Genomic DNA, 72,089 nt, shown 5'->3' with positions numbered 1-72,089 from the left:
GGTGACCAAGAGACATATCCTGGGGGAGTCCTTCACGGTTGGACATGTGTCCTTGATGCTAATAAGTTTAACTCATAAGGGGGCAGTCCCTGCCTTCCCATCCTGAGATGGCAGTCTGATTTAAAGATCTCACCTATCTTTTGGTGGCATAACATAAGCATCCTAGCAAAGACTGCTACCAATAGAGCATCTCTTTTGCGCCCCCAGCAGATAAGCAGCCTTTACTCAATTTGAACGGACATTGAGGGGAAAAGCTGATAAACTCTCCCCAAGGAAAATTAGAGCAGAACATGTTCTTGCCAGTTTCTCAACATTCTCAATGTTCTTGGAATTTCTCAATTTATGTTAACCCTCAGCAACTCATACACGAAACACAGTAGTTTGTCCCATTAAAACAGATTGAAAAATTACGACCCTGATAAGGAAAACAGCAACAATAACAACAACGACAAGAGGAAGGAAACACATATGGAGGACATGAAATCAAAGTTTGGCAAGGCACACTTTCTGTTTTTAAGACATACATCTGATAGGGTGAGCAGGCTTGTCGACAAAAAATCACAAGGATGTGATTAATGAACCCTATTGTCACCATCATGTTTTATATATATAATATAAATATTAGAAGTTATCACTGTTGTTGAATATTTTTATAGTCAGCTCTAACAAAAAAGAGCCAGAAAAGAGCTAATGAGGCATTGCTTGACCAAAGACTTGAAGGAGAAGAAATAATATTCTAGAAGTGGACCATATGGAAAATGGAGGAACGGTGTTCCTGCAAAGGGAATAGCTTATGCAAAGGCATGGAAGCATTGAATAGTTTTCATCATAGAACTGTCATAGAACTTTATGGTGGGAGTTTTATTTTTTCCAGAGTCACACAACTCTTTTAATGAGCTCACTTAGGTCAAGTTTACTACTCTTTGCATAGCATCTTTATCCTACTTTCTAAGTATCTGGGCTTTGTCCAACATATTGAGCTTCCTGAATGGAATGCTACCATACCACTATGTTCACAAGAAAATAATCTTTGATATTCTTGATTTTAAGCCACGTTTTCTTGAGTGACCCTTTCTAGTAGTAAAGTGAAAAAAAAATTTGATCATAGTAATAACATTGTAAGAATAATCAAATGCAATTGGCATTTGAAATAAAAATACATCCTTCTAGCCTCGATTTCTGTTATTGTACATTTAGGTTTAAGGCATTTTTTGGTTACCTAGAATCTGTGGAGCATTGCCGCTGAATATGGTTTAGTTTAGCAATTACTATGACCCCCACCCCCAAATTCAAAAGGAAGGACAATCAGCCCTCTTTTTGAAATCAGATCATATGCAAATAGTGCTGGGGCTAAAGTAATGAAGGCAGTTGCAATATATAAATAACTACATTGAAAATAGTGTCACTCTTGGGCCAAAATTGGACTATTGTAAAACAGTGCATAAATAACCTTCATTTAATGAGGATTTCAACAACTTAGTCCTTTTGTCAATTTCCTGAAGCAAGGAAAATGGAATACTCCCTTACTTGTTCATGGTTCAGTTTCAGCCCCTTTGGTAATTCGTATGATTTTATCCAGACAGCAATCTTCTAGACTTGACAGTGAGGCTACAGCAATTATTTTAAAAGTGTATTTGAATATCTGATAATGTTTTATTTTTATTTTTAAAGATGGTGTGTTTACTAGAAATGGTTTGTGAGGTAGCTAAGGGAGTTTGGAGCAGTAGAACTTGAAATCTCCCATGTCACATATAGTGACAACATGGTTAGAGGCCAGTTTCCTTCTAACCACAGTAAATACAGCAAGCCTTCCCAGTGGTTTATTGCTCAGTGTAATTGAGCAGCTATGTGCACACCATGCACAGAACCAAATTAGAGGCAGCACTCAGGCTTTGTGACCTTTTGCAAACTGGGATACAGTATCTCCCTCCTGGCTTCACATTCATGTATCTGAAAAGCAAACATGAGTTTGTTCCTCAAAATGGAAGCCTGATGTCTAATGAATTATTTTCCAAAATGAAGGAACTTGAAACTACTATATTGACAAGGCTGAAAACTTGTTTATTGAATGTATGGGTCTACATGAGTACATGTATTGAGATGGCCTTAGCTGCAGTGATTTAAGACTCATAAGCTTCTTGGCCAATGACGTGTTCTGTGATGTAACCCAACAGTCTCTGAGGGAAGGAAGAATAGCCACTCCCCAAAATACTACTATGTGGGTTTTTTACAACCACATCTGCAGCATGTGGACGTTCCTGGGCTAGGGGGTCAAACTGCAGCTGCAGCCACAGCCACAGCAACACCAGATCCTAGCCAAATCTGTGGCCTGTGCCACATCTGTGGCAACACCAAATCCTAAACTACCCAGGGAGGCCAAGGATCAAACCCACATCCTCACAGACACTGTTGGGTTCTTAACCCACTCAGCCACACTGGGGACTCTGCTATGTGGATTCTTGATGTAAATGCACACAAGTTCAAGACAGGTCTATATAGTCTAATTATAATGAACTTCAGACAAAATGACTGTTTATGGAAATGCAGTAGCATTAGGGATTAAATGTTAAGAATTTGATCTCTTTTAACCCATTGAGATAGATTAAAATCATATTTAAGAGAGAGAGGACAAGATAGTGGAGGAGTAGGGGGACATGCTCGCCCTCTCCCACAAACACAACAAAAAAAAGCACATCTACAGAATAAATGACTCGCACAGAACAGCAACCAATCGCTGGCAGAAGAACCTAAACTCCAATAACGGCAAGAAGTTCGTGACATTACGGGGCAGAACAGGAGAAAAGAGGAGAGTGAGAGAAGGTGAATCTAAGCGGGACGGGTGCTCCCGAAAGGGAACTGCGGAGGAGAAAGGGATCCCGCATGCTGGAAAGTCACCTACACGGGGGAAAGATCAAACGAACCGGAGGAATCTCCAGATGCAGAGAAGAGTGTAGTAGTAAGTTGGAGTACGGAAAAGCCGATCAAGAAAGAACCGAACGGACCATCTGAACTACGGGCACAGTCACCAAAAATTGAGATGCCTGGGTGGGGGCTGGGCACCGAGTCCTCTGCTCCAGAGGTTAGTCCCTGGGAAAGGGCCTGGGGGACACCTGGGTGGGGGCTGGGCACCAAGACCTCGGCTCCAGAGGTTAGTCCCCGAGAAAGGGCCGGGGGACGCCTGGGTGGGGGCTGGGCACCAAGACCTAGGCTCCAGAGGTTAGTCCCCGGGCTGGGGGGCGGGGCGGAGCGGAAACTGCTTGGGAGGTCTAGAAACCATTTGACGGGGCAGAGACTGCCTGGGAGACTAGAAAACAAAGCTGTCACAGAGGAAGGGAGCAAGACTCTAGGGGCAGGGAAGTGGAAAGCCGCATCAGAGGGAACCTGGGAAAAGAGCCTGGTCTGCGCCCGTGCTGGGGAGGGGAGAGAAGAAGGGGTGGGTCCCCATAGAATAACCCCCACTCCACAGCAAGCTCACAGGCCCTCTAGCTAGCTGAAAGCTGTGCTTCCCAGTGCATCCCCTCCCCCCACCCCCGCCACCCCCTACGCTCTTGCAGAACCTGGGGCTACCTGCCATACAGGAGGGCTGGCCTCAACAATTGCCTGAAGCCTACCACCGCAGGGGCTGTCCCTGCACAGGCCTGCTTGCCCTTTGGAGGGGCTACACTTCCGCAGAGTAGCACCAAACACCACCAGCCCCCGAGAAAAGGCCTGCAGCCCAGAAAAGCTAGAACAAGCCTAGCCAGGCAGTGAATAGATCTGCCTAATTCCCAGATGGTTTTTCTGAGTCGGGCAGCCTCAGGGAGGAGCCTCTTCGGTTTCCAACGGCCCTGCTACCCGCCAAGCCCCCAGAGGGTGCCCTAGTGGATCAGCTGTATAGAACTGCCAGCTCCAGGCAGGACCCCCTGTAGCCCAGAAAAGCTGCAACAAGCCTGGCCAAGCCTGGAAAAGATCTCAGATGGATTTTCTGAGTCAGGCTGCCCTGAGGAGGAGCCTCTTGGGTTTCCAGCGGCCCTGCTACCCTCCCAAGCCCCTAGGGGGTGCCCCACTCCCGCGGAATAGCTGCTCAGCACCACCAGCCCCCTGGAAGAGCCCCTGCAGCCCAAAAAAGCTGCAACAAACTTGGCCAGACTGTGAAAAGATTTGCCTACATTCTCAGGCCATCCTTCTGAGTTGGGCTGCCCTAGGGAAGAGCCTCTTAGGTTCTCAGTGACCCAGATAGCTGCTCCAGCCCCCAGGGAGTGCTGCACTCCTGAGGAACAGCTGCCCAACACTGCCAACCCCCTGCAAGAACCCCACAGCCTAAAAACACCAGAGCAAGTTCTGCATGACCAAGTGAAATCTGCTACCATTGTGGTGTGGACCTCCCAGTCCTGTCTGCCCTCAGGATGTCCTCCTTTGCTTCAAAGAAACACTGTTAGCCCCATCAACACTCCAGAAAAGCCACACTGCCTCAAAAAAGATTGACCAACAACGCCAGCCCTCAGGAAATATTCCACAGCAGTGACAAGGCAAACACTGCCCAATAACAGAGAGTACAACTCCCTCAGGAGAAAGAAAACAACAAGCAAGATGAAGAAGCTGAGAAACCACCCCCAGTCAAACCAACAGGAGAACTCACCTAAAACAGTCAACAATGAAACAGATCTCTGCAGTCTGACAGACCTGGAGTTCAAAAGAGAAATAGTGAAAATACTGAAGGAATTAAGAGAAGATATGAACAGTAATGCAGATACCCTCAGAAAGGAACTAGAACATATAAGGAGGAGCCAAGAAAAACTAGAACATTCATTTGCAGAGATGCAAACTGAACTAAGGGCAGTAAAAACCAGAATGAATAATGCAGAAGAACGAATCAGTGATATGGAAGATAGAATAATGGAACTCACCCAATCTGGTCAGCAGACTGAAAACCGAATCAAAAAACTGGAAAGCAATATAAGAGACCTATGGGATAATATAAAGTGGGCCAATCTATGCATAATAGGAATTCCAGAAGGAGTAGAAAAAGATAAGGGGATGGAAAATATATTTGAAGAAATTATCACTGGAAACTTCCCAAATCTAAAGGATGCTGGGTTCAAGATAGAAGAAGCACAGAGGGCCCCAAACAAACTGAACCCAAACAGACCCACATCATAATAAAAATGGCAAAAGTTAGTGATAAAGAGAGGATCCTAAAGGCAGCAAGAGAAAAACAGAATGTTACCTACAAGGGAACCCCCATAAAATTATCAGCTGACTTCTCTACAGAAACACTACAGGCCAGGAGGGAATGGCAAGAGATATTTAAAGTGCTAAAAGGAAAAAATATGCAACCTAGAATACTCTATCCAGCAAGAATATCATTTAAAATAGAAGGGGAAATAAAAATTTTTTCCAACAAACCAAAACTTAAAGAATACAGCAACACAAAGCCCAGCTTAAAGGAAATATTGAAAGGGTTTCTCTAAACCAAAAAGAAAGGAAGGAAAGGGAAGAAAAACGAAAAGTAAAAAAAAAAAAGAAGAAGAGGAAGAACTAGGACTGAGGAAACCGCAATCAGAGAGCAGTCACTCAAATAAGCCAGCATAACGATTTAATCATGAACATGCTTCAAACAAAATAAAATTGAAAAGAAAAAAATAAAAAAGAGTCATCAAAACCATAAAATGTGGGCAAGGGATGTTAGGAAGTAAATAACCCTTTTTGTTTGTTTGTATGTTTCTCTTCTTAATTTTAATATAGTAATGAAGTGTTTGAACTTACAGGACCATCAGGCTAAAACACACAATTATGGGAAGGGGTTAGCATACTTAAAAAACAGGGCAACCACAAGCCAAAACCAAATATTGCATTTGCAAAAAAATGAAAAAAAAATACACTCAAGCAGATAATAACAGGAGACAATCCAACCAAAAAAAAAAAAATAAAGAAAGGAAGAATGGAGAACCATAGAATCAACTGGAGCACGAGGTTCAAATGGCAATAAATAATCATCTATCAATTATCACCTTAAATGTCAATGGACTGAACACCCCAATCAAAAGACACAGAGTGGCTGAGTGGATAAAAAGGCAAAAACCTTCAATATGCTGCCTACAAGAAACTCACCTCAGGACAAAAGATACATATAGATTGAAAGTGAAAGGGTGGGGAAAAATATTTCACGCCAATAGACATGACAGAAAAGCAGGAGTCGCAACGCTCATATCAGACAAAATAGACTTTAAAACAAAAGACATAAAGAAAGACAAAGAAGGACAATATTTAATGATTAAGGGATCCATCCAAGGAGAGGATGTTACTATCATCAACATATATGCCCCAAATATAGGAGCACCCAGATACATACAACAAATATTAACAGACATAAAGGGAGATATTGATGAGAATACAATCATAGTAGGAGACCTTAATACCCCCCTCACATCAATGGATAGATCCTCTAGACAGAAAACCAATAAAGCAACAGAGATCCTAAAGGAAACAATAGAAAAGTTAGACTTCATTGATATCTTCAGGACCCTACATCCAAAAAAAGCAGAATACACATTCTTCTCAAATGCTCATGGAACATTCTCAAGAATCGACCACATATTGGGACACAAAGCTAAGCTCAATAAATTTAGGAGCATAGAAATTATCTCAAGTATCTTCTCTGACCACAATGCCATGAAATTAGAAATCAACCATGGGAAAAGGAAAGAGAAAAAACCTACTGCATGGAGACTAAACAACATGCTACTAAAAAACCAATGGGTCAATGAGGAAATCAAGAAGGAAATTAAAAACTACCTTGAAACAAATGATAATGAAGACACAACCGCTGAAAATCTATGGGATGCTGCGAAAGCAGTGCTCAGAGGGAAATTTATAGCAATACAGGTCTTTCTCAAAAAAGAAGAAAGATCCCAAATTGACAACTTAACCCTCCACCTAAATGAATTAGAAAAAGAGGAACAAAAAAGTCCTAAAGTCAGCAGAAGGAAGGAAATTATAAAGATCAAAGAAGAAATCCATAAAATAGAGACTCAAAAAACAATAGAGAAAATGAATAAAACCAAGAGCTGGTTCTTTGAAAAGGTTAACAAAATTGACAAACCCCTGGCCAGACTCACTCAAAAGAGGAGAGAAAGAACCCAAATAACCAAAATTATAAATGAAAAAGGAGAAATCACAACAGATACAGCAGAAATACAAAAAACCATAAGAGAATACTATGAACAACTATATGGCAACAAGTTTGACAATCTGGAAGACAATTTTCTAGAATCTTACAGCCTGCCAAAACTGAATCAAGAAGAGACAGACCAACTGAACAGACCGATCACTAGAAATGAAATTGAAGAGGTCATAAAATCACTCCCTACATATAAAAGTCCAGGACCAGATGGCTTCACAGGTGAATTTGTTCAAACATATAAAGAGGAATTGGTGCCCATCCTCCTTCAACTCTTTCAAAAGGTTGAAGAAGAAGGAATACTCCCAAAGACATTCTATGATGCCACCATCACCCTCATTCCAAAACCAGACAGAGATACCACCAAAAAAGAAAACTATCGCCCAATATCATTGATGAATATAGATGCAAAAATTCTCAACAAAATCTTAGCCAACTGAATCCAACAACATATCAAAAAAATTACACACCATGACCAGGTTGGGTTCATCCCAGGTTCACAAGAATGGTTCAATATACGTAAATCAATCGGCATCATACACCACATTAACAAAAAAAAAGTCAAAAATCATATGATCATCTCAATAGATGCAGAAAAAGCATTTGACAAAGCCCAACATCCATTCATGATCAAGACCCTCGCCAAAGTGGGTATAGAGGGAACATTCCTGAATATAATCAAAGCCATTTATGAGAAACCCACAGCAAATATAAGACTCCATGGGGAAAAACTGAAAGCCTTCTCCCTCAAATCTGGAACAAGACAGGGATGCCCACTCTCACCACTGCTCTGCAACATAGTTTTGGAAGTCCTAGCCACAGCAATTAGACAAACAAAAGAAATCAAAGGCATCCATATAGGAAGAGAAGAGATCAAACTGTCACTGTATGCATATGACATGATACTATACATAGAAAACCCTAAGGACTCAACCCCAAAACTACTTGAACTGATTCATAAATTCAGCAAAGTAGCAGGCTATAAGATTAACATTCAGAAGTCAGTTGCATTTCTGTATACCAGCAATGAAATATTAGAAAAGGAATACAAAAATATAATACCTTTTAAAATTGCACCTCACAAAATCAAATACCTCGGAATACACCTGACCAAGGAGGTAAAGGACCTATATGCCGAGAACTATAAAACTTTCATCAAAGAAATCAAAGAAGATGTAAAGAAATGGAAAGATATTCCATGGTCCTGGATTGGGAAAATCAATATTGTAAAAATGGCCATACTACCCAAAGCAATCTACAGATTCAATGCAATCCCCATCAAATTACCCATCACATTTTTCACAGAACTAGAACAAACAATCCAAACATTTCTATGGAACCACAAAAGACCCAGAATCGCCAAAGCAATCCTGAGAAACAAAAACCAAGCAGGAGGCATAACTCTCCCAGACTTCAAGAAATACTACAAAGCCACAGTCATCAAAACAGTGTGGGACTGGTCTCAAAACAGACAGACAGACCAATGGAACAGAATAGAGAACCCGGAAATAAACCCTGACACCTATGGTCAATTCATCTTTGACAAGGGAGGCAAGAACATCAAATGGGAAAAAGAAAGTCTATTCAGCAAGCATTGCTGGGAAACTTGGACAGCTGCATGCAAAGCAATGAAACTAGAACACACCCTCACACCATGCACAAACATAAACTCCAAATGGCTGAAAGACTTAAATATACGACAGGACACCATCAAACTCCTAGAAGAAAACATAGGCAAAACACTCTCTGACATCAACAGCATGAATATTTTCTCAGGTCAGTCTCCCAAAGCAATAGAAATCAGAGCAAAAATAAACCCATGGGACCTCATCAAACTGAAAAGCTTTTGCACAGCAAAGGAAACCCAAAAGAAAACAAAAAGACAACTTACAGAATGGGAGAAAACAGTTTCAAATGATGCAGCTGACAAGGGCTTAATCTCTAGAATATATAAACAATTTATACAACCCAACAGCAAAAAAGCCAATCAATCCATGGAAAAATGGGCAAAAGACCTGAATAGACATTTCTCCAAAGAAGATATACAGATGGCCAGCAAACACATGAAAAAATGCTCAACATCGCTGGTTATAAGAGAAATGCAAATCAAAACTACCATGAGATATCACCTCACACCAGTCAGAATGGCCATCATTAAGAAATCCACAAATAACAAGTGCTGGAGGGGCTGTGGAGAAAAGGGAACCCTCCTGCACTGTTGGTGGGAATGTAAGGTGGTACAGCCACTATGGAGAACAGTATGGAGGTAGCTTAGAAATCTATACATAGAACTTCCATATGACCCCGCAATCCCACTCTTGGGCATCTATCCGGACAAAACTCTACTTTAAAGAGACACATGCACCCGCATGTTCATTGCAGCACTATTCACAATAGCCAGGACATGGAAACAACCCAAATGTCCATTGACAGAGGATTGGATTTGGAAGAAGTGGTATATATACACAATGGAATACTACTCAGCCATAAAAAAGAATGACATAATGCCATTTGCAGCAACATGGATGGAACTAGAGAATCTCATACTGAGTGAAATGAGCCAGAAAGACAAAGACAAATACCATATGATATCACTTATAACTGGAATCTAACATCCAGCACAAATGAACATCTCCTCAGAAAAGAAAATCATGGACTTGGAGAAGAGACTTGTGGCTGCCTGATGGGAGGGGGAGGGAGTGGGGGGGATCGGGAGCTTGGGCTTATGGGACACAACTTAGAATAGATGTACAAGGAGATCCTGCTGAATAGCATTGAGAACTTTGTCTAGATACTCATGTTGCAACAGAAGAAAGGCTGGGGGGAAAATGTAATTGTAATGTATACATGTAAGGATAACCTGACCCCCTTGCTGTACAGTGGGAAAATAAAAAATAAAAAAAATTTTTAATATCATATTTAAAAAGATATGGAAGGATTTCCCATTGTTGCTCAGTGGTAACAAGCCTGACTAGTAGCCATGAGGATGCTGGGTTTGATCCCTGGCCCTACTCAGAGGGTTAAGGATCTGGCATTGCCATGAGTTGCGGTGTAGATGGCAGATGTGGGTTGGACCCCATGTTACTGTGACTGTGGCTGTTGTATAGAGCAGTGACTACAGCTCTGTTTCAACCCCTAGCCTGAGAACTTCCATATGCCTTGGTGTGGCCCTAAAAAGATAAAAATTTAAAAAAAAAAGATATGGAAGACAATAGTAATGCTTGTATTAACATAGTTACACTAAGCCCACAATTATACAAAGCCCTTGCAGATATCGTTTTATGTAATTCTCATGACAATAGACTTTACTCTTCAGAGTGGTTTTGGGTTTATAGAAAAATAGGAAAGTGCAGACATTCCCCATGTATCTTCTTCCCTTCTTGACAGTATCTTTTGCAAAGCAGAAAAGTTAACTTTATTGAAGGCCAGCTTATCTATTCTTTCTTTTATGCATTATGTCTTTGATGTTATATTTCAAAAGTCATCACCAAACCCCAATAGTTTTTGCTATCAATAATTTATAGATGAGAAAACTTATAAACTTATATCAGTAGCAACCTGCCAAAGAATATGCTTGCCCAAGGAGGTGATACAGTCAGAACTTGAACTCAGATCTATCTGACCACAAAGCCCCTACAGTTCTTTTTTTTTTTTCCTTTTAACACCACACCTAGAGCATAAGGAAGTTCCCAGGCTAGGGTGGAAATGGAGCTGCAGCTGCCAGCCACAGCCACAGCAAGGCTAGATCCTAGCCACATCTGAGACCTACTCCACAGCTGGTCGTAATGCCAGATCTTTAACCTACTGAGTGAGGCGAGGGATCAAACCTGCATTCTCAAGGACACTAAGTCAGGTTCTTAATGCAGAGAGCCGCAAGAACTCCCTCAAAGCCCCTACTCTTAATCACAAGGCTACCCTATCTCCACAGACAACAGGTTCTAGTTGATTTGTCTATAATTTTAATATATTTTGAGTCAAACAAATCCACCTTTTTTAAATAATTTCTCATTGCATTCAAGACATCCTGCTAAGCATTGAAAACATACAAACATGAGTAAGAGACAGCTTTGTCCCAAAAGAGCTTTGTTTTAGGTTAAAGAGTTCTCTATTGAAAAAATATACACTTAGATAAGTACAAAATCTATCAACTATTCATGTTTTCAGATAACACAATTTAATCAGATTAAGTTATTCTCACTCAGCAGTTCCACTTTATAGTGCATTTGAATCATCCGGAAGGCTGGTTAAACACAAATTGCAAGGATTTCCTCCCTCCCTCAGCTCTGTAAGTCTGGGGTGTTGCCTGACCATTTGTGTCTCTCAGAATGCCCTTTGAGAACTTCTGACCTGTTAGCTGATTAAACTGATTTCCCTGGGCTGTTGAATGACTGGCAGCTTTTGCCCTTCCTGAAGGAAGGAAGTGAATAGAAATGTCACTGTTCTGAATGAGGAGAGGAGGAGTCATGGATTAACAAGCAGCACAAGTTTGGGTAGGAACTAATGAGGCTGGGAGCTTGGAGTGATGGAAAATGAGGTGAGACTGCTGGGAGGCTGTGTGAAGACACAGCAAAAGTATAATAGAATTTAGAAATGTGCATGGGTGGCTTTCAAAGTCAAGCTCACCCACAGGGCGATTTAACCTAGAGCCCCGTCTATAGTGATGTGGGTTAAGGAGGACCATAGAAATCAATGTCCGTCATTTCTCTACTGTATTTTTCATTTTTCTTTGGTGAGTCCCATTGATTAGAGAGCTGCATAAGGTCCTGAATCTCTGAAGTCCCCATTCGATGGAGCTCAGGCTCCTGAAATGACAAGCTATCACAATGCCACTTCCAGAGTCACCTTCGTTAGGTTGGCTGAAGGAGGATCACAGGAGGCCAAATTGGTATAGCAAGAAATTTACTGAGGCATCTGAGAGAGATGGATTGAACTCAAGATAGCATCAGCCCCGATTGTGAGGAGAATTGAGTCTTATAAAGGGTCCCTGGTGGGAATCTGAGGCAAGGGTCTATGATGAGAACTTGTGGCAAGGACAATGAAAGGAAGGTTACACAATTCAGGAAAGGGGCGGAGGGGGTGTCAAATCCCATGACTGAGTGATGGTGGCAGGGATAATTATAGGGGAAGGGAAAAATTACACAATGTGAGGAGATGGTTGGGGTCGGAGTCTTATGATCAGGTAAATGCAACAACAGGAACAGACATACAGGGGGCAGTTCATCTGTACAGGTGGTTAATCTTTGCAGGCTGTTGTTTCCCATAGGCCATTGTTTCTTGCTGTCCAACTCCAGTGGCCACATTCCAGGGGAGGGGGCTTCTTCCATTCTACTGGGAACCTATCAGTCCTCAGAGGCACAGGTTCAGGTGGTCACCTGGCTGGGGGAGTCATTGTACTCCGTTACATAGATGGGAGGATTTTTCCTCACCTTCCAGCTGTTTTCTGGAATCCTGTGATGTAGTTCCTAGGCCTCTGCCCTCCTGTCTCAGCAACAGTGAGGTCATCTCTGGACTTGGAAGAATGCTGAGCTTTCTAATTAGAGGATTTCAAGGCAGTCAGGAAGGAAAGGACCTCCATCTCCCTCTGATGTGGTCAAACTTTATTTGTATTGATGGTTCGGACTCCAGTTATCTTGGATCTCATCAGAAGCTCAAGTCTAAAAGTTAGGACTCTGAAGCCGCCAGGATGATTTTAAATTCAAATAAGCTTCTTAGACAAAAATTGGACATGTTGGTATAGGCATCAGGATAAATGAAGACTGACAGTTTAATTTCTCTAAATACTGTAAGCAAAATGATGTCAGCTCCATTGACTGGTAGTGTTGCCTGGGTTGAGTGTAATGGACTATGTTGGGAAAATATAATATTAAAACATATCTTAATAAGATTTATAGAGAGAAACTTGGAGAGACACTTCTGGCTAGGTATTCAGGGTTTCTTGTTCTTTTTGTCCTGGTCCTTGTCTTTAGAATAAGCTGAAATGGTCTGAGTTATCTACCACTGCCTGACCCCCTAAAATGACCCTTTCTGTTTATCATAGTGGCCCTTGTGCCTTCTGTACATCACCACTAATATAGTCTTCAAAAAGTGACAGGTACATATAAAGAATGATTGCCTCAAAAGTGGCAGGTCCATATGAAGGGCTCATGCCTTCTCCATTTAGAAGCATCTCAATTTACAGTCTATCAAACACTTGGGTGAAAGAGATCTGACAATCTTGAAATAGGCAAAAGATACATGCCATGTCTAAGTTTTATCTTCAAGACAAAGATTGCAAGCTTAGAATTAGTGTGTGTGTGTGTGGGGGGGGGGGGTTGTCCTTTCTAGGGCCACACTCCCGGCATGTGGAGGTTCCCAGGCTAGAGGTCTAATTGGAGCTGTAGCCGCTGGCCTATGCCAGAGCCATAGCAACGCAGGATCCAAGCCGTGTCTGCAACCTACACCACAGCTCATGGCAACGCCGGATCCTTAACCCACTGAGCTAGGCCAAGGATCAAACCTGCAACCTTGTGGTTCCTAGTTGGATTCGTTAACCACTGCTCCACGATGGGAACTCCTGGAATTAGTTTTATAGGCCAAATTTTCCCAAAGCAGAGAGCAACACCAACTCTGCAAACAGAACATTGGAATCTATGTGGAGAGGGGAGATGACAGAGTTAGAAAAGGCAGTCATTTTAAGTTTGTATTCAAGTAAGTTTGAGGATAATTAGAAGAATTCCCTGTTGTGAATGAAGTCATCTGGGGGGTGGGAGGCAAAGTCATCTATAAAATAATAAAAAATTATTTTTTGTTTACTTTTAGCACATATACCTTAAATACATATACAACTGCCGTTCAACCCGGGTAGGTGTACTGCACACTGTAGTGCAAATAATAATAGGGATTCAGCTAAAGGCTTTCCTTATGTTAGCACTAATATTTGCATGGCAGGTAATCTATCATAATGAATAAGTAATATTGGTTAGGAGAAATGAAATGATTTCTCAGGAAAGGGGAAACACATGTTAATAACATTAACTAGGTCATCAGTGTTGTTGACTACCTGGTCCCAGAATGGAGCTGCTTGTGCCCAAGGTGTCATGTCAGCAAAGTGAAACGTAGATAACTCTCATGTCCCCGCAAATACCCCACACTGAGCCTCCTACATATAAGGTAACTGTTCAGTGATGCAGTAGGCCCCTTCTTTCAGTGTCTCTCTCTCTCCTGCCTACCCCTTCCCTCCCTCCCTCTCTACCTCTTATTTTCTTCCTTACTGTCTATCAGTCTCTAGGTTTGGACCCTTAGTCTCTTCACAGAACAAAACATTGTCCCTAATCTCTTCAAATGAAGAAGTTAAAAGAGTTAGAAGACATAAACTTCCAAAGGAATGAATTGTGTTGCAGGTTATACAAGTTAAATTGGATATTAACCCTTCTCATATAAGGAAAATACTTGCAGTTTTGCCATCTAGAATGGTAGAGGTGTGAAACAATGAAAATAGACTGTATGCATAGATATTGGGATAACGGTGGTGTTTGGAGGGGCTGTTTTCTGCCTGAGCTAGAGTGAGAGAAATTGTAGAGAGTTGATTCAACCTTTTATTCTGTAGCTGTATGCCATTTATAATTCACTGTCTCTTCCAAGCATGTTGTGACTGAAACTCCACATATGATTTCTCTAGCCACAAATCTGAACTTGAGGCTGGTTGAGTCAGGGACTTTGGGGAAGAGAAGGGATACCTTTCCAAGGCTGACATCTCAGAAAATTTGAAGTCTCTACAGATATCATGTGTGTGTGTGTGTGTGTGTGTGTGTGTGTGTGTGTGTGTGTGTGTGTGTGTGTGTGTGTCTTTTTAGGGCTGCACCCATGGCATATGGAGGTTCCCAGGCTAGTGGTCTAATCTGAGCTGAAGCCACTGGCCACAGACACAGCCACTCAGGATCTGAGCATCATCTGCAACATGCACCACAGCTCACAGCAAAGCTGGATCCTTAACCCACTGAGCAAAGCCAGGGATTGAACCTGCGTCCTCATGGGTACTAGTCAGATTCGTTTCCACTGAGCCACAATGGGAACTCCCAGATATCTTTTTTAAAGATGGCATTTTGCTTTTGTTTCTGGCTTGGACAGAAAAGGAAAGAATAATAGAAAGGAAGAAAAGGAGTTGCAAAATGCAGGAAACATTTTTGATCCTGTGATAGCCTGGCTGTCTTTGAAGTCTGAGTATGGATTCTAGTTATCCCCTTTGTCATCTGAATCCACATATTTATCCCCAACAAACAGATGACACTAATCTGAGAAGTTCAGGGGGTTCATTCTTTTTGAACAGGTGAACTAGTTCCTAATGAAAACCTTTTCTCATTGGCATTGGGGTTATGGTAGCCATGTTTGACTCTGACTCCGCATTACCTGTTATGCTATTTAATGTGTAGTAGTTTCCCAGGAAATGTTTACTGAGTTAGTAAACGAAGGTACTGACTACTTACTTAATGGTTTGTTAGTATCCTATTGCTGGTAACAAATTATGTAAACTTGGTGATTTAGACAACATCCATTTATTATCTTACAGCTTCTTTGGATTAGAAGTCCAGGTACATGTCAACTGGGTACTCTGCTCAGGGAATCATCAGGCTGAAGGCAAGATGTTGGCCAGGGTATCAGTTCTCATCTGAAGCTCAGGATCCTTTTCCAAGCTCACAGATGGTTTGCAAAGTGCAGTGCCTTGCAGCTCTATTACTAAGATCCCATTTTCTTGCTAGCTGTCATTCAGAGGTAGCTCTCAGCTCCTGGAAATTGACCTCAATTTCTTACCTCATGGCTCCATAGGTAACCCACAATGAGGCCATTTGCTTTCTTCCAGTCAGCAGGATTGCATCCCTCTGACTTCTTAATTCCTCTCTAGTCTCTGCTAGGAGGAGATAATAAAATATAATATGACAAATATAACTTATACAGTATAATATAATAAACATAATAAGGGTGTGACTATCCTATCTCCCTTTGCTATATATAACATAATGGAATCAAGGGAGTAACTATCCATCACATTTATAGTTTCTGCCTCAGAAGGGTTGGGAAACTTTGGGTAATCTGAGAATTCTGCCAGCCATAGGTGGGAGATAACCATCTTCTTTCATGATGAGGAATATGTATTTGATTTATGTATGAATTTCATGTGATTTGTTTAAGACATGGCCAGGCTTGAGTCAGCCATCATGGCTAATCTATTTCTTATGTTTTCCAAAGGCTCTTTTTGTCATTAGCATGTCAATAGTTAGTAAAAATACTGGCTAGTGATTTTACTAATTTAATAAAAATGATCATCTCACCCTATGGTATGTAAGATGCAGGCCAAATTTACCCAAATTTGCACAGGTGGTTTGGTTTCTCAGTTCTATTCTCTGTCAGAGAGAACATACCTTCAGGCTGTCTCTTTTAAATTATTATTGTTATTACTACTTACTGAATTTTGGTAATCCCATGATAGAGAAAGAAACTGTTTACATCATTTACACAAAGACAAACACAGAGCTTTGCCATCCATGGTCTTCCTGTGCAGCCCCCAAACTTTATCACTACTTACTGGACATTAACTGGTCACTGGAACCAAGAAATGACAACAAGGTCAATTTGGAAATAGAACATAATAAACACATTTTAGGGAAAGGTCCCTGTGTGGTCAGGCATGCCCGAGCCACCATGAGAAACACACATGGAGAGACTTTTCTGTAGAGACAAGTGTAAAATACCTCATTTTCTGGGGAGAGCAATGCAAGCCTTTATTAGTAGTAAGATGTAATTTGCCATTCTCAGACCTTTTTTCAGCATAGAGTTTTATTAAAACTAGGTCATTATTGCTCTATTACTGAAAGTAAGAGCTGCTGGAAAAGTAGAAAGTATTCTGGAAAGAGAGTCTATATCACCTCATAACACTTGGCCCAGGGATTATGTGACTTTCTATAGGTGCTGAGGCCAGGTCATGTTCTTCCCCCAGTCTGTTCACCCTGATGTGGGAATCATGTGGACACCTTTAAGACCATCCCTTCATGTCTGTCCAGAGAAGCAATATAGTCCAACATTCCCAAGGTAGGCACAATGAGGATAATCAAAACCTTCTGAGAGATGACAGCACGTAAAATAAAACGTACCTCTCTCTTCTTGAATAGAAGCTACAGAGGGACAAATGCAATGCGAGAGATATTATTGTTTGTTGACTAAAATAATTCAAAGTCATAGGTAGACAACAGTGGAGGTAAACTCAGGAGTGTCAAAATTCTGGAAGTCTAAATGTATGGATTTCCAAATTGAGGTATGTCCTTTATAAAAGCATCCAGAGTGATATAAAATATAAATGCATTAGTTAAGCTATTATAGATACTCTGAACTTATAAGTCGTCAATTTTCAAAAGGAACTCATACCTGGAAAAAAATGGAAGTTTACTACCAAAATCTAATATTTAAAATTATATATTTTGTACATGCAACATCATTTATTATCTGTTTATACTATGGATATTTAGTAATTATATTTTGTCATTTGAAGACATTTGCCTGAATTATTTGGGTGAATTTGAACAGATAGTCCAATAATAGGTGTTACCTAAAAACAAAAATTAAGAGCCCTTTGACATAAACTTATAACTTGGTTAATGTAGAGATTTTTCACCATAGTAATGTTTGTAAACTGTACTGATATAAAAAACACTGTTGTTTGCTTTTTGAACTCCTCTTATTTAAAATGAATAGATTTTCAAGAATCTCCATTTGGTATCTCTTTTTTTTATTTTTGTGAATATCTGTGCCTGTGATATTTAGGAAAAGAAAATAATAGCATCCAGTTAAGGATGAGAATAGGGTGAGAAGGAGGAAACAGATATGCTTGGTAAACTTTAGAGCACTTAAGACTTCAAAGATATTCAAATATTAATATTTTTTGAGTCCACAGCACAATGTAGGAATGTAAGGAAGTCATTTAAACTATAAGACAATGAGCTTTAGAGAAAGTAACAACTTGCTAAAGGTTATATTACATATTACAAGTAAATGGACAGAAACAGGAATTCATATTTTATTCAGACATTACTGCCCTTAGATAAATCTATGGAACTGCATCCCATCGATATTAAAAATCACCCAGACCAGACATTCATCATTCAGTTCTATGGAATATGTAATACGTTCCTTATAACACAACTAATGTGTGGCAGGCTTAGGATTTCAAAAAAGGACTTAAGACTGAAAGGCAGAAAATCTTCATTCATTACACTGAATTGCCATTGCAAAATTACTACATATCATTACAAAAGATTTTAAAAATTAAACTCACAGCTGGTTTCGCCTTGAAAATCTGGCATTCGTCCATGCCTTGACTTGCTATTAGCTCAGCTTTGGCTCATTAAACATCCTGAATTTGAAGCAAATTGCTTAAGATGCAACATGTGTGAAACCAGTATATTGATTAAGCATGACTCATGACATAAAACACAGCTTTTTCTCTCATTGTTCCTTTAAAATGTTTACAAGCTGATCTTTCTCTGGCCCTGAGTAAAAATTCCCCAGGTCCCGGACTTTTATGTTCGTATTTTGCTAAGAGGAAATCCTACTTTAAGTCACAAATCAATCTCACTTCAGAAATTAGAATGTCCAAACCAAGTTTAGGCAGAAGTTTGAACTTAATTTAGCATTGAAATCCCTCCCTTCCCCCATTCGTAGACTTTGAGTCAAAACCCACAGTGAGAAAGGGACTTCTCTGCTATTCTGTCACTGCAATGGCCACTCTTCCACTTAAGCAGATATACTCTGTTGGAATAGAATGGCCTCAAATCTATGGCAACTGCCTTCAATTAATCCCATTCATCTTTGGATAAGCATTTTGAATTTAGATGGAAAGAACCGATGCCTTCTTTGCTGACATGACCTGTCAGTATTCCTTAGAGAGACATTTGGAAAGATGCTCATTTATCTTGCTGCTCTTATGCAAGCTGATGATCCCAAAGAAATTATAGCGAACAATTTGGGCTTTCCAATTAATTTTATCCATTTATCCCTTTTAGATATGTTTTGTGAATTCGGTACATCTTTTGTTTGTTTGTTTTTTAGCCATGTCCACAGGTAGCATGTGGGAGCTCCCAGGCCAGGACTCAAATGTGCACAGCAGCAATTGGAACTGCAAAGGTGACAACACCATATCCTTAACCTGCTGAGCCACCAGGGAGCTCCTGTTGATACCAGAAGGATGTTACCGGAATCCAGATTTTTCTTCACACAGCTGAAGAATGAACTCTGCGAACGCACAGCAGCAAGCAAGCAAAGTCCTTATTACAGGAAGGCAAATAGCTCCCAGGGCTGCTGGGAGGGGGAAAAAAGAGTCCCAGCTCTCTATTGTCCTATAGGGGTTTTTAATCCCTTAAAGGTAGGGGGTACCAACGTGGGGTCCAGAAAGATGTAATACGTTCCATATAACACAACTAACACAACTTAACTACTTTTAAGTCTGTTAAATCTAACATTTGATTGTTCTCACAGGCAGTTTCCATAATCTGTTCTTCCATTGGCCTTGCCCAGTTACTTCTATCAGTCCTTGTCCAACAGGGGTTTTAGGGGTGGAAATGCCCCTTAAGTTTTATGATTTCTTTGTCTTTCTCTCCCCTTAGACTGAGTCACCCTTCCTCTCATTCCATTTCTATCAGTTGAGGAGCAGATTAGAGATTAAGGTCCATGTGGGGGAAGGCACATTTCCTATAGTAAACAAGGCCCATGGGGAAGGTACACTTCCTATAATAAAACAAAGCCTGTGGGGAATTACTCCCTGGAGCCCTTAAACCACAACTGCTAATCAATAGCCATATCAAAGAATACATGGAAGCCCATGCTCCTACACTGACTACCTTAGTTGGTATTCTGCCTCACTGTCATGTTCTTTTTAACCTGGACTGGTATGAGAGAGAACTGAAGGGGTTGGTTGAGCATGATCCACTTCAAGACTAATGTATGAAATGACAAGACTGCAATAAAAATATATTGAGGGATTTCAAGACTATTTTGATCTAGCAATTTTAAGACTTTGCAAGAAAAAGAATATTTTGGAAAATCTAATAAGGTTGAGTTTTCCAGATCTGTAAAGTTTTTCAATAAATTTAGAAAGTTTTCTGCCATAATTTCTTTGAATATTTCATCTGCTCCTTTCTCTGATTCCTTCTCTTTCTTTTACATATATGTCCAGAGTTAAATAGTGTCCCGCATTTTTCTGAGGCTCTGTTTATTTTTCTTCATTCTTTTTCTCTCTGTTCTTTGCATTGCATAATCTCCATAGATCTATATAAAGTTCTTCAGTGCTTTCTTTTGTCAGTTCAAATTTACCATTGTGCCCTCTAGTGAATTATTATTTTAATTCTATAGTTTTAAACTCTGGAATTTTTAATACAGTTTTCTTTAATTCTTTGAGCATATTTATAATAACTACTTTTAAATCTGTTAAATATGACATTTGATTGTTCTCATAGGCAGTTTCCATAATCTGTTTTTTTTAAGTCATGTATGACTCACACCTTTCTGTTTCTTTGCTTATCTCTTTTTCTCTTTCTTCTTTTCTTTTTTTTTGAACTGGGCATTTCAGATAACATATTGCAGCAGTTGTTAACTAAAGTTTAGCACTTGCAATCAGCCTCTATCTACTGCAGAGCTGCAGAGGCCAACCTACATCACCCCTTGAGCAAAGCTCAGGGTGGAGACCAGGAGTGAGGTGCTCTGTGCTCTGGGAAAACTGGAAGAACAGGTCTTCAGATAGATATTTTTAGGAGAAAATTTTATGAGCCCAATTCTTGCATCTCCTCATATCTAGAAAAACACTAAAATCCATTAATGATGGCTGATGTCTGGGACTAGTAGCGACCTTCATAAGACCAGCAACAAACTTCTGTAAAATGTGTGCATGGCTGCATACACCTCACCCTTCACCTTAAGGACATATCCTGATATTTCCTCTTTCCTCTCCTCTTTGGGACGGTATTTCAGATAGCTGAATATCCAGATAACTGGGCTGCAGTTAGTGCACCAAAAAAAGGTGTCATCTGTGAGAACAGCCACTCCCAAGGGTGAGGCAATGAGCCCTGAAGGAACTCAGGAAAGACTGGCCCATAGCTGAGGTGCATATCAAAGGACTGATTACAGTAAGCCCAAAACTTTGTCTTTCCATAGAACTTGGTTTTCTGTAAATCTTCTGTAGTTCTGGTTATCTGCAAATTTTTTGTTCCTATTACCTGTTGCAAAAACTCATATAACCTAGATCCCCTCCTCACTTCCTTGGAGAGGTTTCTCAGGGCTACCTGAGATGCTATCTCTCAGGCTTAAATCCTAATTTCACCCCAAGTAGAATTTAACTCTCAACAAATCAGGTTGTATTTTTTTTCAGTTGACACAATTGTATACATTCCCCATCTCCTTCCAGGGCTCATTTCCTTGCTTGTTTATTTGCTTAGTGATGAATTATTACTAAGTTGTTAATGATTATTAATTATTTTAGAATTATTTTAGAGATGTCTATCAACCCACCCCAACCCCATAAAAACACACACTGACATGAACACATCCAGTTTGAAGCCTCTGATTTTGTTCCTGAGGGGATACAGACTTGGATATGTCCACTGTCAACCTAGGATGACACTGATTCTGTATGGTAGAGCTCTTTCCTGATCACACACAGCTGTTAGTTCCCTTAATTCTGGCCAATTGCTCCATTGTTTTCAACAATGCCTTGGGTCATAAATTCCTTTACAGATTAATCCAATCGATTTAGGGATTTAGGATTTCTTTGACAGGATCACTCCAGAGGTCACGTTTGGTATTTGTGTGACCCAAGATAGCTCTTCCCCGTTGGCACTGTCCTTATTTATCTCTACTGAAATAAGAACTACTACAAACTTCCTTGCAGCCTTTATCACCAATAAATCTTGTGGTCTTTTCCCAATAGCCTTTCATCATAATTTGTACTGCTTTTCAGAATACCATTGAACTTCTCCAAACTTCATTGCAATTAAAATTAGTTCCTTGGAGCTTGGAGATAGGATTGGAGCTCACTGTTCTATGGCTTGCCTTACCCTGTGAGCAAAATATCTGAACCACTTGTCTAGTTCTAGGGAAGAAGTATAATGGTTGGCTTTTTTTATAAGTGAAACTCCACTAGATTTGTTGGATGCTCAGTTGATTATGGGGAATAGCCCCAGATCCCTTCAGATTGAAACCAAAACATCTCTGATTTGAGCCCAGTCTAAACCCAGATTGGGACTTGAACCCATGTTTTTTAAATTACAGTTTGTGTTTGGACTTACTGAAGCTCAGGTTCTTTTGTCTCGCCACAGAAGGAATTCATTGAGATACAGTGATAGGCAAAAAATAGATTTATTAAGATAGGATGCTTGTGAGAGATGTAAGCAGGCAGGCAAAGAGGCTCTGCTCTGAGCATTACATGGGCTATATTTTTACAATCCAAGGAAAGCAGGGAGGGGAAAAGACTGCTTTCTTCATTCTTCAGGTAGACACCAGGTTTACATCATTAGCTTTGCCTTCATATTGGGTAAAAAAGTATTTGACCCTAGGAGGTCAAACTAAGCCCATCATGGTGCTTATTCAAATCAGCAGAAGAGTGGTAACATATGTTAAAATAAGTTGAATCATCTCAGGTTTTTGCATAATAAGGTTCTCCTACTTTGGAATGTCATCTTTCCCTTAAATTCCTATCTTTGGTCCTAAGACCATTATCTTGTTTAACATGAAGCAGGCCCCATTTTATCTCCTACTTAATGACCAGAGACACATCTTGTGCTTTTATTTATGGTTTTATAGTTAGGCAAAGCTGCTTTGTTCCATGACTTTCTGATGGCTTTCTTGAGTGATTATTAACTTACAGTAGTCTCCTAAAGTTCCCTAGGTCTCCCTCTTTCTCTATGGCTTCCTACTGGGACTTTTGAACTACATCCTTCTCTATCCCAATCAAGATCACCACCTTTACTGAGGAATTCACAGCCTAAGAGCCTATTCTTTGTAGTGTCTTCACAGTTTTTCTGTAAATCCACAACTATCCTGAAAATTGTTTGTTTGTTTGTTTGAAGATCTAAATGCCCAGTCTCAGTGAATTTCCATAAGTGAACCTCTTGGAGCACCTCTTTAAGTGAATGATCTAGGGAAATGTATTAGGGAGATTGGGAAAAGTAATATTTATATGGAACAAAACAAAAAGCAATCCAAAGCATTTATATCTTTACCAATTTTTTCTGGGAATTGTTTCAGTCTGGATATCCATCCTTTTACAGTAGGAAGATGACAGATATCTAAGACTAGAAATATTAAGAACCCTATTTCAAAATCAACATTGGTTCTTACCCTTCAAAGTTATTTATTCTCTCTTTCCATTTTCTTTTGCCTTATTCAGTTCCATTATTTTTTATTTTTATTTATTTATTTATTTTTGTATAAAGACCTGCTTGTATTTTTACTTTTTAATCTGGTTTTCCACCTGTGGAATAATTTGCAAACACTTATCATGGCTAGAGAGGAAGTTAGGAAGGTTTATACAAAAGACATTAAACAAATGCTTCTGCAATATTAAGAAACTATTGTGAGACTAGAGAGAAACAGCTCTTCTAGATTTTAACAAATAGCATTTGTGGTTTGGGGAGGGAGAAGGACCACAGGTTCCTTTCTCCTTCCCAAGGACAGACCTCAACTGCTGGGCATGTTGTTTTATTAGCAGAATACAGTTTGCTCGTCCAAGTATAAGCCCTTACTTGTAGGCATTAAAGAATATTCCAGGCTTCTTTAAAGAGTGAAATACACTACCATTTAGCATGCTCTCTTGTTCATGTAAACAGTGAAATATAATGGCCAAGAAGGCTGCTTTGCTTGCTGTAACTCTTGCTTTAGATTGTTCTAAGAATAACTCAGAAGATTCTTCTAACAATGCATTGAACAAAAGAGCTTGTGTAAGAGAACCTTCCATTAAACAAGTTAGAAAAGGTTTAATTATTACTGAGTAAGATTTACTTTGTTTCCTTCTTAGGGGTCCCATCACAGATCCAGATATATTTCTCAATAAAGTTGCCATTGAAGAAACAAAATATGTATTTAGAAGAGGAACTTTTACATTTTGTTATTACAGCTATTATCTTTCCAGAATCCATTTTTGAATATTGAGTACCTACATGTGCATACAGGAGGATTCCCAGTTTTGTTAAAACTGCAAAGGAATCTGAGGACAGTTCAACCTTGTAGAAATAAACTGTCTACATGAAAAGGTTTAGATTTTAAGAAATCCTTTGCAATTTTCAAAGTCATTTTTCCTTCCTAAAGACTCATTTGAACTTTGCAACAGTTAGCAGCAGTAGAGCTGGCTTGGTAGATATTGTAGTCATAAGATTGAAGAATTCTAGGCTCAGAAAGGTTTTTAAAGGTCATTTAACCCAAAACTTTTATTATGTTTTTAATCATACCATTTTTTTTTCAATTTGAAATAGTACCAGACTAAAAAATGTTGCAAAAATGTTAGCTTCCACAAATATAAACATCTTGTATAACCACAGTGCCGTTTAAAAACTGGTAAATAAACAATATGATAATGTCAACTGATTTATAGACATTATTTAATTTTTGCCAGTTGATCCACTAATGTCCTGTTCCTGGTCTAGGATCCAATCCAGGATCACACCTTTTGCTTTTTTTTTTTTATCTCTTAAACCTTCTTTTAATTGGGGGCAGTTCCTAAGTTTCTTTGTCCTTCACAATGCTGATATTTTTAAATTGTACTGGTTCCTTATTTTGTAGAATGTTCCTCATTTGCAGCCCACTGATTGTCAAGCTTAAGCAACCAAGCATGGTGATTCCCTAGATCTCACAGAAATTAGTGGCAGAGCACCTTGTACACAAACAAAAGACTGCTAACTGTATGGAGAGTTCACCCCAAGATTTCAGAAAGCATGTCTCCTTTCATAAGGGTGAGGGCTGATAAAAATAAATTGGTGAATATATGTGTTTGTGTGTGTGTGTATATACATATAAACACATATATAATTTCTTAATAAGATTGCCTATGGAATCTTGGGTTTTGTGCTAAACCCTGGGGCCGCAATAGTGTGCAAAAAAACAAAATGTATTCAAGCCCACATTTTGAGCTCCATTTTGAGTCTCTCAGGACTTCATAGTGTTTTGGAGGACATATACCTACATATACATGGAGAGGTATATACCTACATAAACACATAAAGGACTTAAGAATATAGCTAGTAGCAAAGTGCTTTTTCAATGCGATTATGCAAAGTGACTGGTTTTAGACAGAATGAGTATTATAGAAGATGAGGGAAAAGAAGTGAAGCATAAAGACTGATGGAGAAACTCATAAATACATATACAATCACCATCACTGGAGAGATAGATGGAGGCACAGATAAGTAGATACGTAGATACCTAGGGTGAATAATATGTATATTCATATCTATAGCTATATCTAAGATAGGATAGATCAACCTATTGATTTAACACACACACACACACACACACAAAACCGCACCCCACCTCTAGTACCCTTCCAGCAATTGGCCTCGGCCAAGACCCATTGCCTGTGTCCTGGGTTAGATCAAGATGCCAATTCACTGAGACAAAGCGGGGAAGGCTGGAATCCCTCAATCCCCCTCTTCCCAAAGACACTGGTGAGAGTCCTGCCATAAAGGAAATCTGAGTCCCTTGCAGAGAGAACAACAGAACGAAGCCAGAAGCCCCCAGTGCAAAAGAGGCAGGTTCCGCAGCGCTTGCAGCGAAGCACTCTCCAAACAGGTGTTTCTGTGGCCGGTGGGCTCAGCCTGGGCTCCGCCGGGGTCTCGGAGACGTCCGCGTGGCGGCGTCTTGCTCCACGCAGGCGCAGGCGCCTTCACCTGAACACGACGCCTCCGGCCGGCCCCGCCTGCCCCCGCCGCGGCCCAACTTGACTGGAGTTGAGGTCCTGAGCGCCTGCCCCCGAGCAGCCGGCCCGCGGAGAGCTCTGCGCCGCCACCCCAGGTCCGGAACCCCTCCCCGCTCCTCTCCGCTCCCGCGACCGGAAAAGTTGGCGCGGGCGGCCGCCCCCCAGCCGTGCAGAGCGCTCTTCTCCCCGGCGCGGGGCCCTCGGTCCTCCGGCCCCCGGAGCCTGCGGTGGTGGCTCCTGCCGGGTCCTGCAGTACCAGAGTTCCGACCCCAGGGTCCCCTTACCAGCGGCTGCAAGGACGCACTCCTGCTCCTCCCTCCCCTTCCCAGAGCGCCCCCGGCACTGGGGCGGTGCGAGGTGAGCGAGAGAAGATGGAGCAGGAGAAGCCCATGGGGACTTCGGGCAGCGGGAGCGTAGACTCCGGAACAATAATAAAAAAAATACGCAGGCTTCCAGGATGGAGGAACTGAAGCTGACAAACAGCAAGTTAGAGGGGGGCAAGGAACTCCAGCACACCAAAGTGCCCCGCCCGTCCCGACCGCCGCCGCAGCGGGTGAGTAGGGAAAGAGGTGATGGGCGGAGTCCAAGAGGTGGGGGTGGGGGCGCAAAAGGGGGCTGTAGGGTCTGGTGGAGAGCCTATGTGACTGGGGAGTGTGCGAATGAAGCCTCTGCCCACCGGCGCAGGGATTATAGCACTTCCAGGATGTGCCAGCATCCCTCCTGCTGAGACATCCTTTTTTTTTTTTTTTTTTTCCCAAAACCGACCCTAAAGGAAACTGCCAAGTTAGCCTGTAAATCCTTCTTCCTGTCACAGTGGTTGGTGGAGTTGAAGACCAGGCGGAGAGTAGGATGGAATTAAGTAGTTGGAATGTGGGGATCAAAGGGTTAACTTTTAGGGTTGTTTGTCTGATATTCTAAGAAGTGATTTCCCCTTTATTGGCTTCAAGCTCACTGATAGCTCTAGTATGTCCAAGATGACATTTTTATAGGGTAGCCTAAAGTGGATGAGAACTGCGATGGCCTGTCATTGCCCTTTACTGCCGTCCTTAGCCCTGGGCACTCAGGGGATGCGAGTTACAGAGAGAGCCTGCATACCCTTCTAAAGGCCCCAGAGGTTGTGCAGGTGTGTTAGGAGCTGGGGTTTGCAATTTGTGAATTAATCGTTGTTTTCTTTAATGTAATGCAGTCCTAGAAACATCAATATCCCAGTGGTAGTAACTGCCTGATCCCCCTCATTGCCTGACCTCCTCTGGTGAAGAGCCCAGAAAAGGTTTGACCTTTCCTTATGAGGTGAAAAGGATTGATAGATTATAGGAGGCTGACACCTAGGGAGAGAGATTGTTAGGTCAGCTTCTGCTAGACGCAGAGAGGTTGGTAAGGGTGAAAGTTGGGGGTTTGGGGCCATGCCATGTGAGTTTTTAGATTTGGGCTAATCTGTAGTTTTTTAGTCTGTCAGAGCTGTCAATTTAACATGAATCAGCATTCTTATTGGCAGAATATAGTAAAACAACAGCTTTTCTGGTAATGATTAAAGACTATTTAAAACATCTATGGATGTTCCCCAGGCTACTGTAAAGTAGGCCTTGGAACATTGTGACCAAGAACAGGCAAAAAGTAAACACCTAAGTAGCTAAGTGGGGATTCAGGCAGGAAATTGAGAGTTTGCTCTTTGAAATATGCATAGATTATCCAGCCCAGCAACTTCTACCATATCTTCATTTGTGACAGAATTTCCAGAAACCTTCCAGGAGACACAGCATTGCATTGTGCTCATTGTAAGCTTTTGAAATAAAAGTTTGAACATTGTAAAATACATACCCACTCATCAGGAATTCTTTGGTACATAGGTATAGATGGTGTTGATGCAGATCATGATAACAGCACTTAGTATTGACACCCTGTCCCAGAGCTTCCACCTGTCCAAGTATCAAGCGTGGAGGACACTGGTTTGTATGTTGTTTATATACAAGTTTACTGATACAGTTGCTGCGGAGAGTCTCTCCATCCAGCTCTTGGAGAACTTTGCCCTCATTCCCGTCTTTAATAATCACAGCTTTAATATCATTATTACTTATCCCATTTAAATTTGGCTTTTTAAAACTTTTGCGCTTCTTCAGTTAGTTAATTCAGAACTTCTGGCTTTAAAGGGAAGTTTCAGACACATCAAAGGACTCTGAAAAAGAAATCTGTAGTTTTTCAGTCTGTCAGAGCTGTCAGTTTAACATGAATCAGCTGTGATCCAAGCTGCAGAGTATCTCTTACCTATTCTTAAAAGACTGTGGATAGAAAAACAGAGAAAAAGTACATCTTTGGCAAGCCAGCTACTTGTTCATTTAAGAAAGGAATGAAATGTATTGTCTGGTTGTGTGCATTTGTGTGTCACATGCATACTTAGGTGTTTATGCTTACAAGCCAAACAGGGACAGTGTGGGTCAAATTATGGATGGATGGCTATTTATTATGGTGATAGAGTTTGTGACTGTCAATGTTTGAGCACCCAGAATTTGCTAACTAGTGAGCTTTTTCTCTTGTCTGAAGTCTTCTGTTTCTTAAAGCCAACCATCATCCCCCCTCCCCCACAGCACACGTACCTTTTTTAGTATATTTGGATATGTCCTTAAAGACAGAGCTAATCAGCTTCATCTACCCAAGTTGTCTACCCAAGTTGATCTGAGCATGAAGGAAAAAGTAACACTTAAAGTTAGTATTTTTTGTAAATTGGAGCTTGGGGAATCAGAGGAAACTTTTTAGGTGGAAGAGACTTGAAGTGAAAAGCAAGATTGTAAAATTTATCTTCTAGTCCTATTTATTGTCATGTACTTTGGGCAAGTGAACATACTACTTAGAGTTTGAATTTCTTCAAATGTAAAGTGGAATCAGTGCTAATCAGGATTAATTGACAGAATCACATATCTTGAGACAGTTAAAACGGCATTGTTGAAATGTCCTATCCACATTTGTGTCACTGCCATTTCCAGAACTTTTCTTTCTCTCAGCCCATTAACAGGAACAGTTAATCAACCCTTTATAATTTTTCTTCTCCCAGAAGGAGGTGAGGTCTAGGCACCACATATCCTGTCTGATCTTTTTTCCTAGCCAAGGCTAAGAAAGACTAATGACTATAATAATACCACGATTAAAGGTATGAATTTATAGTAACCGTAGGCTGCCTGTATAACTTGTCAAGAATTCTGAATGGTGTCCTTGTCTCCCTCCCTCCTTCTCCTTCCTTTGACTCTTGCTGATGCTCCTGGGGTGGCCATTTGTAGATGTAATTTTTGATGTGCTCAGGATAGGCCTTTCCTTACACCGTAAGTTTATGTTTGTGTGTTCAGAGGAATTCCCAAAATTTGAGAGCCATTATTTAAATCTAGGTACTGATAATTTACATCCTTGTCATACAGGACAGCTTTTTTTTGATGGAAACCTTTGCAAGATCTCTACCAAATGAGGAAATCCTCTGGCATCAAGGATGTTGCTGAGTGCAGATAATTTGCCAGGGACAAGGACATGTTGCTTCTGCACAACCTGTTTTATACATGACCTAATTTTATATGCTGTATCTACCTCCTTGTGATGTGTGTGTATTATTTTTTCTTTCACTGAGTTTCAAAATGCTAACCAGCATTAGTTCATTAATCCCTATGAAATTCTTGTGTGGTAGATAGTAAGCATTAATATCTCTTCCTCATATTTTTATGCTGAATATGATTAAAATGTTTTGGTTTCTGACCCCTGTCTCTCTCATTGGCACCATTGCTCATTGCTTTCATCTGAGGTACGTTACTTACCTTAACGTCATTATGATGGTGTTAATACTGCATTTATCAACTTGCATGACCGATTGACATGCATGTCTTCCCCTTCAAATATGTTTAGACCTGAGATGAATCCATACAGCTTTCATAGTTAATGGGCACTTTTGGGGGTAAAAAGCCTCATATTCATTGTTTATTTAATTTTCACATTAATCTTGTGAGAGGTTGTTACATTACATGAAACAAAAACAGGTTCAAGAGAATAAGTGACTTAACTAGGCTGTTATGAGGGGTAAGGGACAGAGACCCATTTGGTACCTGCTTTCATCTGACTCCGGATCTATCCTTGCCCTTATAACTTGTAATGTAGGACTTAGAAATCAGAGCCCTTTAAGATTTTTGTAAAATTATCACATCTTGAATGGATTTTAGGAAAGTTTGAGAGGAGATAAATCCTGGTTTTGGAAGCACTGAATCATTGTAAAAAGGAATGTTTTTAATATGTGCCTATCACATTTCATTCCTTAGCTCCAATAGTGACTGCATTGTTTCTGTACTTTCCTTTTCATCTTTAGAGAGTCTTAGTAGCAAAACTTGGGTGATTTATTGAGCATAAGGTTATGGGCAAATTTTGAGGTCTGGCATTGGTTAATAAATTTCTGAGTGAACAACAAAATCTGATTTCATTTCAACATTGGCTGTGAAAACTGGATTAGGTAATCATTTGTATAAGATCTTTTCACCTGACCTTTTACATTTTAATAGAATTGGCTTTCTTTAGCAAATTTAAATTTTTCCTTTTCTGATCAGGGCTCTGGTCCTAAATCAAGAATGCAAGTGCAGCGTGACATGGAAGCTAAGATGCTTTTGAAGAAAAAAGCATAAGATGTGGAGGCAGATCGACCTAGACTTGAATCTCAGATCTCCTCACTAGCTGTCTTTAATGTATGGAGACTTTCTGCTTTCCAAGATGTATTGTTTGTTTTCGAGGTTCCCAAATCGGAGCTATAGCTGCTGGCCCACACCACAGCCACAGCAACACAGGATCTCAGATGCATTTGCAACCTATACCACAGCTCACAGCTATGCTGGATCCTTAACCCACTGAGCAAGGCGAGGGATCGAACCCTCAACCTCATGGTTCCTAGTCGGATTTGTTTCCGCTGCATCGCAACAGGAACTCCCAATGATATATTGTTGGTTGTTTCTCTGAACAAACCCAGGTTTGACACAGTGTTTTAGAGTCTTCAACTTGGGAGTGTTGAACACTTTGTACTTGTAAGTCAAGTTCTGAAAAAAATAAAGATGACACATTGATCTATGCCCTTGACTTGGGAATGAGCAGACCTTATATTTCACATAATTAGGTGTTTCCCTTATATATATATCTATGTGTTTCACATACATATGTATTTATAAAAATTTCTGAAATTTAAATGCTACTATTTAAAATCAGGTACTGCTATTTGCAGTAAGATATAAAGGTGTAGTAGTTTGTTTTATATCATTTTTGTATTGGCAAACAAATGTGGAATCTTTAGCTACAAAATGCATCATCAAGAATAGAAATTAAACCCCTTTTTGAAATTTGCTAGAACTTACTAGAAAAGTTAACTAAAAATTGACTCTGGGAGTGAACCAAATTTTTAGAGAGTTATGAATAGAGTAGAATTAGGCACAAAAATACATGAAGTATCTTATTATGGTATTAATAATTACTGACTTTCAAGGAATACAGTCTGTGAGGGACATACTCTTGAATTTATACAAATTATATTATTAACTTCTAATTCCACAGATACTTGCTGAGAACCTAGTATTTTCCAGGCGTTGATCAAGAGGTGTGTGTGAAGTGATACAAAAAGTTATGAACATTCATGTAAGGCAGTAGAAGATGATGGCACAACTGCTAGAGAAGTAAAGGTGAGATGGGACCCCTTCTGGCTGGGATGGTTATAAAGGCTTGTGGCAGTGGTGTCGCTTGCATTGTGCCATGAATAGTAGTGAAAACTTTAAGTAGAGATTTTTTGAAATGACCATAAGTACATGGTAGGCAAAAAAACTGCAAGAGCAACTGCGGAAAGAAAGGAGATTAAAATCACTTAACCTATGATGTCAGTTTTGAATGATTATGGATATATTGAATGCTCAATGAGAAATTAAAAATCTATGCCCTCCCCAATTCTGTCATATCCTTTAAAGCAATGATGGCGCTTATTTGCACATTTAATTTTATCTGGATGTTGTTGCTTTTTTGTTATTACAACTTATTTCTCAAGCACAATTAAAAAAAAAAAAGACTGCCATTTATCTAGTAAATTCTTTCAGAGACATCCTCAACCACACTGCCCACACCACCATGTCTTTAAATGAAAATGCACGTTATGTGACATGGCTTTACGGGTATTTTTTTGTTTGCTTGTTTGTTTTGGACCATACTGGGCATATAGAGGTTCCCAGGCTAGGGGTCAAATTGGAGCTACAGCTGCCAGCATACACTACAGCCACAGCAGCACCAGATCTGAGTCTTGTCTGTGACCTACACCACAGCTCACAGCAACGCCGGATCCTAAACCCACTGAGGGAGGCCAGGGATCCAACCCACAACCTCATGGTTCCTAGTAGGATTCATTTTTGCTCTGCCATGATGGGAACTCCTATATGTATCTTAATTATTGTCCTATAACTCTAGAAAGTATGGAGACTGCATTTTTGTCTCCAGAAGAGAAACTTGTCAGACAGCACCCCTACAGTGGCCAAAGGTGATGGCCTGAAAGAAGTGGCAAGTGTGAGGCAGAAGCTGACTTCTCAGAATCTAATGGTTACTACCCATGGGCAGGTTCTACTCAGATCAGACAGATTCAATAGTTAAAAATCCTGGTGACTTTTTCAAGGAAAGTTTTGTCTGGATATATGCCCAATAGTGGGATTTCTAGGTCATATGGCAGTTCTATTTATGGTTTTCTAAGGTACCTCTATACTGTTTTCCATAGTGGAAAACACCACCACCAACAGTGCAAGAGGGTTCCCTTTTCTCCATACCTTCTCCAGCATTTGTTATTTGTGGACTTATTAATGATGGCCATTCTATATATAGAACTACCATATGACCTAGAAATCCCACTCTTGGGCATATATCCAGACAAAACTTTCCTTGAAAAAAACATATGCACCTGTATGTTCAGTGCAGGACTATTCCCAATAGCCAAGACATGGAAACAACCCAAATGTCCACTGACAGATGAATGGATTAAGAAGATGTGGTATATATACACAATGGAATACTACTCAGCCATTAAAAAGAATGACATAATACCATTTGCAGCAACATGGAGGGAACTAGATACTGTCATGCTAAGTGAAGTAAATCAGAAAGAGAAAGACAAATACCATATGATATCACTTATATCTGGAATCTCATATATGGCACAAATGAACCTTTCCACAGAAAAGAAAATCATGGACTTGTAGAAGAGACTTGTGGTTGCCAAAGGGGAGGGAGAGGGAGTGGGATGGACTGGGAATTTGGGGTTAATAGATGCAAACTATTGCCTTTGGAATGGATAAGCAATGAGATCCTGCTTATAGCACTAGGAACTATATCTAGTCACTTATGATGGAGCATGATAACATGAGAAAAAAGAATGTGTATATGTATGTGTGACTGGGTCACTGCTGTACAGTAGAGAAATGACAACACTGTAAACCATCTATAACGGAAAAAAATAAAAATAATTAAAAAAAAAAGCCTGGTGAGAAACAAAGGTGAAATCATACTGTGCATGGTTTCTACTGAAAGATCAGAGCTTATTCTAGAATTTAGATAGGAATAAAAGTACCTCAATACTCTGACGTGAACTTTTACATATGCATAACAGGTCTCATGTCTCTATTTCTGCTGAGATCTCCTGAACATTTTTATACTGCCTTAGATCAGTAGTGTACCTTTGCAGTGTTCAGAATAACTCGCTTTTGAGGAATTTCGTCGCATTCCTTCAGTTTCATTTTCATCATAGTCCTAATAGATGAAGAGGACAGGTATCATTATTACCTACACTTTTGTGACAGATGAAATGGGAACTGCTGGATTAACTCTGTGTTTTACATTTGGAAGAAGAGGGACTATGAGACCCAGACTTGCGCAGGCATCTTTTGCCAAGGCCTGGGGACAGAGTTTATGTTTTGGCTGAAGCCTGCACTCCTGTCCATCAGGTCAGGGACCTCAGTGATTGGGGAGAAGCATAGAGATTGGGCACAGGGCTCCTGGGTTCCAGGAGAAACCACACAAATTTCATGCACTGGGCTTTAGAACAAGTTGCTTGGTCCAGGTTGACCGGTGGGTCATTACTAGCTTTTACAGAGTGACCATGCACAACACTGACAAGATTTGCTGCAAGTGAGGTGTCATCAACGGTGGATGCAAGTGTCATTTTAAGTGCCCACCATTGTAAATGAGTCATCAATACCGCCTTTTGCTCCTGTATCTAATTGAGGCTGGAAGTTGGAGACAGGGAACTGAGTTTGCTGAACACTAAAGCAGCTGCTCCACCCAGGTATGCTATCTACATGATAGCAGAAGCTGGCTTTTAACAATAATGAAAATCACCACACCCTTTGAGCAATTCCCTGTAAGCACATGAATTTCAATGTTATTTAATTGAAACCTCACAACAACCCCTTTGAAGTTGGTATTATCATTGCTATTCTAACATAGTGAAAACAGGCTCAGGGGGTTAAGAAACCTGCTGTAAATCATCTCAAGAGCAACAGGTCAGGAATTTGAGTTTTGCTCTGACCTTGCCTCTAAAACTGGATCTCACTGCCCCAAGTCAGTTCAGAGTGATGGTAGGCAGAATTCTTGGCATGAGAAGAAAAATCTTAACTGTGCTCCTTTCTAAGTCCCCCTGTCCTCAGGGTGCAGCCCCGTTTTATTCTTTTCATGACCTCCGTTTATCTATGTGAATGACTCACCTGGCGTCACTGATGTGTATCTTGTATCCTCTCCAGCTTGTTATCCCGGAAGAGAAATAGAAGCTGCCATTTGCTTTCTCTCCGCTGGCCGCTGACCCTTGGAGAGGCAGTGTGGACAACATGGACACTTACTCACAACAGTGCCACTGAGACATGTTATCAGGTAATTGGCCAGTCATACTTTGCCCAGAGCCAAAGGTTTGAGGTCTTCCTTAATTAGAATGACAGAAGCTATGGGAATCCAAAGTCATGGACATCTGACCCAGGGCTTGCCTGTTGGAAGGTAGAAGTTCTTTGGTTTAGTTCTTCACTTCCCACAACTCTCTTAATTAGAATTATGAAAAGAGCATTTTGTCAACTGGCAGCCAAAGCAACTTGGGATCTGAGCCGTGTCTGTGACCTATGCCGCAACTCATAGGCCAAGGATCAAACCATTGTCCTCATGGATACTGGTTGGGTTCCTTAGCACTGAGCCACAATGGGAACTTCTGAGTGAGGGATTTTTACCTGGACAGCCATGGGCTCTCACTGAAAACTAAAATTATGTTCAGGTATGATCCTCAGGTCCCTGCATTTAAGTGACTGTCCTTTACCCTTTGAATTTCTTTGGAACATTCTAGGTACTGTGCCTGAAGGTAGGTCCCAGTGCTTGTGGGGACAGACAGATTTTATAAAGATAAACTTGCTGTTGCTGAAAGACAGCATTTTGCTAAAGAAATCCTTCTATACAAAAAGGCCTGGTCGTGTGCATTAGTGTAGGTGAGAAATGAGAGCAAAGTATTAGATAGTAAACTTTCTCATGGTGACTATATTTGTTGGATTTACAGTGGCTTTGTTCTTTTTCTTTTTTTCATTTTTAAAGTTTTATTGAAATACAGGTAGTTTACAAGGTCATGATAATTTCTGCTGTACAACAAAGTGATTGAGTTATTCTGAATGGATGTATACATATACCCATTCTTTTTCAGATTATTTTCCCATGTAGATTATCACAGAATTTTGGGTAAAGTTCTCTGTACTATACAGCAGGTCCCTGTTGGCCAGTCAATCCATACACTTCACTGCATATGCCAGTCCCAAACCCCCATTCCATCCCTCCCACTCCTCACCTGTCCCCTTTGGTAACCGTAAGTTTTTCAAAGTCTGTGAGTCTCTTTTTGTTCTGCAAATACATTCATTTGTATCCTTTTTTCAAGATTCCACATATAAGTGATATCATATAATATTTGTCTTTCACTGTCTTACTAACTTAACTTAGTATGATAATTTCTAGGTCCATCCATGTTTCTACAAATGGCATTATTTTTATGGCTGAATAAATATTCTATTGTATAAATGTACCATATCTTCTTTATCGTTTTCTCTGCTGACGGATGTTTAGGTTGTTTCCATGTCTTGACTGTTGTGAATAGTGCTGCAGTGAACATCGGGGTGCATGTTTCATTTCGAATTATGGTTTTCTCAAGATAGATACCCAGGAATGGGATTGCTGGATCACATGGTAGTTTTATTTTTAGTTTTTTGAGGAACCTCCTTACTGTTTTCCATAGTAAAAAACAAACAAACAAAAAGATAACACACAGAATGGTACAAAATATTTGGAAATGAAGTGACTACAAAGGATCACTCTCCAAAATATACAAACACCTCCTGCAGCTCAATATTGAAAAAAAAAAAAAAGGAAAACAATACCCCAATCAAAAAATGGGCAGAAGATCTATATAGACATTTCTCCAAGGAAGACAAACAGATGACCAAAAAACACATGATAAGATGCTCAACATCCCTAATTATTAGAGAAATGCAAATCAGAAATACTATGAGGTACCACCTTACACCAGTTAGAATGGCCGTCATCAAAAAGTCTACAAAAAATAAATGCTGGAGAGGGTGCAGAGAAAAGAGCACCCTCTTACATTGTTGGTGGGTACATATATTGGTGCAACCACCATGGAAAACAGTATGGAGTTTCCTCAAAAAACCTTAAGTATTTTCTGTGTGTCCCTTTATGAGAAAAGTTTGCTGATCTTTGGTCTAGATCATGAAAAGGATGTTTTTAACCATTCTTTTTTATATTTGTCTACGCTGCTTTGAATTTTTTGCCATGTGTGTTTCTTTTGTAATAAAAGTATTAAAACATTTCAAAAGATTGTGCTGTATGCTATGGGGTAACCTTTGCCCTTGAGGTTGCATATACTGGTAGAAATGGACAGCGATACAAACAGAAACATTGCAGTTTAGAGTGATAAGTACATAATAATTAGAATAAGAACTGTGCAAAGGACTATGAAGATAAAAACTAGGGAGTTAACTAATCCTCTTGGGAGAGGAAAGAATTTATTTTATAAGGAATTTATATTTGAGTCAAACTTTAAACAAGATTGGGAATCTGCCAAGCCAAGGACCACTGGGAGGAGAAGATGCTATCTATACCAGTTTTTCTCCTTTTTGATGAGAACTAGGTTCACCGTAGTGGTTCTTAGTACATTTAACAATATATGATCAATCATTCTTCCTTTTAAGTTTCCTTCATCTCTATGCCATTTGGGACTCAGACTAACAGTCTATAAATATTATGTCTGATTTCCTTTTTACTTTTCAGCATCATGTCTCTGACTAGACCAAAGAATCTGAACTCTCAGACAGATACAGACTTGTCTTAAATCTTAAACATTTGCTCTCTCATCTCTTCACAGTAGAATTTCACTAGCATGGCTGTGACAATTTCTCCTTGGTAATCTGTTATGTTGCTCCTTCTGCACAAGATGGAAGTGGGCGATTCTGTCGTTTTCTTGGTCATGTGGCCTCAATCAGTGTGGTTTTTGGGGTGATTACGATAAGTCATTTTTCATTTTTTTTTAGTGCTTCATTGTTCCCCTAGATAGTGTGATGATGTGTGATAGAGGCAATAATGTCACCATGTCTACAGTCACCTTGGTTTATACATGTACATGTATTGAAATATTGCATTTTCAATATTTTAGTGGTGTCTTTTAATGTACAAAAGTTCCCAGTGTGAGGGTTTTGTGCCTAAATTAGGTCAATGCATAGCTCATGATTTTAATCTTAACAGCTTTCTCAAAGCTGGTTCCAAGGAAGAAAGTTAAATCACATAAGACTTTAATTTTTTCTAGACTCCTGTCCCTCTTTTCTTCCTACTATGGCTATTTTAATTTTTTTAAGGCAACTATACATTAAAAAGGGCCCATGTCATCCCTGTGCCACTTGTAGGATTTTCACAAATGAACACACACCAGTGTAGCCAGCACTCATGTCACTGCAGCACCTCAGAGGCCCCATAATACTCTTCCAAGTCAGTTCCCTCCCCTCAATTTCTGATTTGACCTCACATAGCATAGGTCAGTTTTAGTTGGTTTTATACTTCATATAACATTTATATAAATAGAATCCAAGTCTGTGTTCTTTGTTATCCCTGTCTTTTTTGTTCAAAATTATGTTTTTGAATTTCTTCCAAATTATATTGTGAATTATTTGAGCTATATAATTTGAGATTAATATGAATAACTCTTCTACAAATATTCTTACATGTGTCTTTTGGTGAACATATAGACACATCTCCAATCTCAGAGGAATTATGTTCAACTTTAGTAGATACTGCCAAATAGTTTTCCAAAGTAATTGTTCCAATTTATACTCCTATCAGCAGTGAATGAGCATTTTGGTTACTGTACATATACCACCACTTGATATTTTCTGTATTTTTCCTTTTATCCTTTAATTATGAAACATTAACACACACTAGTTTTAACATTTCCCTGATGACTACCAAAGTCCATTGTTCACTTAGAAATCCTCATTTTTTAATTTTTTGTTCACCTCTTTTTTTTCTTTTTATGATACAGTTGACATACACTGTGTTGGCAATTATGTTAGTTTCAGGTGTGCTACATGATGATTTGACCTTTGCATACATTATGAAATGATCACCTTGATAAGTCTAGTAACCATGTGTCCCCATACAAAGTTATAGTATACAGTATTACTGGCCATGCTTCTTATGCTATATATTAATTATATCACTATTATTTATTTTATGATTAGAAGTTTGTACCTCTTAATCCATTCATCTGTTCCACTGTACTGCCACTCTCCTTCCCTCTGGCAACCAATCATCTGTTCTCTGTATCTGAGTTCATTTTCATTTCATTTTGTTTGTATGTTTGTCCAAATCTTTTGAATTTTATGCTATTATTTTACCTGCCTTATTGACTTTTGGAAGTTCGGGATGGGGTTGCTATATTTGTATTTGGCATATGAACCTATATGTTCCTACTATGTAATTGGCATTTTTAGTATTTTAGTGGTGTCTTTTAAGATACAAAAGTTCTCAATTGTAACCTAGTCCTATATAGTTACTGCTGTTTAGAACTTTGGAGTTAAGGAAACCAGCCTACATCAAAGTCACCAAAATGGTTTCCTACTTTTTTATAAAATATTTATTACTATGTCTTCCACATTTCTATGTGTGATTCACCTTGATTTTTGTGTATGATATGATGTAAGAGTAAAGCTTGCACACTGTTTTTCTCTATGGCCATGCAGTTGAAACAAAATCATTTCTTGATGAGCATATGCTTCCCCAGTACTTCGCAAAGTGACCTTTGTCACAAATTTGTGGACTGTAAACTTGTTAGGTGTCTTTCTGCATTCTCTATTCAGATCCATTGGTTCATTTTTCCTTATGTTATTATCATGTCATTTTATTTGTATGGCTTCATCATAGGTCTTTTTATCTATCATTGTCTCATGTTTAGCAATTTTCTATTGTATGCTAGACAGCATAGAAAAGAATCACAGATAATCCAAATGATGCTCTTTTCCTGAAGTGAGAATTTCTCTTTTGTTTTTTAAGATTTTAGGGTCGGAAAATGACCACATCAATTTTATGAGAGATTGATCTGGGTTTTGTCTGGGTTTTAGCTTTGGCAAGATTCAGTCTTTTTTGTTATCCCCTCCTTCCGTGGTGTGATTCCCTGTGGCTTTCTGTTGAGGTTTTTGTGTTTCCAATGTCTTCAGCTCTGGAAAACAGCTAGAAATTCACTTTTCCTCACAGGAATATCCAGTTTAGCTTTGATCTTCCACCCCATGCAGTACTCTCCTCCTCCACCTTTTTATTTCCCATGGAAAATGGCTTAGTATCCATCAAATTTCCAATCTTGTCACTCCAGCTTGTGAAAAAATAACTGCTAGTTTATCTGTCAGCTAAGGAACTGCAGTTTTCTTGCAGCTATCCAGGCTTGTCCTCAGACTATAGCTGTGCCCAATATTGGGATGTTGTCCTCATGCAAAATGTGATTTAGGTTCTCCTTATCAATTCACCATTCCTTCCAGTGCTTTAATCAGTTCCTGCACTGGGCCCCGTCTCTTCTTCTTGAAGTGTTTTTCTTTCTAAGCACAGTAAAATGTCAGGTTTGCCTCTTTGTGTTCTTGTGCATCTTCAGAATTCAGCAAATGTATTGTGAATCAAATTGGATATACATATCTCTTAGAATAGAGGCAAGGAGAGCAGTTAAGAGGCCAGTCTAGGCAAGAAGTTATGGTGGCCAGAATTAGCATATTATTTATAAAGATAGGTCGATATAGATTAACATGGAAAGATTTGGTATAGATTTTATGCTGTATAACCTGTAACTGTGGGGAATCTAGGAAGGAAGGTGGGAAGAGAAAGAGTCAAGGAAGGCGATGTCTTCCAGCTATGGCTGTTGGGTGGCTTTTGGCAATATCTATTGTGATAGTAGGCAAATTAGGGGTGCAAGATTTGGGGTTGCCAGTAAAGGAGAGAAAGGCTGCTCTACTCTGGTATACTCTGCCTTCATTTGTACTTTATAAGGAAGATGAAGCCCTGTTACCACTGACCATAAGTGTGTGTGTGTGTGCGTGCATGTGTGCACGTGTGTGTGTGTATTTGTGTGCATGCATGCGTGTACACATGTGCCTTCACCTTGGCTATGCTTACTCACAAGAGTACATTCTCCTCTGACCTCTATCCTCAGTGTAGGATTTTAAATAAACAATGACCATACAGAAGCCAAATTATATGAGAGATCTTCTGTTGCTTAATTGAATCCTATGTGCTAGAAAAAAATACCATGTGGTTCCCTACAAAGTCCATCCAGGGCACTAAATGCAAAGTACATGGAGTTTCCTACAAGTCTACTCTGAACAAAATGAGGACCTGTGCTATGACTTTTCCTTGAGGAAGAAGGTATGGGTCAGAGACTTAGCCAGTATTATCATGAGCAAAGCCATCCCCAAGGTTGGTGACCACCTGTGGTCCACTTCAAGCTCATCACCTTCTCATGGTGGCACAGAGAGATGAGCTGCCCCTCCTGATTCTGTGTATTACCTGACTATCTCTTGGAAACCTCCAGAATGAGATGCTCATGATTAATTCAGATGGCCAAGGAAAGTATGTGAATCCAAGCTGCTGTAAACATTAAATGAGTTGAGTCAAGAGAACTGAGTTGGTGAACAACCTAAAGACAGACTAAGAGTTCTCAGCAGGTACCATCCTCAAAGCCATCTGCTAATGGAATCATTTTGTTGCTTATCCAGACATTCTTGAAGCATCCTATTATGACAAAGTTCTCATACAAGACTATAAGATGCACATGTTAATTCCATGGCAAACTTTTTATGTTAAAAAATAAAATTGGACACCATTCAAAGTCCTCTGCCCCACTGCAATCAACTATCAGTCAGTCCTCTCTACCAGCAAATGTCCTAGGCATACTATGAAGTGAGAAGTTTATTTATTTAATTTGTACTGCATTAATAAGTGAATGAGAAATGAAGGCTTCCCCTTCACTCTCATCTTGCTTCCTCAGCATTTTCCTACATTTAAGCATCTCAAGAGAGAACTTGAGACTGGAATTGGGTTTTGATGTGGAAGATTGTGAGGATATAGGAAGTGGTATATAAAGATCATAGTGTGTAGTTGATTGTTGGTGATTTGACCAGTGCCTCAGAGCAATAAATTTTAATGCTTCATTTCCTCTGGAAGTTATGAATGTGGCTAATGGAAAAAACTAGTTAAGAAACCTTCTTAACTGATTCTGTAGAAAATAGTTGATTGAATTAGTGGGTTTCTATTAATAGCAATAGTCAACTGAAATTATTAGGGCTGTTGAGGTAATTGCAGGGACATTCTTTGCTGAGAGGTTATGACAGAATCCCAGGAGGTATTATTTTCACTTTTACAATGTATGGTGAGATTGTTCCAAAAGTCGACACCTCTGTATCCCCAGAGTCTTTGTCCAGTGAACCCCTTGCCTTTGTAGTGTGAGTAGTTGGCTTACAGCTTAAGTTCAATCCTTCTGAAAACTATGCTATTTTACATGCTCTTGATGTTACAGATTATCTCATGTGGCTGACTTCAGAGCTTCACTGAAATCTTCTGTATGAAATTGCTAATTCATAAGTGCCAAGGGCTGGCTGAGTTCATGCCTGCTATGCCAGCTACATATTTGATGCATATTTATTCTCTATGTAAATGGTAGATGCAGATAAAGTTCTATCTCCAAAGACTCATTTTTTAAAAAAACATAGTTGATTTACAGTGTTGTGCCAATTTCAGCATAGTGACACAGTCACACACACATACGCACACGCACGTGTGTGTGTGTGTGTGTGTGTATGTATACACAGTCTTTTTTTCACACTGTCTCCCATCATGTTCTGTCCCAAGAGAGTGGATGTTGTTCCCTGGGCTGTATGGTAGGACCCCATCATTATTCATTCTAAATGTTAATAGTTTGCATCTACCAACCCCAAACCCCCTGTCCATCCCTCTTCCTTCCCACCCCCTCCCCTTGGCAATCACAAGTCTGTTCTCTATATCTGTGAGTCTATTTCTTTTTTGTAGATATATTCAGTTGTGCAATATTTTAGATTCTATATATAAGTGATCTCATATGGCATTTGTCTTTCTGTTTTTGATTTATTTCACTTAGTATGAGAATCTCTAGTTGCTTCGATGTTGTTGCAAATGACATTGTTTTGTTCCTTTTTGTGGCTGAGTAGTATTCCATTGTGTATATGTACCACGTCTTCTTAATCCATTCATCTGTTGATGGACATTTAGGTTGTTTCTATGCCTTGGCGTGCCAGTATCTTTTTGAATAGCTTTGTCCAGATATGTGCTTAGGAGTGGGATTGCTGGATCATGTGGTAGTTCTATGTTTAGTTTTTTCAGGAACCTCCATAATGTTTTCCAAAGACTCATTTTGATTTAAAAATGAATCTGTTCTTTTCTTTTTGGAAAGGCTTACCTCCAACCAGTTTTACCTGACCTCTGGGTTTGAGGTTCCTCATAGTCCATGAGAAGGTAACATGGAGAACCAAACCTTAGAGATGTCAGTTCTCTTCCTTGAGATGGGCATTGCTTTTGTGGTTATAGCCAGCCATCAGTAAAACTGTATGAGGGAGAGTAAAATACCTCATTATGGGTAGAGTCAGGATTATCCTGTTTATGAGCTCAGTTTAATTAATTATTAAAGGCTAAGACATTTAGAGAAAATTTTAACAGCGTTCTATTCAGATCAGAGTGGCTAAGAATCAAGTGTAAATGGTTTTAACTATTGTGTTGTTTCAAGAACTGTCCATTTGGGGAGGTAACCTGAGATATGAAGTGGAGAGGCCTGCGCTAATGGTCAGAAGACTGGCTTCAGAATCCTCATTTATTCTATAAATAAGGCGATAAAGACAGTTTTGCAAGTCAGTGGTAAGGAATCCATAAGCTATGAGAGTACCAGACAGAGAGAGGCACTGACTCACTGTAGATGTCCAATGAACATTTGGTTCAATTAGATGTCTCAGTCTTCTCAGTCTTCTTTAAGAGAGTTTTTTCTTTTCTTTTTTTTTTTTTAAATGGCTGCCCCTGTGGCATATGGATGTTCCCAGGCTGGGGGTTGAAGTGGAGCTGTAGCTGCCCCCTGATGCCACAGCCACAGCAACATGGAACCGAGCAGCATCTATGGCCTATGCCACAGCTTGTGGCAATGACAAATCCTTAACCCACTGAGCAAAGCCAGGGATAGAATCCTCATCCTCACAGATACAATGTCAGCTTTTTAACCTACTGAGCCACAGCAGGCACTTCTCAACAGAGTTTGTTCAGGGAGTTTCAGTGAGCCAGGAAGTTTCGTAAGATGCAGTGGTCATGATTTGTGAACCCTGGTCTAGGGTATTCTTTTTTTAGGCTGGAGGAAGACCATAAGACCTGATCTAGAAGATTAGAATTTTAATACTGATCTTTCTTTCTTTTGTTGTGTAATGTTTGGGCAAGTTCACACAACCTTTGAGCACTCAGTTTCTTACCTGAGCTGTAGGAGTAAAACAGATTATCGGAATCTGTGTATTTCCTTATCTGTAAAATAAGCACAGTGATAATAGCCACCTCATAAGATATTCAGGAGGCTAACATGATTCAACACTTGGAAGATGCTCTAGTAGAGTGCCTGTTGCATGGTCCGTCTCAATAAATGTTAACTGGAGTGATTTTTTACTTCTTCCTAGCCCTCACTTGAATGAAATCACCATTCATGGATATTGGAATGCTGAGTACACTGTTAATACTGTTAGTGCTTGACAGTTTAATGGGAAAAAAGAAAAGGAGGAAAAAAAACCCAAACTTCTCTATTGTTTCCGATTTTACTCTACTGGAATTTTCTCCCTCTCCCTCCTGCCATGATGTTTCTTTGTGGCAGAGCAACAACAACAGCTACAGTCTTGACCAAATTCCGGAAACTAAGGATGAGAAAGACCAACGCTCCTGCCTAGGTCTCTTCTGTGCCACTGGGTTTTCTTTGGTGGGAATACTTCACATATTCCCTTGGGAACCACATAACTGTGAGCTCAGCAACTTCCTGGGACCAGAGGCCGAAGGCTCCTGCTTCCCTTACAGCAGGCTCGTGTTCTTAGGAACCAAGCATTTCTTCATCCTGGTAGAAGGTCATGGCTTTTCCCTTCCTGTCTTGGCAGCTCCTGCCCAGCCTCAGACCCAGTCAAGACAAGTGGGGCTGCTGTGTGGAGGGCAATTCCCTGAGCCCCTAAGAAAATTCAGAGAACCTCTCAGAAGACAAAGCTTTGGATTGGACTACAGCTTCACCTGTGACTCTTTCCTAGCAAGCCATGGTGTTGGATGAAACAAGAAGATGTGAACTGTAATCCAGTCACAAAAGCCAAAAGTTGAGGAGAAGTTGCCATTTCTTCTTCCTGCTTACCATTCAAGGATCTATTTCCCCAAATCCCTGTTAGAGTTATTGGTATCCTGGCTTTATACATATTCCATGGTATTTGAATGCATAAACTGGTGCTCACATCATTGGTTTGAAGTTAGTGGTTCTGCCACACTCTAGCTATATGACTTAGGCATGTTAGTTATCACTCTGAGCCTCAACTTTCTCATCTGTATGATGGGAGTAGTCCTATCTCTCCTGCCTGCTTGGTCAAATAAAATTGCAGCTTTGTAAGTCTGAAACCTTAGGGTCCCAGGAAAGCTTGTATGTTATCTAATTCAGCTTTTGTCTACTGTAGGTGACCATGCCCTCACTAGCATCCTAGACAAATGGTCCTCCATCTTCAGACTGAGCTCGGACTGGCTCGGGAACTGACATTCTCAGGAGCTTTGATTGTTAGAATGTCCTTTCTAGTGCCAGGCTGAACTCTGAATCCTCTAATAGCTTTTACTCACTGGTTTCTGTTTCATCTGTAGATCCAACAATGCATTTAATATCAAAGTGTTCTGTGTTTTGAAGAGCACTGTACACCGTCCATTTAACTGGTTATCAGTCATCTTTTCAGCTCCTTTGCTTGCTCTGCCCTTGGAGTTCTGATCTGGATGGACTGCATGGAACAGGACATGGCATTGGATGTTCCTGAACATTCTCAAATATCTTTGTGGCATCAGTTATAAAACTTTTCCTGATCCCAATCTGATTATTACTAATGGTAGGTGTCCCCACACATAGTGGGTATGCTCAAATCCCAGAGCCATAATTGAAAAAGCATGTTTCTTAACATGTTTAAACTATTTTAACTTGGAAGTAATTTCCTCCTGTATTACCTTGAGATGAACCAAATTTTAGTTAAAAAAAAAAAGGAAAAAAATCTAAAGAATTACATGAACGTTATTTGTAACCAATCTGCTGTAAAATAAAATATTTTTGTATCTTATACCTTGGTCTTGTTTATGCATATACGATTATGTATTTATGTGTAATTGTTGAAATTATGCTATTATATGGCTCTGCATTTTGCTCTTTTGTTGAACATTATATTGTCTTTTCCCATGTCATTATCAATTATTTGTAAGTATCATAATGGTTGCATCATAATATTCTGATGAATGAATATACTAAAATTTGCTTAGTCAACTTTCTCTTGTAACCTCTAATTTGTAACCAGTTTTCAGGAGCTTTAGGGCTGTTCCCTTTGAGAAGAGGGAATATGAAAGAAGGCAACACCTCTAGATTCCCACAGCAGGATTTTATTTTCCAAGTGCTGGGTTAATCTCATCACTCTTCATTTCCTAAGTGGGCAGAATTTACAGGAGATGTAGATCAGATCCTTTTAGAGCAGGAAGGCTGAAAAAGCAGGTTGGTTTATGTGTGTGTATGAGTGTGTGGGTGACCTCAATTCACAAATTCATATTTAAAATGCTACACTGGTGATTTCTGTTACCAATAGGAGGTTCGGATCTGTTTCATTTATTGATACAAACTGGGTCCACCAAGGGCTTGAGCTGCCTCTTTCCTCTGACATCAAGGATTTTCCTTGATCAAGGAAATCAATGAAATCCAGGCATTAGGGGGTTGTTGTCCTTTGATGTCAGGGAGAGAACTTTTAATGCACTTGAATCCAGAGCTGGAAATCGAAGAATGACAGGTTTGTCTTCCATGAACGTGACCTTGAGGCTCTCTTGTTTTTTAGATCCTTGCTTTGACAGCAGAAAAGCTCCACTCATATAATCAGTCATCTGAGGTCATTGGTGAGGGGGCAACATCCCCACTGCTCTGTACACTTACAGACCCAATCACCAAAATAGGAGAATGGGGATCTCTATTGTTTACAAATTTCCCAAATGAGTTGTGTTAGATAAATTTAAGAGATGGACCATAACCCATGCAGAGGTTTTTAGGCCATCAACTTAGCCTGAAAGAGAATTACCCTGTCCTCAAACCTGTATTTCCAACACATTTTAATATCTTAGATGAGATTTATTTTGAGCTTTACTTTGGAGTTCATCTTAGGCGGTAATCAAAATCACATGATCAATAAGAACTAGCTTCATAAACCTGTAGAAAGGGTGATGGAAGGGATTTTTCCAATTAAAACTTTATCATTTTTGAAACAAACATCCCACATCTCCCCAAAGGCACTGCCATTAAGAGAGAATCAGCTGCATTCCTCCATCATGAGCCAATACCACCCCTGTGGAATGCAAAAAAAAAAAAAAAAAAAGTCATGTGTTATTACCTATGGGTGACTGGCTGGTTTGAGGCAGTAGCATATGGTTGACTGTTGGAACAAATAAAAATAAAACCATACGGAAACTTCTGGTTGCTTAGCCTCAGTAGAATTCTCAAAACACAATGCAAAGGGCTAAGCCCAGACGCAGCTTCACTCCATCTGTGCCTCGTCTTCAGCCCAGGGAAGCGTTAAACCTTATTGGGCCTGGTGGCTGGGGAGCTTCCAACACCACACTGCTCAGAGTTTTCTGATGTCACAAGTTTCTGTTTGAACAAATGAGAAACTGTTAATCGTGTATCTGATTTGCTTATTAGGAAAGATGAAAAGTCAACCCACCAAGATGACCTGCTGGTGTCAGAAGCGAGGGTGCCCTTGTGAACAGGGCCTTGTGGTGGTGGCTGAGGCAAAGAGGCATGAAAGTTCTATGTCCTTCCCTTTCCTGTGGCATAATTTCAACAATCAGGGAAACCAGGTCTTAAAACCTCTAACTTTGTTCATAACACAGACAAAAATCGTAGATGAGAATTACGAAAAACGGGAAAGAATAAGTTACAGGAAGCAGAGGTGGGAGAGAGGTATAGCTAGTCTTTTCTGTGGTTAATTTTTTAAAATAATCAGAGGGCGTTCCCACTGTAGCACAGTGTGTTAGGAGTCCAACTGTAGCATCTCAGGTCGCTGCAGAGGTGCACGATTGATCCCTAGCCCAATGCAGTGGGTTAAAAAGTTCTAGCTTGGATTGAGTTCCTGGCCCAGGAACTTCCATATGCCACAGGTGCAGCCATAAAATTAAAACAAAACAAAAACAAAAAAAACAAGAGTCTGAAAATCGTGGGTTGCTCGAAAACAAAAACAGCTTCTCTTTTCCTTGTTGGGCCACCTACAAGGAGCATTCATGCTTCCTATTCTCTGAGTGTTGTGAGGCTGTTGGACTTTGTGGGTGGGGACGTATGTACCTAGCTCCAGGAGAGCAGGAGCCACAGTAGCAGGGGGATAGCCCTCCATTGAAGTGTCATTTCCTACAGAAATGCAGGTGGACCTCAGGGTCATTTGTCCACTGAATATGATTCCTGGGACAAATTTTTTTTTTCTTTTTAGGGCTGCAACTGCATCATATGGAAGTTTCTAGTCTAGAGGTCACATCGGAGCTGTAGCTGCTAGCCTACACCACAGCTACAGCAACTCGGTATCCCAGCCGCATCTGTGACTTACACCACAGCTCACGGCAATGCCAGATCCTTAACCCACTTAGCAAGGCCAGGGATTGAACTTGCGTCCTCATGGATACAAATCAGATTTATTTTTGCTGAGCCACGCTGGGAACTCCCTGATTCCTGGGACATTAAAGAAATGAGAGGCAGGTTTCCTAAGCCTGTGTCCAGTTGCCCCTTGGGGGAGGAGAGAGGCAGAAATGGCCCCTGAGAGTTAGCTGCTGGATCCATAAAAGCCTTCAAGAGGGCAGCCGGTCACTCCTAGAGGCTGGGTGCCAGTCCAAGCCAAAGGGGTATAGGTCTTGAAGACCCTTTCAGTAAAGGGTGTGAGTGCTGAAGGGACAGCAGGCTCAGTGCCCTGGAGCAGGGTCTGAGGAACAGGTTATGTGTTCTAAGTAAGAGCAAAACCATGGATCACAACCACTGTAGGCACAGTTGGCACAGGGAAGACTAAATGCACCCAAACAGAAGGACACGAGCCAAAGGGACAAAAACTCCAGAGGCAGAACAAAGTAGGTAGCTCATATGTGTCATAAAAAGCAAATGACTGTCAGAAGTCAAAGGAGCTAGCTTAGCAAGCAGGGTGGGTACCTTTCATACTGAGTAGCCACTCATTTCATCCTGAGATCCTTTATCTCATTGCACAGGGGTACCTCGTGGGCCTTAGGCAACTTTGGGCCTTTTTTTGTGGTACTCAGTGAAAGCATCTGTGACGGATGATGGCTGAGGGGGGCCCTCGTCTCGCTCTCCTCAAGGAAGTGCAGATGGTGGCAGAACAAAGACTGCTCTCTCCCTGGAGGCTTAGACTTGGCTTCTTTATGGTTGTGACTACCGTGTCACACTGCCTTCACACTCAGGAGTCTTTCAGGAATGTTCTGCTTGGTGGATGCTGGGCCTGTCCTTTTGCCCTTCTGAAATGTGCTCAGAAAGGATTGGGAAGAGTTGGGGGAACAGGAAGCTCTCAACAGGGCCTAGAATCACCTCCTAAGGGCATTAACAGATTGCTGCATATTTTTTAATAAGCTTTGGGGGAAAGGAGAAGGTTAACAGCTGAGGCTTGACATCCTCTAACTTTCCTTTCCTTCCCATTCCCTCTTCCCAAACTTTTTTTGGGGGTTTCATACTTGAAAAATGGTAACGTAATAACTAAAATACTTATTCCACATTTTCTGTGCAAGCTTTCTGCCCCACCCCCACCCCTGCCTCTTTTTTTCTTTTGTGATTCATTGTTGTGTATGATCCAAGCATAGAATGACTACAAGCATAGAGTGTCCGCTCCGGGATGAAAACTTGGATGCTTCCAAGGCAGTATCCCTTGGAAGGCGTGAGACTCTGGCTAGTGGTGGTGAAAGATTCAGTGCTCCCATGTGATAGTGATTATTCACAATGGCCTGAACCTCATGACACTGTATGTCTGATCAATAAACCCAATGAAAGCACTGTGCTCTCTCTCAGGCATCTCTCTTTGCCCTCAGGGCTGTCTCCCCCCTTGTCAGATGAGCTGGTTTCAAGGCCTGGAAGCTGTGTGTGTTGGAAAATTTGCTATTGAGGGGGCTTTGTGGCAGAAGTTTTGAGGACAGCACTCACCGCCCAGTCTGCCCTAAATCTAGAAAAGAACCTGCATCATCTCCTCAGTCTGTCTGGCTTTACTGATTATAAACTTTATTGTCTTTTCTCATCATAGCGTTTTTGTTTGTTTGTTTGTTTGCTGATGATAAAACCAATACATACTTGATATAATAACAAGCAATATAAATTGTAAAAATCTAACAGGGTGATCACTCATTATTGAGCTGCCACTTATGGATAATCATCACTAACTAGTATATATTCTTCCAGTTATCTTTTGATGCTTTCATGGATATATAGAATGATCGTGCATGTGTTTATAGGATAATGTTTGCATTGAATCTATAGATCGAGTCAGAAAGAACTGACATCTTAATACTATTGAGCCCTTCTGTTCATGAATATGGATTATCTCTCTATTTAGTCTTCCTTTGATTAGTTTCAACAGTCTTGCAATTTACCTTATTTAGCTCTTAAACATGTTTTGTTAGGTTTATACCTAAGTATTTCTCCTTTTGGATGTTAATGTTACCTCATCCTGTTTAATGATGGCAAAGTAGTCTCTATTGTATGGATGTATTTAAGAACCCTCAATTCTTAAATGCATATTTAATTTGGATGATTTTTAAAAGATGAACAAACAAAAGCATGGTTTGTTCACCAGCCACCACCAATTCAGAGATGGTGATATATCACTTGGTCAAGCCGGAGACCCAGAAAAATAAAGAAACTGATCTATAATTGTCACTCAGGGTAACAGTTGTCAAATATACCAGCATAAATAGCAGCAAACTAGATTTTATGATTTGGGTAAGCCTACTCTAAATAAGCACCTAAAACCAACTTAATCTGATAGATAGGTAAATAGATAGAGAGATAATACGTGTGTGTTTGTGTATATGTGTGTTTCCAAGAACCACTGATTTAAAATAGCATAGAAAAACCTTAACATTCTTCTGGTTCTCAGGTTATATTTGTAACCCAGCCAGGGAAACTTAAAATGATGTTTTACAACTGTCATCTAAATTTTGATCCATTACAGACCATTTTAGGATACCTCTGATTTATACTTGCTCACATCTCTACTGTACTTCATAAGATTAGATTTTAAGGAGGTTTTTCCTTGAACGTTTAGGAAAAGTTTCAATATATTGTTTGTCTAGTGTCCTCTTCAAAAGTCTGGAAACCTCCTCTTTAGGATTTAGGCAGTTGTCTCCTTGATATCCTGGAGGCTTTTCTTTCCCACCTGCTCAGGAAATATGAGCCCTGTGTTGTAGCTGATTTGAAGTTTAAACAGACTGTAATTCAAGTGTGACAGCAACTCCACTGTTTGTTCAGCGGGCTGTTAAGCCTGTCATATCCCAAGGCAGCCTTCCAAGCAGTTTTATTTAATTGCTCAAGCACAAGAAATACAAATATCCAAGTACACTGTTTGTCTGAAGCTTTTTTCCCTGGACCTTGCCATCAGCTAGCATTCAAGTTAGAGAGAAATAAACTTGGTGAAATGATCCCTTGAAGATTGAAGACCACAATAAACTTGTAATACACTAGATCTCCAAAGGATGGTTTGGGGATAAAAATGTGGCATCAAAGGAATGTTCTTCCTCACTTTTCTATAAATAATTGAAAAAATATTTAGAGAAAGCGATCAATAGACTAAGATTACAAAATAAATCCAGATGAGCAGACCCTGCATCTTTGACCCACTACTTTATCCTTTTCTTAAACTTTTATTTATAAGACCAGCTATTAGTGTGAATCTAGCACTAGCAGTATAGTCTTCTAACAGCTGTCATTCTTACCAGATTGATTTAGAATAAGGGTTTTAGACAGGTTGATTTAAAAGAAAGACTGTGATCACTAATCTTGAGCATGATTTTGGCCTTGTTTTTCAACGTTTGGTGAGTTTCTAGTTCCTTGGAAAAGATGTAAAGGAATTCCCACAAGGATCCTATGTGAGTTACTTTGATATACTTTTTAGCAGTAGCTCTAGCATTTTTTTTTTTCAGATGATGGATGGGCTTGACAGGAAGATATGTTTGACTATTTTCAAAGCTGTATTGTAGTTTTTAATTACAGTAGTAGTTAAAGGTGTAGATATTAAGAATTAAATAGGATGCACAGTGTGTAAGGCCACAGATATTAGGCAGATATGGCTCATGACTAAGGTTGGCAGGTTCAAAAGGTGGTAGGCTAAAAAGTGATCACCAACCCTAAAGGGGGCAGCAGATGTCCATCTCTAGCTAAGTGTTACAGGAGGCCAAAGAGAGCTCAGGGGAAGATCTGAGAATCTTCAGGTCTGTTTGGGGGCTTATGGAAAGGACTTGCTTTGGCCAGTAGAATGTTTATTATTCATGCAGAATCTTGAAAAAACTTTTTGCATGAGTTCATCTCCTCTTTTGGAATCCTGCTACCTGGAGTACAAGCTAAGGTTAAACTGCCTGAGGAAGGAACAACAGGAGGGAGGAAACATGTCCCAGTCAACCAGCCTCCTGTTAGCTAATTTTCAAACATGAGGGAACCCAACCAAGATCAGCAGAAACACATAGCTGAAGCTGACTGCAGACACATGGTAAGTCCAGCTGGGCCTGGCCTAAATCAGAATTTCTGTCACCCCACAGATTCATGAGAAATAATAATAAATGTTGATTGTTGTATAACACTGAGGTTTTATGGTTGTTGGTTAGGCAGAATTAATGTGGCATCCGATAACTGGTACAACAGTCCACGGAAAGTTGTCAGTAAATGTTAGCTATGTTATCTGGTAGAAGACACTCATTTTTTATTGACTCTAAGGTGCTTAGATGGTGATGCCTTCATGATTCTTCCAGGGGCTGTCTATAGAAGGTTTTCGCTCAAAGCCTCCTGGTTGACATTGACTATTATAATGCATCAATTCTAAGATGCATCCTGAATTTTGAAGATGTTAAAAATGCAAAAATTCTGCTTATTATTAAAATGTTTCCAAGACTCCTCAGGATAGTGATACTTCTGAGTGTAGCTGAAGCCCAGCTCTTCGGAGCTAGAGTGTGTTTTAAAAGTGGAGGTTGTCAGCATGTGCAATATGGAGTCAGAATTTCAGGTTCCTAGAGAACAGGGGCACCTGGAGAGTGTATGGCAAAAGCAGGTCATAAAGCATGGCAGCACTGTCCCCTTTGACCTCTTAGGTGACCAGGCAAGGAGCAGTTTGGGTGACTCATGCATATTCTCCAGGTTGCCTAAACATTACAAGGACAAAGGCTTCAGAAACAAAGCTTTCTTTCACACTTGTGGTTTGAAGGTATAAAATATGTCCCCTCAGGTCTCCTTATGCTGAGTTAGGATAGTGTTTAATTAAGCTGCCTATAAATGATGTTGGGACAGCCAGGGAGAGTGTAAATATTACAATTAAAGGCACTCATTTTACATTTTGCTTTTGATGTTACCCAAGGGTTTGTATGTTACACAGGGACTAATATTTTATTCCATTATCTTAAATCTTTTATAGTCTTTAGTAGATTGGGGTAAATGGAGTTAAATTGAGCATTTACATTTTTAATAGATGTTTACAAGCATCACAAATAAAAATGAATACTTGCATTCCATTGTTTTATACTGTCTTGGCCCAAAACATTCCATGGTTTGAGTCCTACCCTTGACTATGAATCATCACCTTCTGAAAAGAAAATCATATTCTCCTTAAAAAAATAAAAAACAAGATTCTATAAGAGTTCCCTGGTGTCTCAGCACATTAAAGATCTGGCATTGTCACTGCTGTGGCTGTGGTTACAGCTGTGGCACAAGTTCAATCCCAGGACTGGGAACTTCTACATGCAAGACACACACACAAAAAGATGCTATAGACACCTTCTGTAGACTCTGAGAGTTACTGCAATAATGGATGTCCCAAAACTGTTTGAAAAACTGATGGTGCAACAGGAATCTTGATTGGTCCTTTCAGCAAAAGCCCTGAAGAAAGTGATTTCCAGTCAAGAGAAATTAGCATTGTAACCGAGTGCTAAGCTCATTCAGAATCATCTTTCTGGAAACCCTCCTGCACTGTTGGTGGGAATGTAAGCTGGTATAGCCACTATGGAGGACAGTATGGAGGTACCTTAGAAATCTATGCATAGAACTACCATATGATCCAGCAATCCCACTCTTGGGCATATATCCAGACAAAACTTTCCTTTAAAAAGACACATGACCCCACATGTTCATTGCAGCTCTATTTACAATAGCCAAGACATGGAAACAACCCAAATGTCCATCGACAGATGATTGGATTAGGAAAATGTGGTGTATATATACACAATGGAATACTACTCAGCCATAAAAAAGAACGACATAATGCCATTTGTAGCAACATGGATGGAACTAGAGACTCTCATACTGAGTGAAATAAGTCAGAAAGAGAAAGACAAACACCATATGATATCACTTATATCTGGTATCTAATATCCAGCACAAACGAACCTTTCCACAGAAAAGAAAATCATGGGCTTGTAGAAGAGACTTGTGGTTGCCAAGGGGGAGGGAGTGGGAGAGATTGGGAGCTTGGGGGTCAATGGATTCAAACTATTGCTCATGTAATGGATTTACAATGAGATCCTGCTGTATAGCACTGAAAACTATGTCTAGATACTTAATGCAGCATGACAATGGGAGAAAAATTATGTATACATGTATGTGTAACTGGGTCCCCATGCTGTACAGCAGAAAAAAAAAAGTGTGTTGGGGGAAATAACAATAAAAAATAAATTAAAAAAAAGAATCCTCTTTCTACCAAGGTACTCCTGTTATTCCCTGTGTCCATGTCTAAGATAATACCTTTAGCTTATTAATTTTTGGGCCTGGGAATCAGCCTATTGAACTATTCTCCCTTCCTAAAAATACAGCTTTGCTTTCCTGCTCCGACCTCTTGTTTCCTCAGAGGGCAAACCAAATTCTGTCTCCACTGTATCCTGGGTCTGTGACTTGTCAATTTTCTGTGGTTCTGAACCTCAGTTTCTTTCTTTTTGAAAAGATTTGGTGGTGATTAATGATACTACCGTATAAGGTATGGTGACAGTAAGATACAGCAGGCATCTATACGTAAAGATAAGACATAAAGAGATTTATTTCCCATTCCATCTTTCTTTTTATATTTTATGGTGTTTTTTTCTTTTAATACTGAGTTTCTCTCTTTCAGCTACGACACCCTGATGCCAACCATCTGCCTGAATGTCCAGATTTGCTGTCTCTCAAATGGCAAGTAACATATTCCTACCATTTGGTGGGGTACTCTTATTTTTTTGATGAATTTCCCTGAAGGGACCACCAGCCTAGATTATCACTGTCTATCTTACTCTACAACAAATTTTCTCTCTCTCTGAGCATTTGTGCTGCTGACCATCTTTGTGGGCATGCTGTAATTTCTTTCCCTTCCAGGAAAGTCCTGAGACAGAGTGCCTCCCGCTTCATAGCCCTGGACTCAGCAGTAACCAGGAAACAGAGAGGGTAGATGAATCAGTGCAGCCCATCACTGACCCTGGGAACCTTGTTTAAAGAGAATTTGATATAGAAATAGGGTCCCCTTGAATTCCTGTCATGGCTCAGCAGTTAATGAATCTGACTAGGATCCATGAGGATGCGGGTTCGATCCCTGGCCTCAGTCAGTGGGTTAAGGATCTGGCATTGCCATGAGATGTGGTGTAGGCCGCAGACACGGCTCAGATCTGGTGTTGCTGTGGCTGTGGTGTCAGCTGGCAGCTGTAGCTCTGATTCAACCCCTAGCCTGGGAACTTTCATATGCCGCAGGCGTGGCCCTAAAAAGCTAAGAAAAAAAAAAGAAGAAGAAGTATTAGAGGCACAGAGGGTGTTAATTAAAGGCGATAAAACCCCTGCAAGCCTCTAACTCAAAGCCAGGGTAGTCCCCTCACAGCCTGGTGCTCTTGTTCCTTCCTCACGCTGACAGATTCCACACACCAAGAGAAGGATAAAGAACTGCCCCGTCTTCTCAAGTCCCCACACCATCTTCATCTTCCCCACATGCCCTCCTCACTTGCATAGGTGGCCAGGAGACAGAGCCAAGGCTGGGTGGCCTTGGCTGGCTGGCCTTGGCTCATAATCTGGCTTCTCTGCCTCTGACTCCTCATATGGAAAATGGGGGCAATGATAAGGACAGGAGCTAATACATGCCAAGTTCTCTGAAACAGTGCCCAGCACACAGTAAGTGCTCAATAAAGACTTGCCACTGAGCTAAGCCTTTAAAAAAAGAAAAAAGAAATAGAGTCACATTTATATAACAACAACTAAAAGGTGACATTGCTGAGATTAGGACCATTTGTGTCCACTGGGATCACTGTAAACATTGACCTCAAGATCTCTAGAAAGTTCATGTGTCGGAGTTCTCGTCATGGCTCAGTGGTTAACGAATCCGGCCTAGGGACCATGAGGTTGCTGGTTTGATCCGTGGCTTTGCTCAGTGGGTTAAGGATCTGGTGTTGCCGTGAGCTGTGGTATATAGGTTGCAGTCTTGGCTTGGATCCCGTGTTGCTGTGGCTCTGGTGTAGGCTGGTGGCTGCAGCTCTGATTAGACCCCCAGCCTGGGAACCTCCATATGCCATGGGAGCAGCCCTAGAAAAGACAAAAAGACTGAAAAAAAAAAAAAAAAGTTCATGTGTCAAAACAGAATTAAAGTGAACATTTGTTAAACGTTTTCTGTGCTCAACTCTCTTCCAAGGGTTCCACTTTTATCATTTCATTTAGTATGCACGATAGACCCATGCTATGGATGGTAAAATGGCTTGGTTTTACATATGTGAGAACTGAGGTTTAGAGAAACTAAGCAACTCACAGAAGGTACTGTAGCTACTGAGTGGCAGAGCCAGTATTTTACCCTAGGAAGTGAGACTCTACAGTTCTCTCTGCATCCTTCCAGCCAAAGCCCTCCTCAGATGGGCATCAGTCATTTTCAGATTCAAGCAGACTGTAGGATGAACTAGAATATGTTAGACAAGTTCTGGGGAGCTGAGGGGAAAGGGACATCCATGGTTCTGTTATGAAGAGAACTACATTTACAGCTACAAATGATCAAATTCAGGACATCATTGTGGTTTTTCTCAGGGGGCAAAGATCAAAAGGATTTCAGGTGCACTCTGTCAGGTTTCCAATGGCAGGGAGAGCACTAAATTACCCCAGTTAAGTCTCTGGGCAACTGTGACTGAAATATCTTCTGAGTATAAAGGGAAAGACAAGGACCCCCCTTGCTCTCCCCTCTTTTGGACTCTACTTTCTGCCCTGTGACATGGAATTAGAAGACACGTGTGTGTGAGCCAGGTCTGATGCTAATTAGAGGAAACTTCCCTCCCTATTATGTGAAGCAATGCTTATTAATTAAAAGTGAATCCTCACAGTGATTGTTAATTAGATAAGGGCGTCCGAAATATGTATCTTAAAGCAGAAACATAGCATATTTATTTTTGTTCTTGCCCTTTAGTATCAAAACTATGCTGTTTAAGAACATAGCCATGCAAGGAGATTTTAAGATGCTTCTACTTCTCTCTCTTCAGGAAGCTTCATCTTTAGTTTTGAATCCTTGGGCTGAGGTCATGTAATAATTTCTCCTGCCTTTTGGCAATGTCAGGAAGTGAGAACTATTTTTTCAAACACGTGCTTTATTACATATAAAACTAAATATGTTTTTTAACCTTTGAAAAATTAAAACGTATTAGGATGCATGTGTAGTCACCAGTCTCATGCCTCAGAAACTCTTCTTGTTTGAAAGGCACAGGAGTAAACTTTACTTAAAAGGTGGGAGAGAGGTTTGTTGGAAAACTATCATTAGCCCTGGGGATAAGACAGCAGGAACTTGGACTAAGATTCTACCAAAGCAACAGTATGGATCATGCCCTTGCGAACTTTGAACACTCCCTTACTCTTACTATCATTTAATGAAGATTCAAAGTCCTGAGGAAGAGACTCCAGTTGACCAAGACTGGGTCACCAACTCACATCTTGACTTTCCCAGGAGATGGGGGAGGAACAATATGGCCTCCTTGGCTCTCATCAGGGGGGAGTGGCAGAGGGAGGGTGGGCTTAGGTTCTGCTGAGATCCCACTTTGTGGACAATTACCCAAATAGGAGATGGTCTTTGCTACAGAAACAGAGGTAAAGTGTTGTGTGCTAACTAGCCAGAAAATTTTTTTTTCTAGGAAAAAAAAAATGTGAAAACTGTATATGATGTGTACGTGAATGTCTTATATAATGTACTGGTTTCTGAAAAGCTTCATTTCTTATTTCAGTTGTAAAAGGGTAACCATTTATTTGTAATAATTTGGGTGCTCCATCTTTTCACAGCTAGTAATGAGAAACGAAGCCTCAGATTGATTTTGTTTAAAAGTAGAATTGTCCTGTAATGGCTTTATCCAAAGGAAAGAGGCTGAATATGAATTGAGATCCCATGGGGAAGAGAATTCTGAATTCTGCCAGCAGGAAGATCCTCTCTTGAACAGATCTTGTTGAAAGGTTCCACCACAGATCCTGTTACTTGAAACAGATAATTATCCTTTAGGAACTGAATGTTCTAGGATCTGTTTCTTCTTTTTTCTTTGTGTGTGTGAACATGTATGTGATTTTTCTTTGCAAGATACATGCAGTTTCAACCCTGACTAGAATGATTGATGTTATCCTCCTCTCCGAGGAATAATTTTTGCTTGCTGAGTGCCTGCTAAGAGCCTCTGCATCTTCTTTAATGTCTTCTTGTGGTGAGGAGGCTTTTCTTGAGGACCACCATCCCTGGGCACTTTTTTTTTTTTCTGTTTTCCAGGAAACTGGGACACACAATCTCCTGCTTGATATCTCTGTTCTCTTGTCCTTTCCTGCAAGAGGGTCATGCATCTCCTCCAAGTCCACTCTTTCTGGCAATTCTGAAGGCCTTCTGATAAGACCTAATTTGACTTGGTTCTTGGAGAAATTGATGTTGCTATTTGTTTTTTAATGCATGCGAATTATGAGCATGAAAATAGCTCCCCTTATCTCTCAAGAAACATCAATAGTTGGTAACTGCGGTCTTTGTGGGCACCTCTGAGAATCTGCCCTTTTGAGTTGCCTATCCAATGTGGCTATAACCGAAGCCCAAAGCCTCTAGCTGGCCTGCAAATCAGAACCAAGAAATTTAGAGGGCTTTAAGTCCCATGGAACCTATGATTGGGGATTTCAAGGCCCAGTCAAATTTTACAGCATGGTAAAACATGAGGCTGAATTTGCTAAGTTAGTACATTAAGATGAAAACAAAACAAAAAATAAACAGAACACTAAAACCAAACTCTGGCAGTTTACAAAGGATTTCAAAAAAAATATTTTTATCACTGAAAGGATAATCTCAAATGAAAGGATAATCATTTGTTTTGAACAAATTCGGTTTTATGAAAAAACATATTTTTTTCTTATATGTAAAACACACATCATTGAACCCTTCAACATTACACTCTACAATAAGGATAAATCTCAGAAATGTAATGGTGAATGAAAGAAGCCAGATACAAAATTGTTCACACTGCACAGTACCATTTACAGAAGTGATATAAACAGGTGAAGTTGATCTCTGCTGATCTGAGTCATGACAGTGGGTTCTCATCAAGGGGTAGATGGGGGTTACCTGGTAGGGAATGAGGGCAGGCAAGTTACTAGGATACCAGTAGTGTTTAGTTTCTTGAGCTGAGTTCAAGATCCAGGTGATGTTACTTACATCAATTCATTTTGTGAAAACTCAGCAAAGTTTACAATAATAAATATATATATTCTGCTTCACTTAAAATAAAATTTAAAAACAGATATTCCATCCAAACCCTGTATAGACCAACAGGCATTTGGAAAGCATGGATCTTGTTTGTTTTCCCTTTTGACAGATGAGGAAACTGAGGCCCTGAGGGGGAATCTCTCATGTCCAAAGTCATGGGAGTAAATCAGCAGTCCAACTGATCATGGAGTCCAGGTTTCCTCAGCTTAGCCCAAGGACCTTGCCATGCTGCATGCTCCTTTCTGAGATAATCACTGTGCTTGAGGCATCTCTACCAGAAGGGTCCAACCTACACAAGGGTGCATGTTCAGGTGCCTGCACTTGGCACACACTTGTTTTGTACTAATTGAATGAGACCCAGAATGCATATGGCTTTCATTCATCTTCAGCCAGGGATCTGGGCACTTCTTGATAGATAACTGTCTCTTCCATATTTGTCAGTCTTTGGGCCATCTTATTATCTCTTAACTTTTTTGAGCTGCACCCATGGCATGTGGAAGTTCCTAGGCCGGGGACTGAACCCAAGCCACAGCATAACCCAAGTTACAGTGGTGACAACACCAAGTCTTAACTGCTAGGCCACCAGGGAATTCCTATTATATCATTAAGAAAATTTTTCCTTCCTTTTTCAAGAAAAACTTCTTGAACACTTGAAGTTCTCCAACCGTTCTTATTTTATTTTCTCCTCTCACATTTGCATCACCTATCTTTTTCTTTATACTGGGCCCACCCCCCTTTTTCCTATAGATATGCTCAACTTTCTCCCATCTTAGAAAATTAGATAAACAAAAGCAGAACAAAACAACTAAAAGTAGCCCCTCTCTTTGTCCCTGACGTGAGTCATATGTATTGCATGTCCATCATGTGTCCACCTGCCAGCCCAGCTCATGGACAGGCAGGTCCAGCTTTCCTCTCTAGTTATTTCTTTACATCTTCACATTGTTTGAGGAAATCCGTAATCATTAATTCTTCCTTCTCCTCATCTCCGATGTTCCCCTCAATACATGGTTGTCTTACTCCCACTTGCACTAGTCTGTGGACACTCTTCTTTTGAGGGCTGCCCATGACTTCTTGATCAGGATTCCTTACATCCTAGTTTTTATGGGATATTTATAGTATGTGCCAGAGGTCCTAGAACTCGTATGAATGGATCCCTGTTTTTAAATTCACAAAAATATCACAGATTGAACAATAAATTATATGGTCAAGACTTCCTCTTAGTCACCATATCAGTGGTCATTACTGAGTCCTTCTCAATGACACGTTACATTGGGTGTTTGTGTGTCTAATGTTTACAAGAATAGACTTTGATACAGTGCCCTGGATCAATTCCTAGCTGTCTTGTGTAGGAGCTGTGTGATCCTCAGCAAGTTAGTTAATCATTCTGATCCTCAGTTTCTTCAACTGTAAAAAGAAACTAGTGATAACATAGTTGCATGGGATCAGTGAGAAAGTATTAAAAGTATGTTGTGCAGTGTCTGGCACAGAGTTAGCCCTCAGTTAAGTTGGACCACTTCTCACAGTATCTTCCTTGTTGAATCTAACTCAAGTTCCCCGCAGTGTCTTCTCATCTCAGCTGATGTTTCTTGAGATCCTTCTGTTCAAACTCACTATGATTGCTGTGTTCAGAGTTTCTGTGTTTGATACAACACTAGTGTCTTATGGTTAAGCCGTGGGCTGAGCAGCCCGACCTCATGGGTTCATAATCCCAGCTCTGTCATTTAATAGCTGAATTTACTTGGACAAGTTATTTTACCTTTTGTGGTTTTGACTTCTATAGTTATAAAAGGTTTTTAATCATAAGTAATTCCATAGCAGCTACCTACTTCAGAGCAGTTATTATTAAGATTCAGTAAGCTAAGGCATATATCAGGTGCTTAGCATAGTACCTGGAACAGAGCAAGGAATCACTAGATGTTAGCTATTGTTTTTCTTAACCACCAGATTACATATTTTGGCCCTGTATTCATTCCTCCCTCTCCTGTGCTCCCATATAATAGTCTATGCTTATGGAGTTCCCTTGTGGGTTAAGTTTGCAGGTTAAGGATTTGACGTTGTCACTGCAGCGGTCTCAAGTTGCTGCTGTGATGTGAGTTCAGTCCCTGGCCTGGGAACTTCCACGTGCCACAGGCACAGCCAAAAAATAAAAAATAAAAAAGTCTATTCTTGGTCCTGTGCATTCATCCTCTCTGGAGCTCTCACAAACCGTTGTCTTCCCTTCACACCACCCTTATGTAGTTTAGACCTTTGTTCCTTCTTTTTGAACTACAAGAATATCTTCGTAATTAGTTTTCATGCCTGCAACTGGCCCTTCTTCAATCTACTGTCCATAGTAAATGAGTTGAATTTTCTGACTCTCTGATTCTTTGATATTAAGAAATCCTGTGGTTCCCCCATTGTCTACTGATTGTTTCAAACTCTAAGTCCTGCTATTCAAACTCTCCCGGCTCTAGTCCTGCTATTCAAACTCTCCCCACTCTAGATCCTACTTACCTTTCAAACATTGTTTCTCCTTTGCACACTGTGCTACACCCCGTGGCCCAGCTGAAAGGGCCAGTTGCCTTCTCCTCATGTCTGACTGCAGTTACCTCAGTGGAGACATTGTTTCCACTGTTCCCTTCCTCTCTCTACATGCCCGATTATAGCCATCCTGTGAGGTTCTACTCAGATGCCATCTTCACTCTGACTGCCCTGATATGTTCTCTACCTCTGAAATGGGTGTATATGGGTACTGATGGCTCATCCCATCTCCTCCTCTGAGATACCGTCTACCTCTTTCCAGTAGGTGCAGCACTATCTACCTTGTATTCTGTCTGAACACAATCCTTTTTTTTTTTTTTTTTTTTGCCTTTTTAGGGCTGTACCCATGGCATATGGAAGTTCCCAGGCTAAGGGTCGAATCAGAGCTACAGCTGCTGGCCACAGCTACAGCAACACAGGATCTGACCTGAGTTTGTGACCTACACCACAGCTCACAGCAATGCTGGATCCTTAACCTGCTGAGCAAGGCCAGGGATACAAGCCTCATGGATGTTAGATTCATTTCCGCTGCAGCAAATGGGAACTCCCTGAATATAGTCCTTTTCCCTCACTAATGCTTTTTCAGCACCTACAAATACTTTCTCTGTCCTCTGTTGTCTGTCCTTTATCTTGCAGTTTGCATCAGTATGTCTAGAGGAGGGAAGTGAGCGATTCTTGCTCACAATTAATTGATTTAATTAATCCCACTGTTTGCAGGAACTGAACCTTCTGTGGAAGTCACTGCAAAACCATAAAAGTCTCTAATCCTGCCTTGCAAAAATGTAAACCCAAACTGAGGAGACAGTGCACACACATGAAGATGACTTAGGAACATTCTCAGAGCAGCACTAAACAGGTGCACATTAATGAAGTATCCATGGAGTTGATAAGTGCCGAGAGGATCCAGAGCAGAGAAAGCTCATCAGCCTTGTAGTAAAATGTCAATTTTCTGTGAAGAAGGGAGTTCTATAGAGAGAACAGAAAGAAAGGCAGAAGCATCATCCAGAAAGAGAGGGAGAGTTGTCCTCGTGGGTAGGGGTGCCTGGGCAGGGTGCAGGATGTCTATTTCCTCTGTTGCCTGAGGGGCAAGGCTGGCTCTGTATTATAGAAATTTAGCCCAGTTCTACATATCCTCAGGCCCCAATTTAGAACACTGAGAGCACTCCTTCATGTTTAGTAGGAAAAACATACACTTTGGAATCAGATATGCTGAGAAGAGGTTGGAATTTACTCTACTTCCAAAACCTGTGTTCTGAACCTCAAGCTATGCTAAAGACTTTTGGGCAAACTGAAGCTTAAAGGATTGGAGTTATGGGCCCAGATCATATGCCTGGGCCCATCTCTCCTCAGTACTGGCTGTGTGACCTTGGGAAAGTCTTTTAACCTCTCTGAGCTTCTTTCTAATGGGATGGCCATAAGCATAACTGAAATAGTGTACATAAGTCATATCGTAAAAGATCAATGCATTTTAGATGATATTATCAATATTACCCATTACATTCTTCAGATCAGTATCTTTATCCCATTGTAATGGGAAAACCAATAATGATTTGTTTCTGAGACTAACCTGAAAGATACCTCATCACTGTATTTAAGCAATTGTGTAATTTCATGATTAACATCTATCTTCCATGCTAGAATGAAATCCAAAGTTCAGAGCTTTGACTGTCTTATCTACCACTGGATGCTTGGTACTAAACACCACTTCTAACACAGTGTGAACTAATATACAGACAAACAGGAAGGACTAGGAAAATAAGTTTTAGTAGTAATTATGGGACATGCACAGTTGGTAGATGGTGTACTTCTATGGACTAATGAATTGTGCAAATTATTTCTAGAGTTTTTGGAATGAGGCAATTTGCATTAAATATGCAGAGTATTAGTAATTAAGCTGTAGAATCTAACTTTATCCAGTCTGTTCTTCTGTTTTATTTATGCCTTATTTGCAACAAATTCATGCTCTTATCCTCAGATCCTCTAACTTTGTCCATTGATGCTTCTAATTTTCTCTTATGAATTTTATCACTTACTATACAAATTGAAGTATGTATGAGCAAAGAGTCACCTTGGTTTTAAGAAAATGCTTTTTGTTAGAATCTAAGGCATGGTGTGTCTTCTGACAAATATTTTAATTGTTGGAAAATCTTAATTAGATCCTGGAAGGGAGGAGAATTTCCATAGGGTAAGTTCCACAGATAAAAGAGAGAAAAAGAGAGAAGGAATGAGAGAAAGTGATGGTAAAGATGTTTAGTTGTTAATCAGTTAGACTGACTTTGTCAATTTGTAGTCTTGAAAGTGGCTAACAACTTCATTTGCAGATATTATTAAGTGTCTGCTATATGAAGTGTTGTGAAGTGCTGTACCAGATAGCGTAGGGCTTAGAGAGAAGAATATGGCATAGTTTCTGCTCTCAAGGTTTTTCTTAGTTGTGGAGGGAAATATAAACCAATAAAATTTGAGTAAACCTCTGGAGCAACTTGATTTCAGCCTAGAGAGCCCATGATGTTGAAAGAGTTTAGAAACTAGTCATGAAATGATGACAAGAGTTCAGAGATACTTCTGAGGGAGAAAATAGAAGCTGACTAGGAGTTCCAAGGACTAAATGGCAGTTACATAGAAGATTGTCAGATTAATTTCATGCAGCTTCAAGGGGAAGGGCTAAGGTCGATCCATCTATTATCTCATTCATTCATTTATCTGTTACATAATGCAGAACATCAGCTAAATGCCAAGTGTTTTTATAAGTGCCATAAAGAAAAGAATGCACAAAAATCTGTACCTTCATGGAGAGGAATGTCCTAAAGTCAGATCCAGAGAAGACCAGCTTCAGGAGAGGACTTCTTCAAGACCAGAGCTTTTAGAAAATAGATCATCTATGTATAAGGTCAAAAATCTCTTACAGAATTGTTTAAATGTTAATGCACAGAAAGCACTTGATGCATCCATTTACTGATTTATTTGGCAAGTATTAGTATTTTCTATGTGTGTTGGAAACACGAGGATAAATAAAACCGACAAGGTCTCTCTTGTCATGGAGTTTATATTCTAGATGGAGAGAGAGATACAACAAACAATTACACAAATAAACATGACAGTTCGAAGCAGTGATATGTGTAGAAATTTAAAGCACACTTTATAACTGGAGAGACTGAATGAACTATTTTAAACTGGATAGTCAGCTTGTAGTTGAGTTTCTCCCTTAAGTGATTGTCTTTAGCTGGAGAGAACTACCTCACCTATGGGACCTTTGAGGGAGTTCATATGCAAAGAATCATGTAAGCATATAAAGACCTGGGCATCTCATTCTTATAAAGAAAAACTCTATAGGCCTTTTTTGTTCTAAAGCTCCCCACAAGGTTGCCTGAGACTTTCGCTGATATTGCATCACATATCTACTTCTCAGCCCTGCTTTCTTCCCTCCCCTTCAGAGTTTGTTCATGAGGAGAGCACTTGTCAGTGACAACAAATCTCTGTGATCAGGTTGGGTTCTCTGAATCTGCTTTCCTGTGACCCGTCACAGATATAATTGATAAGGAATTGACCACACAAAAATACATTGCATCTACCCAGCTATTAGAGTAGGATAATAAAATTGGTGACAACATGGTACCGTTATTGATGCAGGCCTATCCAGAAAGATTCCCAAACATGATCTCAGTTAGCTGCCCTCTCATGGATTGTCTTTCCTGACCATATTGCCTTACCATTCCCTTCAGCTTGACTAATCTTCAGACAAGTGCGCTTTTGACCATAGTCCTCTGACTTCCATTTCCTTAGAGCATTTACTTTAGAAAACTTGGAATTGTAAACACTTTCTCTGCCCTTTTGAGATATAAATCTTGTAGCACTTGCCAGTTTTATAAGCCAGGGATATCTTTTCCAAGGATGTGAGCTGTTCCTTCAATTATCAAGATAGCAGCCTTATTTCACAGTGTCTGTGAGAGGTTAGGAGCCCAGCTTTGATTAGCACCAATTAACAAATAACATTTGCCTAATCACATTGACCAAATTCCTCCATAATGCCTTCTACTGTTTTCCAGTAGATCACCAGTTATTTAAAAGTTCTCCTGCCTTTTATTTTAGCAGAGCTAAACTCATTCTCTTTCCTCGTTGCTGAAGTCTTCAATAAAATCTCCCTACTTGTTAAATTCTGTCAATTTTTCTTTGACATCCCTTTTCTCTATTAGTCACTTTGGCAATCTGGGTGGGTTGTCTGGGGAAAAGTGACTAGAGTTATGAGAGCTTTGTTCTCCCATCAGTAAACTCATATTCTGGATTGTTTTTCTGAATTCTTCTAGGTTAGGACCACAGGATATTATAAGAGTCTCCTAAGTTAGACTTCTAGAAGGACAGTAACAATGTCTATGTTGATATTTCAGAAACCCAGTTTGATGATGAGTTGGCGAAGAGCTGGCCTGGGAGATCCAAGCATGGGAACCAAGCCTGGGCTCTGGCATAGCCTGAATGAGCAATTGAGATTTCAGGCCTTTTAGGCTCTGCGTTAGCAAGCTCTAAAATTGATACTGAACATCTTAGAGTATGAGGAACTTGGCTGTTTCTGAGAGTTCTTTCTGTTCTGATTTCATACCAACATCTCTAAAAGTCAAGAGGGCTTCAGAGAGCTTATTTGTTATGATTATACAATGGTCTATAGAGCTGACACACTGAAATTTACAAACTCTGATTGTTACCTATTTTTGCTCTTTATTTTTTGTATTTACTATTATTTTTTTCACTAGGATAAAGTCCCAGAACTGACATTACTAAGTCAAAATGCATACCATGTTTACGGCTCTTGTTACCTGTTCAGATATTTGCCCTTTTGAAAGATGGAAGAAATTTACTTTGCTGCCAGCCCTGGCTGAGTGCAGGGGTATTTCACAATCATGTCCAATTCTTTTTATTAATTTAAATTTGTTGTTTTCATTATTTGTTTGCTGGGACTTCATAATTATTTATATATAAGCATGTATTTAATTGCGATTCAGTCTATTTGTTCCCTCCGGGTGGCATGACAGAGACTCTGGAGATATGTGTCAGGTATCTATCCCTGGCCCAGTCTTCCTATTTAATCTTCTCATTGGTTTCTCATAATCTTCTATAAGTTTAAAGAATTATTTCTGCAGTATTTAAATACTGTGACTTGGAGTTCCTGTCATGACGCAGTGGTTAACGAATCTGACTAGGAACCATGAGGTTGCAGGTTTGATCCCTGCCCTTGCTCAGTGGGTTAACGATCCAGCGTTGCCGTGAGCTGTGGTGTAGGTTGCAGGCACGGCTCGGATCCTGCGTTGCTGTGGCTCTGGCGTAGGCTGGCAGCTACAGCTCCGATTCGACCCCTAGCCTGGGAACCTCCATATGCTGCAGGAGCGGCCCAAGAAATGGCAAAAAGATAAATAAATAAATAAATAAATAAATAAATAAATAAATAAATACTGCGACTTGAACAATGGTGAGACATCTCAGTGAAATTATCACCAAGCATGGAGATGGTCTCTAAAGCAGGAATTATTCCTGGGCTGTTGAGAAAGGGTCTTGTTAGGTCTGGAGTGATGCACATTGAACTCACTTCCTGAATTCCTCCTCTCATAACCCATTTAACTATGAGACTATCAGACATTATACTAAAATCAACTAAGAATCACTCAAAAAGGGAAGAAGATTCCTAGGGGTTCCTTCAGTGTGAGACAGCCAGATAAAAACGATAAAAAGATGTTAAAAAGTGTCTTGACTCGTGGTTCACAGGCTAACTGTGCTTATATAGGACTTGAGTTGTTATATTTTCAAAAACTGCATTGAGGTCATTGTTCAGTATTTTATAGAAAGATTACCGTTTTTTGTTTGTTTGTTTGTTTGTTTGTTTTTTGCCTTTTAGGGCCGTACCAGCAGTATATGGAAGTTCCCAGGCTAGGGGTTGAATAGCAGCTGTAGCTGCCGGCCTTTGCCAAGGTCACAGCAACCCCAGATCCAAGCTGTGTCTGCAACTTACACTGCAGCGCACAGCAAGGCTGGATCCTTAACCCATTGAGTGAGGCCAGGAATTGAATCTCTATCCTCATGGGTACTAGTTGGGTCCTTACTGCTGAGCCACGACAGGAACTCCCAAGATTACACATATTTTGAAACAAATTGAAACAATATGTGAGTATATATATATTTTTTGTCATTTTTGTCTTTCTAGGGCCACACCCACAGCATATGGAGGTTCCCAGGCTAGGGGTCCAATTGGACCTGTAGCTACCTGCCTACACCAGAGCCACAGAAACGCAAGATCCAAGCTACATCTGCGACCTACAGCACAGCTCCTGGCAATGCTGGATCCTTAACACAGGGCCAGGGATTGACCCTGTGTCCTCATGGATACTAGTTGGGTTTAATGGCTGAGCCACTATGGGAACCCCAAGTATAAATTTTTCAATGATGATTCTTTTTCACTTTCAACTTTGGGACACATTGTGTTAAGTTTTTATGTATTTATAGATATTTATAAATAATTTAAAATATTATTTGAAATATCATTATGAGATACTACAACAGGGAATAGTGTATTGAAAACTTCTTTACCTGTTACTACTCAGCTTTATCAAATTTATCAAATTGCCATATTTCAGATTTTTCCATCTTTATTTTTTCTATGCTTACATACATTACTAGATGGGCAGATGTTTAATTCTTTTTCTTTTTACTATAGTTGTAGTCCGCATATAATTCTTCTCGTTACACTAACATTTTCCAACTTAGTACATCTAGGATAGTAGTTTGCAGATTGTCTATACATTAATCATTTGGAGGACTTTTAAAAAATATCCCCATATCATGCCAAGAGTGTTTGAAAGTGTCATTTAGGACTTCTCTATCATTGCTGGATATCTATGTAATCTCAAATTATGTTCCCCAAATTACTCATCACAAAGAGGAAAAGAGTGACCTCATAGTGAAGAAGACTGGACACCACCCTAATCATGTTGTCAAAGCTAACATAACCAAAACTGGGACAACACGGCATCAGTGTCCTTCTCATACGATGCCCCGAAAGCACGTAAACATCACTTTTCTGGCATTTTTATAAAAATGCGTTAACTCGATCTAATCGTGAGAATAGCTAGAACAGACTTAACTATTAAAGGAATTTCTAGAAAATAATTGGCTTAATTTGCAAGCCCACACTCTTTTTTGAAAAGTAAAATGAAAGAAATAACAAGTCTTTCTCCCATTTAGTGGGTGCTCCTAAGGTATTTACTGAACTGAAGCTAGTTCACTGAGGCCAAAACTCATCCCCAGTTGGTCTCTACCCAGAGCATATTTGAGGAACTTGTGAGATTTTTGAAGCTGGTGCCACAGAGAAAGCTGCTCTCTTTCAAACCACCTCATGGTTTACTCTTCAGCATTGGACCTATCAAAAGCTTCCAGAACTGACCTCGATGGAAGGGCAGAAGCCTGGGACTCAAAGTCTGAGATCAGTTCCAGGTTCATCATCAGCCTACTGTGACCTCAGGCAAGTCACAGTAGGGCTCTGTACACAGCGTCTTCTCTTTCAAGGGGAAATGGTAAAAGCTGCCTAATATGAAGAGGTTGAGTTGAGAATGAGATAAGATCATAGCTGTGGAAATCCTTTGGGGTAAAATGTTAAAATTTCTGCACTCTCAAAAGAAAGTAATATCCTAATTTCCTATTATCAAGTGTGTTGTGTTAAAAGAATAAAACTTTACATTAACTGAGAACAAAATCTTACCACCTTGTTCCTTATTGAAACCCTTCCTCAAGTCAGAATCTCAGATCCTACCACCTCTCTCTCCTCTCATTGTCCATTCCCTTCTTCACCTTTCTTTTCTCCCTGAAGCCCCAGCTTTATTTCTGGAAACACAATGATGTCTTCCATAAAAAGCCCTTCAGTCTCCTGAAGATAAGTAATGTAGCCTTGTCATTCTAAACCATCATATATTTCATCCTACAGACTCACCCCAGCCTGTCTTCCTTGTTGATGCATATTTTACTTACAGAATTTGAATGTTGCAGTTTGCATTGTACGATTGAGCTGCCAACAGAAGTAGTTGGTGACATAAAATTGACCAAAAAGCTTTCTTTAGGATCACATCGTTTTGCTTCAGTTTTTCTCTAGCTTATCACAAACTGTCCAGATTTTTTATACTCTTGGGGACAGAGAACAAATACCTCTTCATCTTAGTATTTGTTGAAGTCCATTTGGGAGGAGACATAGGACTCTTACGGCGGGATGATTATGGATGGATTCTGGACTCCCCATCATCCTATCACTGGGCTCTTTGCTCCCTAAAAGAAGATGAAGCCAGGTCACAATGACAACAAAGAAGCTGCTAAAAACTAGCAGCATGGCCTTAGGCAAGCTGTTTGAACTCTCTGGGCCTCTGTTGCATTATCTGTAAAACAAATAATAATTTTGGACTGTGAAATTTGCTTTAACTCTGGCACTTGTAATTTTGGCTTCAATAGAAAAGGAAATAAAATTTCCTACATGCCACCTGCCTGTGCTCTGGTCACATTTCAAACTCGCCTGTGCACATGGAGAGCATGGGAATGCTGATATGTCAAATCCCAAGAGAGGGAGCCTGAGAAACTGCAGGGAGAGATGTGATTGGTTGGCCTGTTCTCTCCTGTGTCTCCTGACCTGGGAGGCTGAATGGAGAGGGAGATACCCAGAGGCCCATACAACCTACCATCCAAGAAAATGAGGAGCAGGGCGTAGACCAGAAGAGGAGCAGCAGGAACCCAGGCCAGCACATGCCACACACAATGCAAGTTGGATAAACATTTTCACAAAAAGAATAAATGCCCCTTCCTGTCTCTCTCTAGTGGAGGAATTCCACCTTCCTTGCATCAAGCCCAGAGGGAGCAGTTCCAGTCTTTTTGACATTTATGGTTAGAGGGTGTAGTGTGGACCTCAGATAGCAGAGCCACATGCTGTCTGTTTATATTATTCATCCATCTTTTCCTTCATCCAGCATTTACCTCCTATTGCCAGACTATTTATGTGTGTTAAAGATACAAAAGTAAACAAAATACTTACCGACTTTGTTCTCATGTAATACATAATCGGGATAGCTCACCCAATCTGGACTCCTCGAAGCATGTAATCTCTCTTAAAGTCCTCTAGGCCATTTCATATGAAAGCTTTCCTCCCCTAACTGTGTATGTGCCCATTGTCTTTACCACAAGAATTCACATTGTCTAAGTCTACTCAGGCTTCCAAGCAAATACCATAGCCTGAGTAGCTTAAATAGCGAATTTATTTCTCAAAGTTCTGGAACCTGAGAAGTCCAAGATCAGGATGCCACCATGGTTAGGGCTATCCTCCTGGCTTATAGAAAATCATCTTCTCACTGTGTCCTCACAGCAGAGACAGACAATGAGTGAAAGCAGCTCTCTGGTGTATCTTTTTCTAAGGGCACTAATTCTATCATGATGGCCCCACCCTCATGACATCATCTAAAATTAATTATCTCTCAAAGGCCCCTTCTCAAATGCTATCACACTGGGATTCAGCGTTCCAACATAAGAATTTTGGGGAGACATAGTTCAGTCAATAGTAGGTATAAAGTGGAATATTTAATCTGCAAAATGGGCATACAAAGTTCTGCTCTACACAATACGAAGGATCATGGTATTGTAAAAGAAAATTGCATTTGAACATTTTCAGGTTAACTCATATAGGTCAAGATGCCATGAAACTTTAAGGCATTGTCATTAACTC

General features: G+C 40.2%; 1 long non-coding RNA gene across 2 annotated transcripts; it reads left to right on the top strand.

The window, feature by feature from the left end:
• The first annotated feature begins 26,093 nt into the window (after positions 1–26,093).
• Positions 26,094–46,005, top strand: LOC125115954 (uncharacterized). 2 transcript variants are annotated; one of them, XR_007132212.1, is made up of 4 exons: positions 26,094–26,634; positions 31,638–31,762; positions 34,847–34,973; positions 44,348–46,005. It is a non-coding gene; the product is annotated as an uncharacterized LOC125115954 (long non-coding RNA). The 2 variants fall into 2 exon arrangements; XR_007132211.1 differs by having other exon boundaries at positions 44,813–46,000.
• The last annotated feature ends 26,084 nt before the right edge of the window (positions 46,006–72,089 follow it).

Source organism: Phacochoerus africanus, chromosome 15 (assembly GCF_016906955.1).
Source record: "Phacochoerus africanus isolate WHEZ1 chromosome 15, ROS_Pafr_v1, whole genome shotgun sequence".
Taxonomy (NCBI): Eukaryota; Metazoa; Chordata; class Mammalia; order Artiodactyla; family Suidae; genus Phacochoerus; species Phacochoerus africanus.
This window is presented reverse-complemented; position numbering and strand designations above follow the sequence as displayed.